The 72,089-nt window shown below is 39.6% G+C and overlaps 2 protein-coding genes across 2 annotated transcripts; both read right to left on the bottom strand.

Moving 5' to 3' along the window:
• Positions 1-42,081: 42,081 nt before the first annotated feature.
• On the bottom strand, positions 42,082-53,896 carry LOC134646671 (alanine aminotransferase 1-like). The gene is made up of 14 exons (XM_063500534.2): positions 53,798-53,896; positions 52,929-53,018; positions 52,737-52,845; positions 52,512-52,648; positions 51,019-51,262; positions 50,690-50,769; positions 49,901-50,037; positions 49,203-49,365; positions 48,465-48,620; positions 47,774-47,886; positions 46,777-46,861; positions 44,744-44,910; positions 42,697-42,885; positions 42,082-42,385 (listed from the first exon to the last, which is right to left on the bottom strand). Exons 1-14 carry the CDS (start codon positions 53,894-53,896, stop codon positions 42,082-42,084), a joined length of 2,073 nt encoding a protein of 690 aa, XP_063356604.2.
• Positions 53,897-56,740: 2,844 nt separating this feature from the next.
• LOC134646670 (alanine aminotransferase 2-like) lies at positions 56,741-71,657 on the bottom strand. The gene is made up of 11 exons (XM_063500533.1): positions 71,553-71,657; positions 68,584-68,673; positions 68,141-68,249; positions 66,185-66,315; positions 64,180-64,423; positions 63,722-63,801; positions 63,496-63,632; positions 57,555-57,729; positions 57,325-57,477; positions 56,932-57,041; positions 56,741-56,846 (listed from the first exon to the last, which is right to left on the bottom strand). The coding sequence occupies exons 1-11, from the start codon at positions 71,655-71,657 to the stop codon at positions 56,741-56,743; spliced, it is 1,440 nt and encodes a 479-aa protein (XP_063356603.1).
• Between the last annotated feature and the right edge of the window lie 432 nt (positions 71,658-72,089).

The following is a 72,089-nucleotide window of genomic DNA, read 5'->3' as shown; positions in this document are numbered from 1 at the left end:
GATGCATCTCTTTAATAGTTTTCATATGGGCCATGAGAAAGCAAAATATTTGATCATTCTTCCACGTACTTCCACTTAAACTCTTAAATAGAAATGGATACAAGTGTAGGAAACAGTTAATGTAACATTGGCTTGCTATATAAAAAAGAAAAATTATACCATTAATGATCCATCATTATCATTATCACTTTTTTTTTCAAATTCTTTAGTATATAAGTAGGCCAATTATCATTAACATCATTGCTCACATGCAATATTTTCTAAAGGCATGGTGCACATACTGCTATTTGTTTAGTGTGATATATGCTTAGTTTGACTTGTGATTACAAGAGCATGCATTGTTGATGCTAATCCTGAGAAAAGTTTTAACTGCATCCATGCAGTTCTCTCACTGTTCTGAACCACTGATGACTTGTGATTTTTTTAAGATGTCTTAAACTTTAAAGTCAATTTTATAGCCTCACAGCCACACTATTTGCAACATGCAGAAACGTGACCCAAAATAAACTTTCCTCAGCTTCAAGGAAAACAATTTCAGTTACAGTGGTCCCTCATTAATCAAGGGAGTTGTGTTCTGAAAATAACCCACGATAGATAAAAGCGAAGTAGCCAGCTTTATTTTTTACAATTATTATAGATGTTTTAAGGCTGCAAAACCCCTCACTACACACTTTAGACACTTTTCTCAGACAGGCATGAGCATTTTCACACTTTTCTCTCTTGTTTAAATACCCTCAAGCCTTGGTAGAATAAATAAGTCCAGTATTATAGAATGAAACCAAAAATCAAACCCTGTTATCAGGTCCAGAACATGGGAATAGAGCAGCTGCCAGAGAATTAAACATTAATGGATCAATGGTATGGAAGTAGAGGAAGCAAGAAGAATGAGTTGAGTAAAGTTTGACTTATCTGACTGTTTTGTTTCACTTAATGAGCCTTATAATCTGAAAAATACAGTAACTACCTTCCTTTAGTATGTCCAGAAGTCCAACTTTTTGTGCGATGGTTAGCATCTTCCTCTGCCTTTTGGTTGCCACTTCAGGTGTCTTTGACGGTGCGAAACGTTTTGTCGACATTGTTGTGTTTGTTGGGGAGAAAACTTACAAACATACAGTACAGCACTGCAGAGTCACACTGCTAGCGATCAAAGATTTATGTAAATTTGACAAAATGAACGCATTCTGTGCTGGACAGGAGACACGGCAAGGAGGAGATTGATTGACACTGGTCTACAGCCAATCAGGACACAGAACACAATACGCTGTAAAAAAACAAACAAAGAAACAAAAAGCATGCAAAATTGCACACAAAAAAATCCACGAAACAGCGAGGCCACGAAAGGTGAACCGTGTTATAGCGAAGGACCACTGTATTACCAATGAGAGTAGTAAATGTAGAGTTACCAAGACAACCAGAAACTTTCCACAAGACATTGGTCAGCTAGTTTGTCTGGACAAATGATATTTGGTTCCAAAGTTTAACCACTGCACAAGGTGATGTTGTTCATTAGTCATTTTTGGACAGTTTAAGAGTGATCAGCGGACATCTCCAAGATGGAGCAGGCTCCTAGTTTGGATATCGTATAGATGTCCAGATTTGGTGCTGGACCGACAGATAAATATAGACATGATCTGCACGTCTATCCAAGGTCCAGTGTTAAGTTGGGAGAAACCTTAAAAAAATAAATAAATAAATAATACATTTTATTTAAAAGTGCACAAGATAAAATGAACAATACGATCACAGTGAATATGCAGACTTAAACAAATGTTTTGAGTTGAGATTTAAACTGGGGGAGCCAGTGAAAGCCAGTGAAATTCCTGAAGGAGAGGTGATGTGCTGGTGGAGGGGTTACTGGTAATAATGCGGGCAGCAGAGTTTTGAACCAGTTGAAGCTTATGGAGGTCATTTTTGGAGGTCATTTTTGAGGGAGACCATGCAAGAGAGAAGCACAATAGTCAATGCAAGCAGTACCGAGCCTACGAACAAGAATTGATGCAGACTGGGTGGAAACAGAAGGACGCTGTTGCATAGATGGAAATAGGCAGAACGGGTGAGATCATTGATGTGAGATTTATAGAACAGTAAGCTGTCTAGGATGACACTAAGGCTAACAGACAGGTATTTTTAAAGGAAAAATGATACGCAGTATTGCTACAACATTGGACAGAAGTGAAAATTAAAATAAATTAATATATGAATTCCTACCACATTTTGGTGGGATAGTGAAGTTGAACTACCTCATAGCTTCCTGTAGAAGTGTGGTTAAGCAAATATAAATACATTAGCACATAAAAAATGGGGGTTGAATTGTTCAGAATAAAAACACATAGGGTCGATGATTAGCAGAGATAAATGCTATCATGTGTCAGGAAGAAGACACCAAAAATGGAAACCAAAACCTGAGCCAAGAGAAGGTTTGAGATGACAATTTTCAACAAAATTTTCAACTCAGTTCAAATCTATTTTGTTTATGTAGCACCAAATCACACACACAGTCGTCTCAAATCACTTTATATTTTAAGGTAAAGACCCTACAATAACACTGAGAAAATCCCAACAATCAGATAAGCTCCTATGAGCAAGCACTTGGCAACAGTGGGAAGGAAAAACTTTCTTTTAACTGGAAAACACATCCAGTAGAACCAGGTTCAGGGAGGGGCGGCCATCTACTGCAATGGATTGTGTGTGAGGGGAGGGAGACAGGACAAAAGACACACTGTGGAAGAGAGTCAGAGATTAATAATAGCTAATGATCATAGCTGGATTGGCCATCGGGCATACCGGGCATTTGCCCGGTGGGCCGATGGTGATTTTTCATTTTTATGTGCCGATGTTTTGGGTTTTTTTCTTTTTTTTTTCGTAACGGTATAAACACTGAAAGGTGGTGGATTGGCCAGATGCTGGGAGATGTGTAAAAATAACTCAATTGTTTGGTGGTGGCTATTGCGGAGCTTTCACAGATTGAGTAACATTAGCAAGTGGTGAAGGCCAGCAGGTGCAACACGCTGGCAGGTGGATGACGGAAAGGTGAGGCAGGAGGAGGAGAGACTCGAGGCGGGTGAGAACTTATGACCTGCAGTCTATCTGGGTCAGATATAAACCAAGTTTATGTGAAGTTTATTTTCGTTATGCTGACTTTTTACAGTCAGTTACAATAACTCGTACTGCGTACTAGCTAGCATGACAGAGTTTATATACAGCTGGGCGGGTGCTATGATGTTACTGATGTTGAAATTTATTTTATAAAGGTTTATTAAGGTTAATTAGTTTGCTGGAGCCACGGCTGTAAAGCTGCTGGTCATTATGTCGGTTTGGTTATCTGGTGAGAGGGAAACATGAAGATGAAACCAGGATATGTCCTTACTGAATCATCAGAGCTGAACGGGTGATGGAGAAACAGGTTTACCTTTTAGGTGACATGAATGAGTTGAAGGGAAGTTATGAACTGTTTCTGAGAGACAAATAACACCAAGATCCTTTTCTATGTAGCTGACAGCTGGTAACTGTGCAGGGGCGGGTCTAGCAAAGTTTTGCTGGGGGGGGGGGGGGGGGGGGGGGGCGGGCAGGTAGGGCATTAACAGGGAAAGGGGGGCACAAAGAAATACTTTTCTTTCTTATTCTCATTTAAAATGTCTGGCTTTTAACAAATAATTATCTGAATCTCACAACAAACTTTTTCATCTGATGTAAAATGTATAGAAATCATTATTGTACATAGTAATTTTTTTCAGGGTCCCATCATAATTTCTTCAGAAGTAGCTAAGTACTGTATATGATGCCAGTATTTTCCCACATTTTCTAGATTCTGTACCAGTACTGTGTAGAATGCCATCAAAAAGTCAATTAAGTTTTATTCTTTCTCACCTGTCTTTCTATCTCCTTTCACTTTTTAAAGGTTGCCATGTTGGAAAAAATATATTGCCCTGCCATGCTGTTTATTGATGTGGTAAATGAATAGTTTATGAAAATATATCTAAATCTGTCATTTATTATTTTTTAATATTCAGTAATGATCATGTCTCACCTCTAGTCTTCTCTATCTTAATTTCAGGTTTCCACCATGTGTTGTAGATAGTTCAGGAGGTTAACTCGACCAAGCAGTCTTTGGGTTTCGGCTAAGTACTGTTTAGAATACCAGAATAGGGAGGATGGTGTAGTTTATTAAATTGATACATATATACCAACAGGACAGTGTATATCACTGTGACAACAGCGTTTGTTTTCATTCAAAGGCTTTATGGTTTTTCCTATAATACCTGGTGGGCCAGTCTCTAGTCAAAATGCCCGGGCCGATTTTTTGTCCCAGTCCAGCCCTGCTAATGATTGAATGCAGAGTGAAAAGAGATGAGTAGAGAAAAGACAGTGCGTCATGGGAAGCTCCCAGCATCCAGTGCACATTGTATCAAGGGATGGTTTGGGGTCACCTGAAGTACAATGATTTCTTCAAAATACGATGGGGACTCATTATTCAAGACCATAAATATGATGAGAAGGATTTAAAATTCAATAACAAGAAGATGTAGAGGCTGAGACAGACAAGTGAATAGTTTTGGGAGGCTTGTGTCTATTCATGAAGCCTTAAATCTTATGATTTGATAGTCAAGTCCCTGTTAAAAATATAGCTTCTAATGATACCTTTTGTCCTTATGCATATAAGCTTGTGTATGGATGGCACAAGAACACTGACCCAGTGTGTTAATAAAAAGGCCCTTCGGTCTCATTAGCAGGCTCTTTCACAGTCAGGTCTTCAGTTACAAAACTGTGATTTGAAGTGTGAATTTGAGAAAGTCATGGCTCTGTTTTCTTTAAAGAATGTTCTCCGGGCTGTGCTTATAATCTCTCACCACTCTGTGGTCTTGTTTTCTTTTTTGAGCAAGTGAGTGAATCATCCTCTCCAGCTACAGTCTCGTCCAGATCAATGGAGATCTCCGCATGGGTCCTCACAAGCCTCCCCACTCTTCCTCCTCACTCCCCCATTGCCATGGAGACTCTAATGAGCAGTCTCTCTGCATGGTGGTACTTGTCAGAAACATGCAATGCTTCCCAGTGAACAAGCATACACGGTGATTCAAAATGAAAATTAACAAATCAAATACTTTCCCCCCATTATTATTTAGCCCTTTACCCATAATTCCTTGCCTGTATCTCTTGTGTTTTGGGCTCTTTGAAAAATGTCCTAAACTTTAGTTGGCTTTATTTTTCTTCAGTGTGTGGTGGGTATCTGGCTTTGGACAAGTTTGCACAGTGCAAAGGAGGGGAAAAAACAGGGTGACTGTGCCCAGCTAAACAGGAGGGGTACTGTACAATAATTATCAAACCTGACAAGACAAACCTTTTTTGTCCCCAAATGTAATAAAATAGAGCCAGCAACAGGTGAACCCAACAAATATCTTCAGATTGCTCCAATAGGCCAGTTTTAACATACAAGGTTCATCATTTTTGTAGTGGTTATACAAGACAAAAGATTATATGCAACACATTCACAAATTTAAACCAACTAGATTGAACTCCTGATTATACCAGTCACTCAGATTAAACTCAACAGCAATTTATTTATGGTAGATAGAAAGAAAATATCCTACAAATGGCATCTGTAGTAAGAAGACACTTCCCATTTTTCATCTTCATTGTTTCATCTTTAATTATACTTGTTGTAAATCTCAGAGTTTGAAAAGAGTTTAAAATCTTCTGAAGTTAAAATAAGATATTAACAGAATTTAAAGAAATAAGTATTGTTTCTAATACTTATTTGAATCTCTATGCACTGTGTTGAAGATATGTCAACTAAAGTTGAAGAAGGGCTGCACTATATTTTTGTGTAAAACCACTTTGTACCCCAAAGTCTCTCCCCCCCCCCCCCCCCCCCCCCCAAAAAAAAAAACACTCTGTTGGGGAGTTTATGGAACAAGTATTGGTTGAAAGGGACAAGCTGTATAATGTATGCTTAATTCTGTTTGAATCAACCCATTGACTTCAGATGGGCAGTCTGAGATAACCAAATAGTTAGATACGGTCTGGGTATTACAATGCCCAATGTATAGGATAAGCATAGCCACTGTAAAATGAGTCACAAGATTTGGACTCTATTTTTTGACATTTGTAGCAATTGACTCTGCAGAAAGTTAGCAACGCTGAGGTGTATTGTGCACAGAGGTTACTGAGGATGGAGTGAACTACAAATGCTACTTCAAAAACTTATCACTCACCATCAACTCAAGTTGCTAGTACATGACGACATATACCTTTACTACAACACTTTCGTGATATGTGACACAGTCAGCATTTCCATGAACACATGATCTCACGTTCACCTTCACTCAAGGATTAGAGTCTACTGGTCAAAGTCTGCCTCACTGGTATGGCCATAACTCTTAACTGCTTAGGGTGTAGATCTGGTGCATCTTCATGCTGTGACTTGAAGAAAGCCAAGACACCACTTTAATGGGAAACAAGCTAAAACACTGGGTTAAAAGAAAAGAGAAAACCTTTCACAGACATTGTCAGAGCAAAGCAGAGTGAAGAGTTAGACATTAACAGTCCAAACAAAGAGAAGAGCATTTGGCACTTAAATAAAACAATCAGCATTTCCATTAAGAGCTGATCTCCCAGCTTGACAGGCCAGAGTGAGAAATGAGAAACGTGCGGCACCAGAGTTAATTTGTCAGTGTGTGTGTGTGTGTGTGTGTGTTTGTGTTTTCAGCTATTTTATCCCAGTGTAATTTACTATTCTTATAAACTCTAACTTTAAAATATGTCCATATGCAATTTGCAATGCACAGACAAATGTGTCAACCATCACTCAGGATATATGAGACCAGAATATCATGATCTCTGTAAAAAATTTAAAAAAGGGGGGGGCGGGGGGTAAGCCAAGCAAATGAGAAGCTGGGAAATTTATTTCAGCACATGTAGCTGCAGTGGTAACAGTCCACCACAGATTCTTTAAAAAACAATTACTTTTACTTATATGAAAGGATGTTTCTTCTTGTTACAATTTACCCAATCTTACTGTGATAAACCACTGCAAAAAATGGTAGTAAATCGAAATCGACATTTTTGGTTGTTTCTTGTTGGTCCTGTCAAGTTTTTCATCAGAACCATCAGAGAGATGTGAAGAAAAATACAAAAAAATAGTTTAAATATGTTGTGTATGTATATGAAATAACTGATAAATAAAGCACTATACCAGTGCTCAGCAACTGCTGCAGCTCTAAAGGTAAAAAACCTCATAAATTCTTCAGCAGCTGTCATGTATTCTTGTACACAGCAAACATGGACACGGAGAAGCAGCTGTCACTGTGTTTTCCCATTTTTACTGAAAAGGGTAAAAGGCTTCAGAGTTTGGCTGAGATCCTTATATGAGAGGAGTGTGAAGCCTACAAAGAGAATTGTGTGATCTTTGACTGAATCCACACTCTGTGTCTCTGTACTGAGACGTACCTTTAGATCAAGGCATCTGATGATTTTGAAACATGCTCTCTGCTCCGACACACAAAGCAGCCCTTGCCCACTGCAATGAAATTACTGCCTTTATCAGAATGTAATCACTGTTATTGTGCATTTCCTTTGCACTGTCACACAGCAAGAGGAAATGTCGGTAAGTCAATTTTCAGGCTGCCTACAGATGGCAGCTTGCAGGTTAGAACCCTCTGTTTGAATAGTCTAAACTCATCCTCAGAAACTGACAAATGAAACTATTTCACCGGCAATGTTCCCTCTAAGCTGCGCACGTGCGCAATTGCGCACTGCTGGCACGGTCTCTGCGCACAGAAAATCTGCGTTGCGCACAAAAAAAATTAACCTGAATTGAAATAAAAATTAATACTTTAACAATTCTGTTTTGCAGTGTTAGTCAGTAAGTGACTGGCTGCTCCCGTATGGGATTAGAACGATGCCACCTTATCCCATAGTCCAGCCAATAATGCGATTCACATTAGTATACGCAGCCAATCAACGTCGTTGACAGGCTATGACAGCGTCTTTATGTGCCGACACCGGAGTTTTAGCTAGCAAAGCGGCGTGGCTGATGTGGAGTGAAGCCACGTTAATGACGACGTGTACAACCATTGGAGATGTGAGCAGGACAGACGAACAATTGACGGAAAAAGTGTGGACTTTATACCAGTTTTTAAATTGTATTGATAGGCCACGTAAAACCAGAGTTATGATAAAAATATATGCAGTGTTTGGTTTCCTTCCTGAATACTATCGTTGTTTATATTTACTGTGGGAAGAAACGGTAAAAACGGCGTTCTATAAGGAAAAAGGCTCGAAAGCACTCTCCGCCTGTGAGCAAAAACAAACCCCCGAATAGGAAAGAGAGAGGGGGTCCAAAAAAGTACCATGTCGACCAATCAAAAAATAATATGGCAACGTGGCATCTAGTTGTTAAGAAACAGGGGGAAATTTTAGGAGTGACGGCGGTGTTTTGAGATGTGAGAGATTTGAGACGTTTAGCGCAAATCTTGTGTAGTTAGTGTGTAGTGTAGTCAATAGTTTTGTTGTGTGTGTCAGAACAATGAGGCGACTACTGAATGTTACAGGTGTTACAGGAGTGATACATCTCCTGTTGTCAGGCCTGCAGGTATCAGGCTGTTGTTCTCCTTTATCTCATAGTGGACAGAAATTATTTTTTGGAGTGGCACAAATAATTTGTGTGGCATCAAATTTGATGCAGAACAGCTGATTGTTCTGTAAATAGTTTGAAATGTTTATTTAAAAATGCATTGGCTGCATTTAAAAAAAAAATAGCTGCAAAAAACTTTGTTGTTTGACAAACTGAGTTACTTTTTTGAGGAGTAACTATATAATTAATTGCCCAGCATTGGTCATTATATACTATATTTTGCAGACAGAGAGTTACAGGACTCTCTCCCAGACCACAGACTCATACTCATAATACAAGTCAGAGCTTTATAAAAAAAAAAAAGAAAAGAAAAAAAAAAGAAAGTTGTGTTTTCAAAATTGGAGTTCATGTTATAATACTTCCAATAGTGTTAACATACTACACAGGCCACAGGCTAGATTTTTTTTTACATTTTCATTGTAAATGAGCTAAAGCAGTTAATTAAAAGTAGTCTAACATAAATGTAAATGCTGTAATTTGATTATTTTAATAAACCATGTAACTTGGATGGATTCGATGCTGGCGTGACCACAGTGCACACGTCTGATGTCGCTCACAGTGGTCCACGGGATCGCTCAGGGAGTTTGTGTGTTCGCTCAGACACATGAAAAATTAGAGGGAACATTGTTCACCGGTTGATCATGTTGATCATTGGCTCTCTGAGGATTACATTCCCATGTTCTTAGTTAAGGATTTAGATCATTACATTGTAGAGGATAAAGCGTTGTCAGACCTGCATTCCTCATGCTAGCACTAGCGTCACATCTTTTCTTTTCTGTCCTGTATGTTACGAATCAAGCAATTTTAAAGAAAAACAAGGATTTTCTTAGTTTCTCAGCATTGTTTCTTCCAGCCTTTGTCCTGCCATTGGCAAAGATCACTGTCTTCACTTTGGAGGCCGAACGCTGAAGGATAAGTTCATTTTCAGAGGCAAAGGTTCTTCTGGGAGGGACGTGGGCTGCAGTTTTATTTGAAATGTAGATTCGGAACCGTGACTGTTGCACTTTCATCCTGTCCATGAAAAATGCATGCTGTGATCTCATTATCTCGCTCTCCTCTTGGAACGCTACATAAAATCAATCCAGAGCAGAGGAGGGGTGAGAACACTACAGATTCTTAACCTCTTTTCACAATGGGTGAGAAGAGGCCCTACAAGTGGGAGGAAAAGTGTAAAGTAGTGAGCGTGTGTATGCACTAAACTGATGGTTTACTTTAGTTAAATGCATTAAATACCAGTTTTTCTTTTGTTAAATTGTTTTTAGCTCCTATATCATGATAAATCCTTAACATTGAGAAATGTTCTGCTTTGATTTTTTCTTAAGTGCAAAAGCTATATTGACTGTGTAGGTTTGTAGTTTTGGTCTGTTGGCTAATGTTTTGATTTTCAAAGGAGCATATCAAACGTTCTATGTTTTTTTTCTCTTTCCTATAATGTCAGAAGCCTATGTTGTTTGTGGTAGAAGCACTAAAATATTAAGTAAACATAAAGAGGAATGTTTTAGTTTTTTAATGATTCCTGTATTATGTATGGTCTCCTTCAGTCGTGTTTTTAAATTGTTATTATCTTTAATGTTCTCCTGTGTCAGCATCGTATATGTAACATAATAGTAATTAAAGGGACGCTTAAAATACACATTGACAGTTATTCAAAAATTATAATTGTATATAATTACACAATTATACAATAGTCTATATTTATAATACACTGTTGTTAATTTGTTGATAACAAAAGAACAAAACAAAGGAACAGTGTTAACTAAAATCATCCACTCTTTGAGGGCTGTATTCAAAATGACACCAGAAACTCAAAGTTAAAAATGTTTAAGTTGTTCCTTTAACTTTTTACTCTAGTAGTCGTATTTTTGTGGTTATACTGGAGCACATGTTTCTAGTGCACACCCTGTCAAAGTTTATCATTCTAGGAGGTGGAACATAAACATATGCTTCTACCACTTACACTTTTATTTAAAATGCTGATTTTTTTTTTTTAATCCATCGGATGTTCTTGTTAAATTGGCAGCAGGTGGAGAGCAATACTTGTATGTGTAGCCACAATTTAACCAATTACAGTAATGATGGGTGATGCCTGTGTCTCATTCCCCACTGTAATGGGCTAAAGTGAGCACACCTCACCAAACCAAACACACTGCATACCAATGGCACACCTGGAATTCCACTCAGTGTCTACATGAGTCTAGGTCTAGGTTATGTGTTGAATTCCTGTTTATTTCAGTTACTGTTGTCATGCGAACCATCTGACAAAGGTTAAAGAATGCTATGACCTTGGTCCCCTGACATTTAATGGCCTAGTGTTTTTGATTGATGTCCCCTTAATGGTCACAACAATATAGGATAGGTACAGCTGTATTTACCATCTTCATTTAGATTAATGTGGCCTTACATCCTGAGTATCACCTCCAGGAATCTGACATATATGCATCAGGACCTGTATGACAGAAACTCTTCAATTAAGACATTTTTATCAGTAATATAATGTATATAAAAATGGACTTTGTCCATTGGTTATTTAAGTCTTACCTTTGAAGTCTTGAGCAGAGCAGTTTTGCCACCATCTTAGGTTCTGATTGAGAAACCAAGGAACAGGCAGTAATAGACTTATATAAAGCGGGACGTCTTTGTAACTATAGTAGTTATACCGCTGCTGGCTAATAAGACACAGGTTTAAGGTATTTCTGTGTTGCGTAATAGTGATGGGAAGTTCGGCTCTTTTCAGGGGCATGGCTTCCTCTTTTGGTTCCCAAATGGCTCTTAATTTATTATCATCTGTAGCCTCATATTTAAGCCTTACTTGGCAAATATAAATGCTCAGTAGCCAAACAGTATGTCCTCAGTGCAGGTTGACATTCAGCTTGGATGGGCTGATGCAGGTTCTCCTCTTAGCCAGATGCTGCTTCGTTTACAGGTGTCAGTCACATTTATGTGTTTTTGCGACACTCTCGAACTCTCCTCTTCACCACTGTCTACCATCTCACTCACTGACTGAGGGGTAGTGATGTGCAGAACGATCCTGAAATATCGATGCTTCCAATACAAAATTTCATGTTGCAGGATCAATTCCCATATGAAAATCAATCAATATTCAACTTGATTAATCTTTTGTATTTTTTTTATTTTTAATCATAAACATGACATACAGACAAAAGTAAACTCAGCAATTAGTGGGATAGTCAGCAATACCCAGTTAATAGGAACTACAATCGCCTTCCGCCTCTCATTCATGTGCGTGCTATGGCTTCATAAGAGTGTGAGCCAATGAGAAACCCGAGGCACAAAACATTAGACCACAAAACACACAATCTTGACTTTGTTCACAGGTCATAACTGCGTGTTCAGCATGTTTGCGATCTATGTGGGAAGACAGTTAAACACTATGGCAACATAACAAAGCTCGTTTAAAAAAAAAAAGTGGGGAGCCGGCTCTCACTCAATGGGAGTTGGCTCTTCTGATTAACTACAAAGCTTTTGCGCATGACACACCACTATTGTGTAGGCTTCATTTTTGAGATGTGGAACCTAGCTTGCCCCATATGCTGCATATGTGGCTACCTATCTAGATGTATTTACAGCAGTGGCATTCCATCAGGACAAACAAGGCAAGCAGTGCTGGGTGAGTCTCATGTGAGTGAGTCTACATATTAGTGGTTCACCACATGGTTTTCTGCCAAATACCAGTTCAAATGCAGAAAATCCCATGGAGGCACCTCCTGCACTGCTAACAACAAAGGGTCTAACCATTTGCCCAAAGAAGCTCATCCTCAGGTGATGCACCAGTTCTCTAAACTCTAGTCCAAACAGACTTAAGGCCAAGTAATCTTTGGAATGTCCGTATCAGTTAGTATCTCATTCAGGAAATAATGGTGCATGATGTCTAATATTCAAATATGTATGTAATTTAAAACAAACACAGCACATCACAGCACACTATAGATAATGCCACAGTCACACTAGGGAAAACACCAAAAATCATTGTAACTGTGTGCAATGAACATGCGTTCTTGTTGCATTCGAGATGCTCATTTTACAGATGGAGAGGTGTACAACCACGTGCAGTTAGTTGCCATCTTCAAAGCCACTTTGGCATCAAGACATTCATAAAACAGCAATAAGATGTTAGTCTGCTGTTAGACTACGCGAGTAGGCAATTACATGCAATATGTTTGTGATAATATTAAAATTAATTATGATTAACTGTGATTGTGAAAGTCACAAATCAGTTGCCGTCTGTCTGAAATCACATTAAACAGAAATTGACAGGATGATAACTAAATTGCAAAATGACATTGGTGCTCAGCAATTTTATTTTATATATATCCAGATTACAACTAGTTGAGTCCCCTGCTCCAAAAAGATACATCAAAAATGCTTCACACTCATCAGCACAGACAGTAGAAGACAGATTGCCTCCCATCATGTGATCTGTGCACTCCCGTTGCAATAGAATGTGGCAAAATAAAGTTAAAAAAAAACTGTTGCTCACCACATCTACTTGCAATAATTTGCAAATTGCAAAACAAAAATTTGTACACTCCCCAGACAATAACAGATTTTTCCTATTTATGCTTTAGTGTGGCTGATCCATTAATGCAAACTTAAACTTCCTGGTACATTTCCTTCAAATCACATGCAGCACATTATGAAACACATAATCTGTCAGTCTGCTTGGTTGCAGAGGCTGACTGCGCTGTCTTGTTTTGACTTTGTCTTTGTTCTGATCTCATTGGAATAATGGACTGTGAAGAATGCTTTCAGTCTTTCTGTCTTGTAAGTCAGTTAGGAGAGATTTGTGACCATTATCGTTATAAAATACTATCAATGAGATTAAATGTGCAAAAGCTGTAACAGGATAAACTAATACAGCAAGACACTGAGCCGTGTTTAAGTAGAAACTCTTTAATGACAGGGTAGAAATTGATCTCTAACACACAAAAGGTTTCTCAAGAGTCATGCTTGGTCAGAGAAAAAGGATGAGCTCTCTCGCTGTGAACACTATGGCTGTAAATCCACAGCCTTTCCTTGGTGTGTCATCTAAGGCCACTTTACATGAAAGATGACACTGCTGCAACCTCCTCTCCACATGCTCTGAACCGGCCACTGAAAATGTCAGGTAGTGCATGTTAACTCGCTGGCATTTCAATAAACAACAGGTTTGAGGAGGATTGTGGCTTGTGATGTTCCACGTCCTCAAAATAGTGTCTACAGCATGTGCCACACTTACAATATGTAAGAATTGAATCATAAAGTGCAAAGAAATGTCTCTTTGACATGACTAATAATTATATTTAATAGTACAATAATGAGTGTGAAGCATATGTTGAAACAAAGGGTGCAATTTCTAAAATATCTACCAAAGGCTTATGATTAACTGAATGATTCATAATTACAAAGAGTCTCATTTAGAGTTTTATAAGAAATGGTCATTTTGTCTGAGTTGAGTGAGTTGTACTCAGTTTATGTTTCAATACCATCTCCTCTCAGTCAGGTACCTCTGGGCTGGGGTCATTTTCTCGTGGATTGTTTGATTAATGAAATTGGCTATGCTGTCCGTCGGCAGGGACAGACCAAGCTCAAAGCCCCGTGGCTGAGAACATGAATTTCAGACATGACACTTAAATGTAAAGTGCCTTCAGTGAGCATAGACTAGAGCGGCGAAAGAAAGCTGAGAGGTCAGGGACGAGTGCAAATTAAATTAAGGAGATGCTGCAGTGACGAGTCATTCTGGTGAAACAGAATAAAGTGGGAGACAGATTGGTGACGTGAAAGGAATCTAACTATAAACAAAATCTCAAATGAACAGAGAGAGAAAATTTCAAACTAACCTAATTATAATATACATTATTAATATTTAAGAATCCCAGGTGGAGAGAGAGAAGTTTTAAAAAAGCCACAGACTAAACACATAGGTCAGGATAAAGAGTCTGATCATGTGACAGTAGCATCCAGATAATGTTTAATACACTTGTCAGGGAGGCTATCATGCAGAGTGTTTTTATTTTTGCATATTCTGCATACATATGTTCTGTTTTCTGTATGAAGAGTGACTAAAATAAAATGATCCAGTGAATCACTAAAGGGCACTCACTACTCGCTGAAATTCTTCTTGCTTAAACAGAAGAATCAACATAGCTTTGATTTCACACCCCAGTGACGATGCTGTTCCATATGATGATGTGCCTGTCAAGCCCTGGGCTCCAGTCTAGTTGATTGCTTTACGGCTACTGTACCTACTCTCTGTGGGGCTTGTTGAAGCTGCATGGTAGACTGAAACAGCATAGACACAGAGGCTCCACTGACACGCATTTCAATTAGAACAGAGAGAATGTTTGCTTTTCTCACTGCTACATGTTTAACATCTGCAATACTGTGTGGTCCATATATCCCACATACAAAACCCAGTAAAATATCTAACACTGGCTAGCTATGACCATCTTCTTGAATTAATATTAATAACTGATGGTGATCAGAATATATCACAGTTATAGTTAGTCCTGATGTGATTATTATTTTTCCTCTATAGGAAACATGACTCTGAGACTTTTTAAATTAAGTATAATTTACAAAATCTGCATGAGCACAAGAACATGGATAGATGGATGAGTCCTGATGTCCATACACTGGGTTTTCTATAAAAAACACATTTGTCAGAGTGTGGTTAATAGAGCCAAAGGACTTTTTTTTATGTCTGACGGCATTTTCCACATTTTATGACAAGAAATTTAGGTGATCAATTTTTTGGGTAATAGTCTGTTGGTAAAAATCAAGTTGTATCATCAATAAATGGCTCTTAGCTTCATTTTAGCAAGACTTCAGAAATTTTGAACCTTTCAAAACTCTTTTTAAAACCACTTTCAGGAAGCAGAGGACAGAGGAGGCAGGAAGTCTTTTACTCAGAACTGTGGGAAGTCCATCAATTTAGACCTGTCAAGGAGGTGAAGGGGGGCTAATTGTCTGGTGCTGGATTATGAAGTTCACTTCCACTGGTCAGCTTGGAATCATAGTCTCTTCCAAGAGAGTGCAGAACCATCTGGCTTGTTAGATATCTCACCTCAGTCAAAGTTCTGGGTATGCTGAAGTCAAATGGTCTCCAAAAACCTTGAAATATTTGCAGGAAATTTAGTGGGGGTGCACTAAATAATACTACTTGACTAATGTAAGTATACTTGCCACTGTAAATACATTGAGGCAAGAATTGTGTGCATGCTCCTGTCAGCAGTGCACTCTGGTTCCTAAACACAGAGGACAATAAGGCAGAACAGAGGGCCTCTGAAAAGTATAGAACAACCACAAGTGAATAATGATGTGGTGCACTCCATCTGAAAATGATGGAATAGGAAAATGTACAACACCTGCAGGTATGTTACAGTTTGCTTTAAGAACTGTTCTCATTTTTGTATTGCTCAACTCCAAATATGCATTTTGAAATTCATAAATGAGGCAAACACCCAGATACTTACCTCCTTAACGCTTTCCTTCTTAATCCATGCAAGTTTTTTTTAATCAAAAGTGCATGGAACTCCTTGATCAATTATGTGTTCTAATTTTAAACAGTTGTTTTGTATATATAAATACACCAGCGTAATTTCAAAATAATCATATATTTTAATCCTAACTGCATCAATAACAGCCTCAAAATGACCTTACATGAACTTAACCACAATTGTAGTCTCTCGCTGCACGTCATCACCATGTATTCTTTCCATGTTACAGATTGCCAGCAAAGAAAAACTGTATTATGAATTTCACTGCAATCAGTTCACAAACTGCCAACCTATTCAGCCAGGAATCATTGAAAATATTTGTACAATACACATAGAAAACCTTTCAAATGCTGTGCTTTTTCCATTTCTAAATTGCATCTCTCATTAAGAAAAACTGAGGATTAAATTTACTAAATTGTGAACTAGTCTGTGGTTATTTATGTCAAAAGAATTGAAATGAGCTTCTTTTTTATCCTATTTTTAAGCTATATTGTGTTATTTACTACCCAGGAGCAATAATAACATATTGGCACGTTTGCTTTAAATACCTCTTAAAGTGAAATGACTGTGATAATACCAGGTAAGAGCAGAGATAAATTAACAGCAAGCATTCAAGGTTTCATAAGCCTGGAAACCAAAAACAATTCAGACTAAGCTTTTGTTCCCATGACAGCAGCAGCAGCAGGAGGAGGACTCGGTCTGCAGTGAAAATCTACTGATGAGTTTGATATGTACTATGTGTGCCACACAGTGCATTACATAATCTTAAGGGAGCGTATGTATGCCGCAGTTGCAAAGACAGAATTAACTCTGTTTTTACGGCAAGCATATCTTGCGCAATACATTGTTGTGATTAGCAATCCATTGACTGATGTTATCGCATTGTTTTGATTTCAGGGGAGGAGTCAAGGGGAGAGAAAACAAGAAATCTAGGCAGCAACATCTCAGGAGTCTTGTTCGAAGACAGACACTGATGTTGAAATTCAGATCACACACACGCCTGCAAACCATGTTGCTCACTGGGGGGGCAGGAATGTGACAGGGTAGACTGAGTCTAAATGACAGAGGAAAAGCGATATACATTTAAATCACTTGCATGTAATTAGATGACTTTCAGCAAAGTCACAGGACTGAGGAGCTGTCATCGAAAGAAAAATCCATCACATACATCACATAAAGTCTATAGTATATAATCATATATTATCAGTGAATGAACTTAGATATTGCTTGTTTATAAATATGAGGAAAAAACAAACAAACAAAGCCTTATAGCCTCATTATTGCACAGCTATACCTAAAACCATACAATATTTACAAAAAAACCCGACAGTTGACCTGGGTCAACTTAAGTTCAGATCAACAGGATAGCAGATAATGTTGGCTCATCAATGTTATCTCGCCTGTGGTTCACCAGAACAGTTTTGTCTGGTCAGTCTGTCTGTGGTGTGGTAAAATCTACAACACAGATAAGCCAATGCTGATGTTGTTTCCTTACAGACAGTCTCTCACAAAGGAACAAATACTGTTCAAATCATTCCAGTAAAGTAAGCCAGTGAGACATTTGTTTTTGACACAACAGCTTTGATTTGATAAATAATTATGTTATGAAATTGTTTGTTTATTTGTATTAACATGTTAAAATGCATTGGACTTATATACAGTAAATCATGTACCTGTCTCATCATGTTTAGGGAACTTAGTTGTCCATTTTGTTGACGCTATCTTACACCTTATTTTTCAAGACATTTTTATCAGATAGCAGAGTCGAGAGGAAACAGGGTTTACTGCTCAACCATTTTAGCAACATATATCTTGACAACAGCCTATCCTGAATTCTTTAATTGATTAATGTGCTTAAGATTCAACACAAATTTGAATGCCAAAAAGTGGTCTTAATGTTATCAGATATAGGTCATTGCACAGTCAACACTCCTGGGCTTAATGAACATGTTAGACAGGAAGGATTTTCAGCTCAAACTATATTGATATTAAACTTTGACTGAAATTCTGAAATTTTTTTTTTGTTGTTGTTTTTTCCTTTGTGAGTTTATGTTCTTGTTGTTTTATATTGTTGACTTTTACATAAAGCAAAATCAGTATTATTGTTAACATTAGAGTCAGATTCAATTGAATCTGTTTTGCTACCATTTCATAATAACACATGTCAGGATTTCCTGTCATCAATATCTGACACGAACAATACCTGACACGGAGTAGTTAATTGCATTTTCTGTTTTATGTGCATTTCTGTGTATGTAGATGGAAACAGATCTTGATTAACTAAAGTCACTTTGAGGACGACATGTGACTGCAGTTGGTTGCAGACCTGGTCCCCATCTTCAAAGCAACCACTTCAAAAGGCATCAAGGTCACTGCAAACAGTTGCAATACTTTTGGTGTGCTATGCTCTCTAATAACTGTTTTTCCCAGTGTGACTATAGCGTTAATGGTGATCTTGTAGAGTGGCTCACAGAGTGATGATCAAACAATAGTAATCGTCCAATTCTATAACTTTGATTTAAAACTAATTTTCAGCCAAGATTACATGTTGACACTGGGCTTTCACCGAACAGTAGCACAGTACAAATCAGGTGTAAATGCTACATAATTCTGCCTAAGAAGATAGGAAATAAGCACCAGTGATGGGAATAACAGCGTTACAAGTAACGGCGTTACTAACGGCGTTACTTTTTTCAGTAACGAGTAATCTAACTAATTACTATTCCTATCGTTACAGTTACTAACAAGGAAACGCGGTCCGTTACTATTTTTCAACAAACAGACGGTTGAAGTTGTGTTCAGCTTACCGCATCTTATATCAGTTGCACGGAAGTAGCTGACTACGTAAGTAATCTTGGCGCTACAGCTTTAAGCAGCTGCGCGCTCCCGCGGAGGGCAATCACGATCACTGTCTAGCACAGTGGTTCTTAACCTTGTTGGAGACACCGAACCCCACCAGTTTCATATGCGCATTCACCGAACCCCTCTTTAGTGAAATTTTTTTTTTTTCAAATTCAAGACATAGATATGTTTTTTTACTGGTGCACAAAATGATCCGTGCATGAACATCACCTTGTTCAAAGAACAAAACCAACACAATGCATGAACTTACAAGAAATTACATACCTGCAAATCAGTGTGACTTCTGCTGTTGCCTTTGAGAGACCAGTTCAGATATGCGTGGCTTCACCTTGGCAAGTGCCAGTCTCATGTCATTTTCACAGAAAAGTCTGTTCCTTTTCTTCGTTTTTATGTCCAGCATCGTCGAAAAGGATTGCTCGCAAAGATATGTTGTAACAAATGGTATAAAAAAAATCCAGGGCTTTCTTAGCTGAAATGCGCTGAAAATGCGGTGCCTCAGAGCACTATTTCGCACATAGTTCACACATTCCACCACAGTTTTTAATACTTCTGCCATTGTTGGAGGAAAGTTTTTTGTTGCCAATGCATGCCTGTGCAAAATACAATGAGTCACAATGATGTGTGGTGCATCGGCTTTTACTAGCGCACCAAAGCCAGAGTTTCTTCCCAGCATGACTGGAGCTCTGTCCGTACAAACTGCAGAAACCATGTCCCATGAAAGATTGTTGTCTCTGAAGAAGTCATCCACAAGCTTCTTCACATCGGCTGCCTTAGTTGTTGTTGTAAGAGGCTTACAAAATAAAAAATCTTCTTTTATCATGTCATCTTTCACATAGTCCACAAAAACAGTAAGCTGGCTTAGATTAGCAACGTCTGTGCTCTCATCGAGCTGAAGGCTGAATTTTGCCGGGCTTGAAATCAGATCAGCGACTACTTGAGCCAAGATGTCTTTACTCATGTCTTCTATTCTGTCGCTGACGGTGTCATTTGAAAGAGGAATTTGGGATAATTTACCTTCGGCCGCTGTTCCACGAATCAGATTTGCCATCTTTAACGCAGCTGGTTTCACGAGTGTTTCACCAATGGTGTGTGGCTTGCCCTGCTTTGCGATCAGGTAAGCAACTTCGTACGATGCTGTGAGGATCGGTTTGTTAACGGGTACAAATCCAAGAGCAGGCAGAGTGGGCCTTTCACCGAATCTGGCTCTCTTCACCTTGAACTCAGCAAGTGTTGTGTTCTTGTATTCCCCGTCTCCATGCAGCTTCAAGAAGTGTTCCTTTAGTTTTGCCGGTGCGAGACTACAGTTGCTCAACTTGGCGTTGCAAATCATGCAGATAGGACGCTCACTCCCATCACGTTCCGTGATACATGTGAATCCATACTGTACATATTCGTCCGACCACTTTCTTCTTTTGCCCGACATAGTTAGTATGGATTAAAATGTTAAAATAAATCACACGAAGTACTACCACTACATTCACCTGTTGACTACTGCGCGCGCTACATTCCCCGCAGCCCTGATTGGCCAAGCAGTGTAGCATGACAGTCTGCAGCCAGTGATGGCCAGAAGGGGGCGTGTCATCACAAATTTACACGATAATTCGGGTGTGTCTGGACCTCTGTGACCTCTGCGGTGGAGGCTCTGCCGAACCCCTGAGACCGGCTCACCGAACCCCTAGGGTTCGATCGAACCCAGGTTAAGAACCACTGGTCTAGCACAACACCTGGAGCTAAGGGGGCAAAACAATCGCATGAGTGCTGCTGTTTGACTGAGGTAGAATAAAGTAGTCGTGGTAAGCTAATCACACGACCACTTAAAGACAAAGCAACAGGATAAACAATATATACGCGGCATTTTTTCCTCAATAGTTTCGTCACGTTTACTGTCTAAGGACAGCGCTAGCAAGCACTCTCTGCTTATGACCAAAACAAAAAAAAAAAAAAAAACAGCGGAAGTTTTAGGAGTGACGGCGAGAGAGAGAGAGAGAGCAGAAAAAGAGAGAGAGCGAGTTTTGAGATGTGAGAGATTTGTGACGTTCAGCGAGTTTGGAGTGTGTAGTTAATTTGTTGTCTTGTGTAGTTAGTGTGTAGTGTTGTGGATAGTTTTGTGTTGTGTGTCAGAACAATAAGGTGACTGCTGTCTCCAGGTAGAAACAGGAGTGATACACCTGCTGCTGTCAGACCTGCAGGTATCAGGCTGTGATGTTCTCCTTTATAGTGGACAGAATATTTTTTTGGAGTGGCACAAATAATTTGTGTGGCATCTTATTGAATGCAGAACAGCTGATTGTTCTGTAAATAGTTTGAAATGGTTATTTAAAAAAAAAAGGGTAAAAGTAAACTTGTGCATAGGATTTTAAAATTGACAATTTATAGTTGCATTTAAAGTTATGAAATATGATTCATTAAAGATGTTTGTGGTTGTTACAGTAAAAAAATATAACTTTTTCTACTCTGATTTTATGGTTTTTGTCTGATTTTAGATCAATTGTGTTAATACAGTATGTCAAAATGAAAACATGACTGTAAATTCAGACACGTGAGGTTGTGCTGAAAAGGATGATACCAAACACGGCAAAGTAAATAGTTTTTAAAGGTGAAATGTGGAGGGAAAATCAAAAGTAGTTAAAATGGCCAGTTATACCCTGGACCCCAGAGGGTTAAACTTTTTTTTTTAAAGTAACGCAATAGTTACTTTTCAAGTAATTAATTACTTTTAGAATATTGTAACTCAGTTACTAACTCAGTTACTTTTTTGAAGAAGTAACTAGTAACTATAATTGAATTACTTTTTCAAAGTAACTTGCCCAACACTGATAAGCACCCTGTACAACTTGCTTCTGAATTCCCCGTGTCTGGTGATTATATATAAAGTTTTTTAAAAGGTTCATTTTAAGGCTAATTCCAATAATGTGGCTGTAACAGTGACCAGGCAGCCAAGCACATATTATACACCCCAATAGACAAAAATAATCTCAAAAACACACAATCACAGAAATAAGCTATTTTAAGAAATAAGTAGGCCAATAAGTGCTTTTCTGGTGCCAGCAGCTTTGCCCTCAAGAAACTTCTACTGCTGGATCCTGGTTTGTCTCAGTTTTATTGGGACACTTGTCTGTCTTTGCAAAGATTCTCTTTACTTTGTAGTATCCCTGAAGCAGCACTACACCACCTCACTTATCTGTGTCACGTTTGTATAATGTGGTATGGTGACAAATGTGTACACAGAATGAAGGTGGGTGCATGCAGATAGAGCCAGGTGAGAGAAAGAGAGGCTGACAGTAAGCCAGATGAAGAGCCTCATGATTCTGTAACTGCTACTCTCACTTGTTTGCACACTAAAACAGATGGATCAGTGAATTACAAACACACATATGCACAGAGAGAGAGTTATTCATCACAACATAGCACAGCAGATTACAGACCTAGTGCCTGTGCTTTTCTGCCAGCTCAAATATTTAAGGGTGGAAATGTTCCCATATTGAACAGTATTGCAGTGCAGTTTTAGATTTATTCATTCAATAAATGATTACTAAACCACGACTTCCTCTGACTATCCAAAAAGCTTTGAGTTAAACTGTTCGTAATGGATATCCTCACAAAATTCAACGAGTTGCTTGTAAGATTTTTGTTTTGATTTTAGTTTTGAAACTGTTAAGGCATAGTAAAATGTATATATTTCTGTTGATATAATGTGCTTTTTATTGTGCAGACTTTTTATATTGTGCTATATTTCACCTTTTCCTTCCCTCCTCCCCATCTAGATGATTCCACACATTAAGTGAGATGAAAAAGTTACACATTATTACTAAACACACTGTGAAGAAAGGCTAAAGAGAAAGAAAATTTTGAAGGTGTGTGCTGTGGCAGGCAGAATGAAGGACCCAAATGCAGGACTAGTACACGGAATGAGAACTTAAAGTGGCAACCTTTATTGATGGGAAGACTTTCCATAGAAAATAAACTCACAAAACACAAACCAAAACCTAGAACATGAAAACTAGAGACTAAACTGGAAACTAGAAAATAAGAAACACAAACAAGGAAAATAAACCAGGGACTGAAAACAAGAATTTCATCAGGAACACGAAGGGGGGGAAACACAGCACGGAGAGGGTATGACAGGACACAGGGCAAAGGGAAACACAGGGCTTAAATGCACAAGCAAGACAACGAGACACTGGGAACAGGTGGGAACACAGCTGGAACAAATCAGACATAACAAAACAAAGGAAGCATAGCAGAATACATTGACAAAGGACACCGACTGTCAAAGTAAAAGAGGAAGCATAACTCAGAGACGCAGACTTGACACTGAGACATAAAAACATGACACAGTGTGGAACAGTTAGAACATAAAGCACAGAGACAAAAGTAACAAGACGTGGGACACAGGGAAGACATAAAGATAGAAAACTAAGACTAAGCATATAACACACAGAGAGCAGAAACAGAACAGAAAGCTAGAAACCAGGAACTGTAAATACAATACAAAACAAAAAAAAACATAATTCAAAGAGTATAACTGAACCCCCAAAACACAAGCACTGGGTCACCAGACCCAGTGGCGTGACAAAAATCCTGTTGCCTAGTTGGGATCATTGTTTTGCCCACTGTCCAACTTCTTTGTTTCAACCAGTCCTCCCTGCTGCTGTCAGAATGTTTGAGCGTGTTTATTCTGGGTCAGAGGAGGTCAATGAACAGGGGTCGTTTCTCTGAACCAAGCTCAATGCCCTCCATTGATCAGGAAATGAGGGAGTGAGGCACTGAAACACTTTTAGCTCCTTTTGTTGTTTGTTTGTTGTTTACTGTCCTGAAATATTTGACTTTGTGCGTGTGTTTGGGTCATGCATCGTTGCAGGGGCCCAGAAGAAAAACGATTTGCTATATAAACAGTTGATGGAGACAGATGGGGCAAGAGCACTAACAAGTTTAGGGGGGGAAGCAGAATAGAAGAAAGGGAAATCGTTTGTGCCATCAGTTTTGGTTGGAGAATATTTTTAATAAAAAGTGAGAGATTTGATGATTACAAGCTGAGAGGGTAATATTTGTCCTGCATGTCTGGCTCTCAGTTTTCCATCAGTACTTTGATATTAATTCTAGGGTGAATTGTTCCATGTATACTATCTAAAAAGAATCAAGTGCAGAGAGCTGCAGATACAGATCAGTGCTGAATATCAAATTCAGAGATGTTTTCACTGCATTGGAGGTAAATGGAGCCTTTGCCACTTACCAGATGGTACCGCATTCAAAATCTGATGTTATTTTACTACATTCATAATTTAATCAAAATCTCCAACGTCAGTTCAGTTTAATTCCCAATATAGTGTTCAGCTGCTGTAGATGGTTCTTGAGGCTTGGCAGTTCTATTTTGACCTCTACTTGTCCAGTTTCCTCAACTTTTTTAAGGACACACTCCACGCCATAACAAATTATACCACATCTGGAGTTAACAGCTGCTTTGATATCATGGTTGGGAAACTGTGCTGTTTACCCTGTTAGAATCATGCTTGCATATTGTGCAGTCAATATTTTATGATTTATGAATGTATACTTTGAAAAGGCTGTATAATTTTCCAAACACAGGAATCCATTGAATAACACCAGTACCAATTTAATCAACATTTAATGAACATTGTTCTACTGTCCTGTTCTATGCAAATAGCACAGGACATATATAATGTATGTAATCATATATAATTTTGCCATTTGTTTTTGATGGCAAAATTATATATGATTACATACAAAATATGAGTTTTCCAAAAGATTTTTCAGGAGATGTTTTTACAAGAAATGCCTTGTTAAAAACTCAGTTTAAAAAAATCAATAGTTTATGTCCACTGAAATGTTCATGGGCTTTTAATTTGAAATGGACACAGAATTCATTTGTAATAGTTATGACAGTTAATGCACTTAATATACAGTTATAGAGTCAGGTCCATCATGGCTGTTGGCTAACCCATTACATTCCTAAGGTCAGATTTTGTGTCAAGTGAAGTGTCACTCTGCTCCCATGCCTTTTTCTCGTATTTAAAAGATCATGGCTCAATCAGGAAGAAATGACTGAATGAGCCTAAAGTTATTCTCTAGGCTAGAATTCAGCTCTGGATCAAAACAAAAGCTGACGACATTGCTTTGTACAGTATATCAAGACTCATTGATTAAAACTGTGACTGTTGTGTACAATATCTTTATTCATTTATTTTTTAACTATCATTATACAGGATTGGGTACTGAGGGCCAGTATAAATTGTTACCATGTGGTAGATTAGTCATTACTAAAATGTAGATAGTAAGCACCTAGACAAACCTACTGCTATAGGTATTTACATGCATACATCCATTATACACCCGCTCATCCAGTTCAAGTTTGCAGGAGACTGGAGCCTATCCCAGCTGCCAGAGCAAGAGGTGGGGTAGGCCATGTACAGGTCACCAGTCTGTCACTTGGCTAACAGAGACAGACTGCCACTAACAGCTATTTAGCATCACCAATAAAGTTAACCCCACTAACTCTATTTGTTAGTGTTGTGGTAGGAAGCTAGAGTATTTGGAGAGAACCCATGTAGAAATGGGAGGAACATCCAAACTCCACAGAAAGGTGCCAGATTGTTACATAAGGCTGATATGGAAAAAAAAAAAAAAAGGTTCTCTGAATGGACAGCACAAACAGTACTGTTAAATCCGACAGATCATTTTTAACTTCTGCACTCAACACAGACAATATCTAGTATCTGGTCAATACCTGCAGAAAGCTATTGCCTCACCCATGAGCTGAACACAGTCTTAGCTCTCATGACAAGTGGAGAAAACACATTTTGACAACATGAATTTAAAAAAAAAATCCAGATGACAGCATTGCTATTGCTTAGCAGAGCTGTCATGAGGATTTTTTTTTTAGCTTAAAACTGAGGGCAAATGTTTTAATAAACAATCACTTAGATGCTCCATGTTCAACTTTATATACAAAACTAGATTAAAACTACAGATTAAAAATATAATGTTTGTTACTTTCTTGGACAGACACTCTGAACACAGTGTCCTCTGTAGCACCTACGGATAACTAATCACCATGGCAACCAAATAGAGCCTCATTTCCTTCTCAGCTTCACCTCATTTAAGAATAACAATCATGCTACAGCATCACTTTGTGCCCCCATGTAGTGCCATACATAGCAGTTGATCACATATTCTGGTATTTGTCTTGCTGTGATCTGCTCTGTCTGCTATCCAGCAAGGTGTAACTACTTACAGAGGTAATTAATGGCAACAAGCAGGACGCTTTATGACGTGCAAAGTTGCTTTTGATAGCATGCATAAATAAGCAGTAAACTGCTGCTCACCACTGAGCCTGTTCAAAACAATTAATGAATGAGCCAATGGAGGAGATTAAAAACGGCTGCCGTCTGCACTCGAACATCCGCCTAATCATTGTTCATTGATTCCTGTCCAAGACTAAAGGAGGACAATAAATGATGTGTAAAATTGTAACATTAAATGACTGTTAATGTTACAATTTTGCTGGTAGCTCTTTTGCTGCTCTGGTTCGGTCGCCACCTATTCAAGAGGAAAAATATTTGAGTCTGGGTCTGGTGATGGACAGTGACACTTAAAGGGACCCGTCAAATGAGGTAAATAAATTCACAGTTATTTTCAGCTGTGTTACATAAAATTCTGACTCTAAAACTGTTCTTACCACAAAGGCATCTCTTAACATAAGGTTTAAATATGGTAATAAATCCGGTCAATTTCTAGCAAACCAGCTAAAAATAAATAAAGAAAAAACAACTCTATGTGCTGTTCAAGACTCATCTGGGAATACAGTATATGACCCGAAACAAATAAACAACATCTTCAGGGATTTCTATAAAACGTTGTATTCACCACAAATAAACCCATCTAAAAAGGAAATTGATCAGTTTTTAGACAACTCTCCCAAAATTATTAGACTCTCAAGCAATGGCATTGGATTCGCCACTGACACCAGGTGAACTCCAGGAAGCCCTGATAAGTATGCCCAATAATAAGGCTCCAGGTCCAGACGGCTTTCCTGCAGAATTCTACAAAGAATTCTGGACGATTTTAGCCCCAATTTTTTACAGAACGCTGTTGGAAATCAAAGAAAATGGCAGACTCCCATCAAATATGAATTCTGCAAACATTAATCTCCTGCTAAAACCAGGCAAAGACCCTGTATATCCCTCAAGCTATCGTCCAATATCCCTTATAAATGTAGACCTTAAAATAATCTGCAAAGCTCTCTCGAAGAGACTAGAGAAAATAACCCCCCTCTTAATTCATCCTGACCAAACTGGTTTCATAAAAGGTAGGCACTCATCAACAAATACACGTAGATTACTTAATTTGATAGACTAATCATACAGTAAAAACCTTGAAACTACAATATTTTCTTTAGATGCAGAAAAAGCGTTTGACAGAGTTAACTGGAAATTTCTATTTGCAACTTTACACAAATTTGGTTTTGGATCTTCTTTCATCAGCTGGTTAAAAATATTATATAATTCCCCAACAGCTTGTGTCAGAACAAATGACCAGACATCCTCCAGCTTCTGTCTCCTGAGGGGCACCAGGCAGGGATGCCCACTCTCCCCTTCACTGTTTGCAATTTTTATTGAACCACTAGCAGCAGCAATTAGACAGAATTCAGTAATTAAGGGCATAAAATGCAAGAACGTGGAACATAAAATCAGCCTTTGTGCGGATACTCTTTCTCCAAAATTCACAAACCAATATCTCTGGGGTGATTGAATTGATAAACTCTTTTGCAAGAATATCAGATTACTCAATTAACTGGTCAAAATCTACAGTCCTTCCGATTAATTGCTCCTTCCATAATTCCTCTTCTACTCCACTGCAATCGGGAAATATAAAATATTTAGGTATTAATGTTTCTCCCAAGCTTGCAGATCTAACTAAATTAAACCATATCCCACTGTTAAAGAAAGTAGAAGGCGATCTGGCTAGGTGGAAATGTCTACCCATATCACTCATGGGAAGGGTTGCCGCTATAAAAATGATGGTCTTACCAAAAATAAATTATTTATTCTCAATGATCCCGACTAAACCGCCACAAGATTGGTTCAGATCTCTAGATTCATATATGTCCAAATTCCTTTGGAAAAATAAGCCCCCACGTATAAGCTTAAAAACACTACAAAAGACCAAGGATAAAGGAGGATTAGAACTACCTAACTTTCAGCACTACTTCTTAGCCAACAGGCTCCAATTTATCTCAGGATGGCTAAAACATACCCTCTTAGATGAACCTTGGCTAGATGTAGAACAAGCACTTTGCAATAATCTAGAGATTTCAGATCTACCATTTATCAGCTCAAACATTCAACGACATGAATGCTTCAAAAGCGTCAACATTAGCTCCTCTCTGACAGCATGGTGGGAGTTTCTGAAGTTGACAGAGTCTTCATTAATCCCATGCAAACGTACACCTATCTGGAACAACCCTGACATATTACAAAACAATAATATGATAAACTTTTCAGATTGGAGTGGTAAAGGAATCAAATATTTAGAACATATACTAGAAGGAACAGAATTTATTTCATTTGACAGACTAGTTACACAATATGGGATCAACAAGAAAAGATTTTTAGAATATCAACAAATTAAATCCATAGTAAAAAAGAAATTTAAACCGGGTCAAGTTGAACTACAAACACCACCAAGTGTGGTTCAATTTCTTACTCTTAAAACCCCCAAATTACTATCCAAAATATACAGAATGCTTTCTAAAATAGATGAATCAATATCACTTCCTATTGCAAAATGGGAAGCGGATTTATCAGTTAACTTAGACCAAAACTTTTGGTCTCAGATTTGCTTAAAAACCTTTCATCTAATTAGAAATCCCAGTCTTCAATTAATTCAATACAAAATACTACATAGAGTGCACTATACAGGTCATCGGATGTTCAAGATGGGCTTTACGTCTACCAACAACTGCTCACACTGCCAAACCAATTCACCGGACAATTATATCCACGCTCTTTGGTTCTGTCCACCAGTTCAGAAGTTTTAGCATGAGATATGTGAAGACTTATCGAAGTGTCTGAAATGTAACATTCCAACTTCCCCTTTAGTGTGTTTGTTGGGCAGCTTAGATAATGTCACTTCAGAAAAGAATATAGCCCACATGGTTTTCACTGCCCTATGCATAGCCAAGAAAACAGTCCTCATGAACTGGAAAAATAAAAATAATCTTAATTCTAACCAGTATAGAAATTATCTATTAGATTACATTAGTCTTGATACAGCCTCTGCCACCACATCAGATCAATTGCTCTGGGCTCCTTTGATCAGCTCCATCACCTAGTGGGGGTGGGGGGTCATAGTTTGGTCCCACCTTCACTGTTGTGATTGGTGTGGGGGTAGGGACAGGCTTAGGGCGTCGGGGGGTTCCCCAGGAGCATCTTCCTTGGGGGGCTCAACCCGGGGTAGCGGTCATGGCCAATTAAGGGCTCTGTTGGCTCTTAGGTGACGGTTTCCTCGTGGCTGCGTGCAGCGGGGCTAGGGGAGGGTCTGTGCTGACAGACGTGGGTTACTGACCTGGTAGCCTGGCTACCCCTGGGTGGGTCCGGGACAGCCGTGGGGTTCTGGGGGCGCTCCGTCTCTGGGCTGGGGCCCTGGCCGGGCCTCGGGGGCTCGGGTCCTGGTTGGTGTGTTGCTGGGGTTGTGGGCGGGTGGGTATATGGGGGCCCAGTCCTGGCGCAGGGCGCCGCCGGTGCATCGAGCCACCTGGGGGACTCTTCAACTGGTGGGGGAGGTTGTCACATCTTGCAGGAGCTTTCCTCTCCTCAGGAATTCTCTCTGCAGGAGGGGGAGATATAGGAGAGGTGGAGGAAGATCTCAGCCTGGGCGTCTATTGTCTTGTGTAGTCTGGAAGATGAGTGGATGATGGGGTGGGTGCAGTTTTCTCTGTAGTGGGGTCGGGTGGGCTGTCCCGGGCTCTGTGGGGCCGGGCGGTGCTGCTGCACTGGGCCCTGGTCCGGATGGGCCTGGGCCCCCTTTCCCTGGCGGGTTGCAGAGCATGGGGGTGCCTACTGGGGTCAGCGGGGGAGCTGGCCCCAGGGAGGGGTCACTTGCCCCTCCCTTTCTTCCCTCCCCATCTCCAGCTGCCTCCCTCTTCCCGCTCCACCACAATCACCCACACATGCAGGGCCTTGGGGTAGGGGTGTGTCACCAGGGTGCAGAGGAGGCATCCCCCCCCTCTGTCCCCTTCTGGCTGCCTCTGCCTCAATTTTATCTCACAACTTAGACATTCACATTACTCACACTCTCATAACACATACATATAGGATCTTGGGGGTGGGCTCACAACACGGACTCCAAATCACCATCAGGGTGTACACCGCACCCCTGGCGTCGTTGCCCACCTCTCAATTTTAAATACACGTAGACATTGAGGGCTATCAGGAGGGGCTATGCGCTTACCTGCTGCTCTCTGGCAGGTAGCTCCATGCCCTCCTGGGTTTTAATTGCACCTTAGAACACATATACATCAACACTACATATGAGCGGGTAGAGGGAGGTTTGGAGTCTTCTCACACCCCCGGTCTCTGCGGCCTGCTGGAGCGGGGGGGCTAGGAGGAGGAGTTGGCCATCCGACTGGGGTCTGGTGTGTGGGGCCTCCCTGCTGCTGCGGAGTCGGGGCAGTCTGCTTCTCCCCACTGCAGGGAAAAGGGTAACACCACCTGGGTCTGGGTGCAGTTTCCCCCTCCAGGGGCAAGGGTACCTAGACCCGGTTCTTAGAGTACGCTTGGGGAGTGTGATTGTGTGTACAGCGTCTCTTTATGTCTGTCTCCACGTTGGTTGAGTGTGGAGTAATTGCCCATGAGAGCATGAGGGTGGGAATGGATGTTTGTATTTGAGTGTGCCTGTATGTCTGTGTCTATATGTCAGGTTGGGTATCAGACGCCACCTCTCTGGGGACATCTCAGGCCCTCCAAGGTTTGGAGGCCTATCTCCCCCCACCACTTCCCCTGCCGGTGGCAGACGCCCTCAGACATCGGTGCGTTGGTGGTTCTTTGTGTCCGGGGGTGGGCGTCCGGGTACACACCGGCTCACTCCTTGGTGGCTGCTTATCCGGGCCTGGAACCTGGGGCTCGCTCGGGCCACTTCGGGGGTGGGGTGCCCTCGGCCTCTCGGCCTGGGGCTCGGTCACTCAGGCACAGCTGGCTGCCGGCGGAGCTCACGGGCACGTCACTGCAACCCCCCCTGGCTTCTGCTCCGCGGCTGCTGAGTGATCCCTCATCTGGGACTCTCCTCAGCTCTTTCTGGGACAGTGGCGCGGCTGCCCCTCTGTTGGTCTTCCTTGGTCTCTTGTGTTCTGGGGGCCTCTGGATGTCTGGAGTTTTGATCTCCTCCATACCTGCTTCATGCCCTGGAGGATGGGACTGTGGCCCCCCACACCCTCTAGCAGATCATTACATTAAGGAACCTTTTAAATACAAGTGCGCTCATGCTCACAGGTGTACACACAGATGATCACACACACAAACTACACCCTTTTTGGCTCCTACCTCAAAGCACACTGTGCGCTGTCGATCTTACGTGCTGCACAATAATGTTTAATATTAAGTATTTAGTGTTATATTCCCATATATCATTGTGATGTTGTTTATTCTATTACTCTCGTTTTCTTCTGCTTGTTTTCTTTTTTCTTTCTCAACAGGTGATCCAGGTGATCGATATATGTATTTTTTGTCTGCTTATTTTGTTGGTTTTTGTTTTTTGCCCTTTATCCCCGTCCCTCTTCTCCGCTGTTTTTTTTGTTTTGTTTTGTTTTGTTTTTTCCCCCCTCTTTCTTTCTCCCTTTTCTTTTCCCCTGTCCCGTATTTAGCAAGTAAAAAAAAATAAAATAAAATAAAATAAGCAATAAAAGGTAAATCAAATGGACCATTACGGCAAGGCTGGGATGGTCCATTTGGTAAAGTAAATCCGTTGGGCATCTTTCTTCGCCTTTAGACAACAATTCTGATGGCAAAAGAACCAAACGGGACAGGTTTAAAAAAAAAAAAAAAAAAAAAAAAAAAAACCATAAGGTTTAAAGTTCCAGCGTTTTCTCATCTCAGATAGTAATAGAAGACCATTTTGTCATGTTACGGACAAGGTGTTGTTTGCACAGGCACCCTGAGTGCAAAATTAACCACCAAGAGAGAACATTCCCATTTTAGTGAACTTCAAAACCCACATGAGAAAGCTAGAAGGGTGGCAGTGGCATATGACTCAGTAGACTGAGTGGAAAACCTTATTTTCCACTTTATTTGCTTACTGATTCTTCTTTACAATCACTTTCACTGCCTAAACTTAACCATACCTCACTGGTTAAAAAAAGTGCAGGATCAGGGAATCAGTGCCTGTCCTTTAGATAGCACAGCAGTCCAGTAGATAACATGTTTGCCTCACGGCAACAAGGCCTTTTCCACCGAGGCAGTGACATCAGCCTTCTCATACAGGGCCAGAGCGAAGGTGCCATAGACACCTTCAGCTGCTTCTCAGCATGAGTATCCTTGTTCTCAATGGCCTACAACAGAAATGTGATGTCTTCCAGGTAGCCATGTTCCTAACCTGCTCATATTGTGGGGAGAACGCCAATGTGCTGCAGCTCAGGTGGTAGAGAAGGTCATCTAGTATCCAATTGGAAGGTTGCTTTCTAGATCCCTGGCTGCTCCAGTCTCCATGCAGATGTATGTATTGATTCTTCTTTATGTTTATTTTCTCAAGGACATAGTACAGTGGCCCTGAGAGGCCAAACAGACTGCAACTTAAGAAAACACCAGCAATAAGAAAAATGCTGCAAAAGCACACAAAACACAACGGAAATAGGAAAAACAAAAACGGAAATAGGAAAAAACAGATTTCCCAAAGCACAAGGGAAGTGTTTCTGGGGAGACAATAACCTGACGGACCAGTTGCAGGAACCAAATCATGCTAGGTAACTGTGTTTTAATTTCATGATTCATATAATACTGATGACGGATTTTTAGGCTAATAGTTAGGCTAACACACTGACCTCTCATCTTTTCTTTCCTCACAAACCCGAGATGTCTCCCAGCACAATTTTTAGCATATTTTGGTTCCTGCAACTGGTCTGTCAGGTTATTGTCTCCCCAGAAACACTTCCTTTGTGCTTTTAGAAGTTTGTTTTTTCCTATTTCTGTTTTTGTTTTTTTCCTATTTCCTTTTTCGTTTTCCTATTTCCGTTGTGTTTTGTGTGCTTTTGCAGCGTTTTTCTTATTGCTGGTGTTTTCTTAAGTTGCAGTCTGTTTGGCCTCTCAGGGCCACCGTAAGATAGACTGAGTACTGATTTGATTTGCTAATTTACCTAAAACCAACCTTGATCACAAGTTGATTCAACAGCTTGACATTGCTTCCAGTAATACAGTAGCTGTCAGTAATGTTATTTGACATTATCCATGCCTGAAAAATAAAGATTTTTAGACTGTATTCTTTTATTCAGTATTAGATAACAAAAAGCAACAGTGCTGCAAACTGCTCAGCTTTATTGCCCTCAGTGTAAATAACTAATTTAATACAAGGAGGAATGATGGCTGTATGTCCTCCCAGTGGCTGGTCCCCTGTGAAGGATGACGACTTGATGATTCAGCCACTGTCCAGAGCATGGGAGGGAGATGGTGTGGGCGTACACAGTGTTTACTTCCGTTAATTTTGACTTTAGGCAGGTAGGCAGACAACCAGAATCACATCAGTCTGCTTAATCGGACTGAATGAAGTCCTGGTTTCTGTTTTACGCATTTGTAACAACCACTTTCTAAGCTGTGTATATTCTACAGATCATTTCCAGTATCACACAATGTCACTATGACGCACTAAACACAACAAAAACTGAGCCCTGAGGAGGATAATTTTTCAACCACAACAGCCACAGTCTCACCCAGCCACCCCCAGTCTTTTATTCACACACACACAGACACACACAGACACATGCATCACAGCAGCAGCAACAATAGCCTGTCTCCAGTCTCCAGGCTGGCAAAGTAAAGGAAACGAAATGTATCAAGCCTAAAACATCTCCAGGGAGACATTGTGTGAAAGAGACACTACTTCACTTAGAAGAAATGCCACACAAGCTGATGACAAACACAGAGTGGCTACTTATAGTTATAGAAAGCTGGGTGCTGCAGACCTCTGAGGCTCTTTGCTAATTATGCAAGTCAAAGCATTAGATCAATGACTTCAGGTAGCTTCAAATTATTATGTACCTTTATTAAAGGTGTTAACAGGGGAGAAAGTACACTGGTAGTAAATGTAAATGAAAGAAAGGAACTTTGCAGTCCACATCAAGGAAAAATGATCTAATAACATATATAACATAAGGAGGCTTCAAAGAAGATCATAATAAAATTAGAAATTTAACTGATCTGTTCTTGTTGCATTGTATTTACAGCATAGGTTTTAAAATTACAATTTTGAATTTTGATCTTAAAAGTCACTAAAAAAAAGAGAGAATTTTAGTGTCATTTAAGGTCAATGATGACTTTCATATTATAGGTCACTATCTTTTTATAATCTGAATTACCAACTGAACCACCAGCACAACTCCTGAAGAATTAAAACACCAAAGTTATGAAAGATTTTTAAAAACACTCCTCTTCAGTGTGTCTGCCTCTGCATTACTGTCCTCACCATCATCTGCAGATTCCCTAAATAAACCCATTCTCTTAGCATACATTGTAGCTATAGTCAAAAAATTGTATTAACTATCTAAGTAACAGGTCCTTTGTGTTCTGGTGTGGGGAGGCTGACCCACCAGAAAAATTCCAGCTCCTCAGAAAGAATTTTAGTTCTCAGCATTGCCCCATCTCCACATGTATTCCCTTTCTTTGTTCTGACAGGATTAAGTTTACCTGCAGGAAATGTGAACAACATGCAAACTGTCTAACCCCTGACCCCGTCCTGCTTATTCAGTGTCACTCATCCCCATATATCTTGTACCTGCCAAATCCCCCTGGAGTCTCACCAGCTGGTATCTCTTACTCTTCCAGTAAATACCTTACATCGCCTGCTGGTATTCAACAGCTACAGCTAAAACATTAAAAGAAGATAGAGCCAGGAAATGTACATTCTCTATTTTGCACATTGCATTTTTGATGACAGACAAATATACATACAAATAGACATTTGTAGAGTAATAAAACATGTGCCCTAAATAAAAGCATTATGTGTAATAAATAATGTATGCAAAAAAAAATGGACCAAAGCCCTCAAAGAAGGCGTCCATGGCAACACTGTGTCAAGCATCGCTTCTCAGAAGCTGTGAGCTGTGAACATCCATAATCTTAGCATGAGCTGAAACACTTCAAGCATCTTACTGTCTTGAATAGGTGTAATTAGCTCATCACATACAGAAACAGATTTAGTGAAGATTACAAATGCTCTTCTTATGTCCTCTGATAGTGGACTCTTATCTGTGCTTCTCCGACTAGACCTCAGTGCAGCGTTGAGTATTGCTGACCATATTTTAATTACAGAGAATGGAGCATGTGGTAGGTAAGTAAGGTAAAGCGCTGCAGTGGTTTGAATCATATCTATGTAAAAGACTCCAATTTGTCCACATAAATTGAGAGTCCTCTTCACACACAGGAGTTAAAAAAGGAGATTTTCCTTTTGCTGAAAGGGTGTTGTTTGATTGTTTGGGTTTCCTCTCTATTTTTTATGGTCTTTACAATATGAAATGCCTCATAATATAAAGTGCCTTGAGACAACTGTTGTTGTGATTTGGCGCTATATAAAAAACTGAACTGAAATATCACTGTGTTATCTTAAATGATGTTTAAGGGGGAAACTACATTTCATGACCCAGTGAAGCACCCACAGAAACCACAACAGAAACATATGATAATTTAAATTCATTACTAAATAAAAAGTCATCAACAGATTTTTTTTTTCCCTAACATTAGTGCAGCCTGATACTCCTGTTGATGTTTCCCGGTAATTATCTTCTTGATATTAAACCTGGTGGTATTGTACAGTGTTACACAATGGCGAGCTATACAGAGTTAATCAGTGCAGCAGCTACTGCAGAATGGTCATGAAATGATTTCGCATGGATTGTACTATCTTTCCAACAATCTTACTGCAAGAGCTGAGTTATAGGGTCATAGAAATAAATTACATCCAAAAAGGCCAATAAAAAGTGAGTCACAAAGCATCAGTACTGCTATGAAAATCTATTCCAACACAGGCTGTGAAAATAAAAATAAACACATTATCTTAACCAGTAAAGACATATATTTTATTGATAAGTATATACAGAATATGCAGTGTTCACTATCAATGTTAAGTGGACATTTTTGTGAGAAGATGTTAAAATAATAATGTCAGCATTTTTTTAAAGTATGTGATTGGTTTTAAAAAAGAATATTTATCTTATATCTTATGATTGTTGCCAATCAACATGCCTGTGCCTGTGTTCACACACACACATGATAAGACCACCATGCAAACCAAACACATGCATTACATTATGTTTGGTGTTTCACATCCTCGGCCCACTCACTACATGTTCACACGTTCAGGAAAATAAACAAAGGAGGGCTTTCAAGAGGTCACTTTTGTGTGTTCTCAATGCATGTGTGTGAAATGTGTCTGCTCTGTCTATTAAAGCTGGCGCCAGCGTTCACATCCGCCTCTCTAATGATGGATGATACAGGCACTAGTGATCATGAGTCTCTGAAGACTGTAGACTTGTTATCATTATCCACATTGGACTTTTCTCTCCAATAAGCCATGTGTAACTTATTCTGCAAAATATGAAAATAAATTGAGTGTGTTGAGAAAGTGCAAGGAGTACTTTAAAGAGCTGAGGAATGAAGAAAATGAAAGAGCAAGGAGGACAGACGGAGGACAGTTATTAATTCAGTAAGTGCAGAGGATCTGTAAGGAACTGAGGGCAGATATGAAGAGGATGAAGAGAGGAAAGGCTGTTGGTCCAGATGACATACCTGTGTACAGTAGGTATGGAGCTGTCAAGGACAGGGGGCAGTGGACTTTTTAACCAGATTGTTTAACACAGTCTTGGAGAGTGAGAGGGTGCCTGTGAAATGAAGAAGAACTTTACTGGTATCAATATTCAAGCACGTGGGTGATGTGCAGAGCTGAAGTAACTACAAAGGGATAAAGCTGATGAGCCATAACATAAAGCTATGGGAAGGAGTTGTTGAAGCTTTCTTAAGAAGAGAGGTGATGGTCAGCGAGCAGCAGAACAGCTCCATGCAGAGAAAGAGCACTACAGATGTGATGTTTGTTTTAAGAGTATTTGCTAAATACTGATTGTTTCTTATATAGCACTTTCTGCTCTACCTGAGCAGTCAAAGTCTTTTATACAACTGGCCTTATTCACACAACCACCTTTTACTATGACAAATGAGAACAACTTGGGGTTAGTATCTTGCCCAAGGATATTTTGCATGCAGACTGAAGGAGCCAGGGTTTACAAACCTTCCGATTAGTAGATGACCTGCTCTACCTCCAATATAGTTTTGTACCATAGCTGGTGAGTGTTCATATAATCAATACCTGCAAGACTCAACAAATGCTCATGTTCATCATAAAGCTCCAGATGTTATATCACCTGTCTCATTTTTACCAGTAAAGACATTTGTTTTTTATGTTTGCTACGTGTTAATGTTAGGAAATGATTCTTGGTTAAAAGTTACTACTCTTTATTCGTAATAAATTAATAATAGTCCCTTTGGTAAATGTTGAGATCTATTTTAGCAATCCATCCATCCTGACCAAAGAATTAATCGATGCCACAAAAGGGCTATTAAAGGGCTTCTTACATTAGAAGGCAGTCTTCATTTTAAGGACAAACCCTTCTTTAGAGCATCATACATGTACTTACCATTTTACTGTATATATTGAAGATTTAAAATATTGGGGGTATATCTATCTATCTTCATCATTATGTTTTTAATTAGCTATCATTAGTTATTATCATAATAATAGTAATCTGTAATGTCAAACAGAGTTCAAAGAAAAGAAAAACAAATACATGTGAGGCTGGAGAAATGAGGAGAATGAAAGCAAGCAGTTCATCTCATCAGATCTGTTTTGCAATCATCACAACAGCTTGTGAGCTCCTGCTGTAACTCCTTGCGGAATGAACACACCTCCACTTCGAGCAGATTTAGTTTGGGCCTGCATGCTTACTCATGTCACCTTCTGTTATTATATTGCGTTTACAGTCAGGTGCATCAGATGTGCTGCACTGTATGTGTGTTACTGGTATCATGTCTGCAGTGGAAATGCAGGCAGGCAGGCTGAACAGGCGGCAGATGGCCAAACAAACAGACAATTGGTGGTGGAGATTGGATTAATACAAGGATCTAATTGCATTTGAGAAACCAGAGAAAACACGTAAGGAAAAATTAAAAGTGGCATCCAAATGATGCCTGGGTTTCATAGCAACCTTGGCACAAACACAAGAAGTCTGAAGTTTACAACAAAAGCTCTTTGGTGGTTGTCACAGTAATTAGGGCTTAAACAAAAAAGACTATTTTTAGTAATCGTCTGTCAATAAAACCTCTGGAATATCTCATAAACCAAAGGGTCTGAAGTGGCCCTCCAGGTCAACAATATTGATCTCTTTATAAAAAATTCAGTTAAATGCAGACATGTATTAATTAAAAAGCATTCATTAGGTAATAAATTCAGTTATTGATTCTGTGGTGCTACAGATATATCTTCTTTCCTGTTGTGAAAGTGTCGAAAAAAAAATATACATCTCAATAAAAAAATAGATTCTCTCAAGATTTCCTCTTTGGTCTTCACAACACACTAATGTTCTGGGCTTAATTATTACAGTTTCCATATATACAGTTTATTGTTTATCTTCAGTTGACTTTTGGTTTTTTGCATCTAAAAAGAACAGTTGTTCTAAACACTTGTATGTAATTACATGTTGAGTGTAAGCCAGGATCTTAGTATGCGGCGAGTTACTCCCTGTTATATTTTCAGCCATATTGGAGGAACAGTTCGCAAACTGTAATATTTATGTTTCAGTTTGCATGCATAAGGCAAGAGGTGTATTTCTGTGTGAACTGTACATATGAGTTGTATTGGTCTTGATATTCTTCAACTCTGATCAAGAAAGACAATTAGCTTAGTTCCCTAGCTCTTTTTACATGTCCACAGTTCCCACTAGTCTACAAAGCACCACACTAAGGTGAGAAACTATTTGATTAATCATTCAATTTTGGGTAAAAATGGATGGCAGTGTATTCAGTGTAATACCATTATAAAATAGAAAACAAATGTACACTAATATCCTTCTTTTGGTTTTTAATTGTGAGAATGTGTGAATAGAACTAAACATGATGAATGTTTAATTTCTCGCCTTGTTTTTTCTTTCCAGTAAAGCTGAAGACTCTGAATTTCTGTGAAGCCATTCTGTGGTTTCCCCGGGTGATGGAGGCTAGATGGAGGGAGCAGGATTTGAGGAGGGTTGTGGGGCTTTACTTTTGAGGAATAAGCCCTCTCTCTTCTCTCCCCTGAGCAACTGCAGTGGAATAATTACATAGCATGTGCAAAACTGAACCGGGACAATAAATGCTCCTTGTGAAAGAATAGACTGGGTGGTAAGGAGAGACATGAAGCAGAGAAAAAAGAAAGATGGCTGCCAGATCATTTGGGTAACTGTGGAGACCTGCACAGCAGTCATCACATTATTTACAACTGAGAATTTAATGCATCATTCAGTAATGAGCAGCCAGCCAATGGCCTGTGATCTGAAGCTCAGTTATTCACTCACTGGGCTGAACTCCAGGCAGAAAAAAGCTGGAGGAGTCCCTCCGGATGGAAACAAAGCCAGCTCCCATTGCTATTTTTCACTTTATTCTTTTGCAGTCAAGTGTAATTCATTACGTGTGTTTGTAAAATGCATGTGACATCAGTATTTCTCATATACTGCCCTAAATGTATGTGTGTGTGTGTGTGTGTGTGTGTGTGTGTGTGTGTGTGTGTGTGTGTGTGTGTGTGTGTGTGTGTGTGTGTGTGTGTGTGTGTGTGTGTGTGTGTCACAGGTGACATGGTGTCAGTAGTTAAGTCATCATGTTTAGGCTCATTCACTCCAAAATTATTTCAGCCAAATCTTTCAAACAGTGTCACTGCTTACACATTTCCAATTAATTTCAATCGCATAAATGCAGAAAGAATTATTTGCAGTATTTTATCTGATTTTTTATAAGAAAGTCATGCCTGATCATTTGTCTTTCATATATATATATACAGTGGCTTGCAAAAGTATTCGGCCCCCTTGAACTTTTCCACATTTTGTCACATTACAGCCACAAACATGAATCAATTTTATTGGAATTCCACGTGAAAGACCAATACAAAGTGGTGTACACGTGAGAAGTGGAACGAAAATCATACATGATTCCAAACATTTTTTACAAATAAATAACTGAAAAGTGGGGTGTGCGTAATTATTCAGCCCCCTGAGTCAATACTTTGTAGAACCACCTTTTGCTGCAATTACAGCAAAAGGTTTTAGGGTATGTCTCTACCAGCTTTGCACATCTAGAGACTGAAATCCTTGCCCATTCTTCTTTGCAAAACAACTCCAGCTCAGTCAGATTAGATGGACAATATTTGTGAACAGCAGTTTTCAGATCTTGCCACAGATTCTCGATTGGATTTAGACACCAGACAGGTCAGGGATAAAGTTATTGAGAAATTTAAAGCAGGCTTAGGCTACAAAAAGATTTCCCAAGCCTTGAACATCCCACGGAGCACTGTTCAAGCGATCATTCAGAAATGGAAGGAGTATGGCACAACTGTAAACCTACCAAGACAAGGCCGTCCACCTAAACTCACAGGCCGAACAAGGAGAGCGCTGATCAGAAATGCAGCCAAGAGGCCCATGGTGACTCTGGACGAGCTGCAGAGATCTACAGCTCAGGTGGGGGAATCTGTCCATAGGACAACTATTAGTCGTGCACTGCACAAAGTTGGCCTTTATGGAAGAGTGGCAAGAAGAAAGCCATTGTTAACAGAAAACCATAAGAAGACCCGTTTGCAGTTTGCCACAAGCCATGTGGGGGACACAGCAAACATGTGGAAGAAGGTGCTCTGGTCAGATGAGACCAAAATGCAAAACGCTATGTGTGGCAGAAAACTAACACTGCACATCACTCTGAACACACCATCCCCACTGTCAAATATGGTGGTAGCAGCATCATGCTCTGGGGGTGCTTCTCTTCAGCAGGGACAGGGAAGCTGGTCAGAGTTGATGGGAAGATGGATGGAGCCAAATACAGGGCAATCTTGGAAGAAAACCTCTTGGAGTCTGCAAAAGACTTGAGACTGGTGTGGAGGTTCACCTTCCAGCAGGACAACGACCCTAAACATAAAGCCAGGGCAACAATGGAATGGTTTAAAACAAAACATACCCATGTGTTAGAATGGCCCAGTCAAAGTCCAGATCTAAATCCAATCCAGAATCTGTGGCAAGATCTGAAAACTGCTGTTCACAAACGCTGTCCATCTAATCTGACTGAGCTGGAGCTGTTTTGCAAAGAAGAATGGGCAAGAATTTCAGTCTGTAGATGTGCAAAGCTGGTAGAGACATACCCTAAAAGACTGGCAGCTGGAATTGCAGCAAAAGGTGGTTCTACAAAGTATTGACTCAGGGGGCTGAATAATTACGCACACCCCACTTTTCAGTTATTTATTTGTAAAAAATGTTTGGAATCATGTATGATTTTCGTTCCACTTCTCACGTGTACACCACTTTGTATTGGTCTTTCACGTGGAATTCCAATAAAATTGATTCATGTTTGTGGCTGTAATGTGACAAAATGTGGAAAAGTTCAAGGGGGCCGAATACTTTTGCAAGCCACTGTATATATGTATATATATATACATATATATATAGATAGATAGATATAGATACATACATACATACATACATATAGATATATAAAACAAAATAAAGTAAAATACACAGTTGGATATTGTGCAAAAGAAATGGCATTTATGTACAGTATGGAGTGCATGATATCAAAGTTCCGGTAAGTGAAGGTGAGGTGTCTATGAAGTGTTCAGCAATCTGATGGCCTGATGGAAAAAGCTGTCTCTCAGTCTGCTGGTTCGGCACCGGATACTGCAGAACCTCCTGCCTGATAGAAGTAGTTTTAACAGTTTATGGCTGGGGTGACTGGAGTCTTTGATGATCCTCCCCGCTTTCCTCAGGCACCGCTTCCTGTAGATGTCCTGGAGGGAGGGAAGCTCACTTCCAATTATCCTTTCGGCACACCGGACCACTCTCTGGAGAGCTTTGCGGTTGTAAGCGGTGCTGTTGTCGTACCAGGTGGTGATGCATCCAGTGAGGATGCTCTCAATGGCATAGCGGTAGAAGGTCCTGAGGATGCGGGGGCTCATGCTGAATCTTTTCAGTCTCCTGAGAAAGAAGAGGCATTGCTGCACCTTCTTCACTGTATTGTTTTTGTGTACTGACCATGTGAGATCCTCCGCCAGATGTACACCTAGAAAGCAGAAGCTGCTCACTCTCTCCACAGCACTGCTGTTGATGGTGATGGGGGTGTGTGCTTCTCTGCACCCTCAGAAGTCCACTATCAACTCTATTGTCTTTGTGACGTTGAGGGTGAGATGGTTGTCTCGGCACCAGTATGTCGGGGTGCTGACCTCCTCCTTGTAAGACCCACCACTATAGTGTCGTCAGCAAACTTCACAATGATGTTGGAGTTGCTTGTGTCCGTGCAGTCGTAGGTGTAGAGTGAGTACAGGAGAGGGCTCAGTACACACCCCTGTGGGGCACCAGTGTTCATTATGACGGGGTATGAGGTGATGCTGCCCAGACTGACCACTTGGAATCTGTCAGACAGGAAGTTAAGGATCCAGCTGCAGAGAGAGCTCCTCAGAGCTGCCTAGATCTTGTAGTTTCCTGTCCAGCTTCGAGGGAACGATGGTATTGAATGCTGAGCTGTAATCGACAAACAGCATTCTCACATACATGTCTCTCTTCTCCAGGTGCGAGAGGGCAGTATGTAGTGGCAGGGCTATGGTGTCATCAGTGGACCTGTTGTGGCAGTAAGCAAATTCTATAGGGTCCAGTGAGTCGGGTAGTGCAGAGCAGATGAAGTGAATGTGAATGGCCAAAATGCAATGGTAGGTGTGTGTGGCTAGAGTTCTTTCTCTCTACCATCACCAAGAGATTGTTAATATGATAAAAGAGATCAGAAATTGTTCAGTAAACTACATTTTTCTGTCATGGCTTTAAGAATATTTGTAGACTGAAACCCTGAAAACAATCACTGAAAATTATATTCAGTCCTTAAGTGGAAAGCTTGGTACACTGTTGGATTTTGGCCTGCCTAACAACCAAAGTTGTATCCAAAGGAATAAATTAGAATCCCTGCAAATTTCAAACACTGACTTTGTAGATCAATGAGATCATTGCATTACTGCATCTAGGGAGCTGGAGCAAGATGGATGTACTGTATGAACAATCTGACAAAACAGGATGAAAACACACTGAAGAATTATAGTATCTTTGGTCACAGCTCCAAAACGGTGGTTCAGTGTTATGTAGTGAGAGAAGTTAAAAGTTAGTAATCTCACAAATTAAGAATGATCACAAAATGTGATTCCAGTTTTAACATACGCCTACAAACAAACAAGCAACAGAAATGCACAGGCTGTTCAGAAGCTTGCTTGCACGATGTGTCCTCCAGCTGTTATGATAATGGAGCCAAAGACCATGTAGGATGAAAACAGATAGCTTAGGAATTGTAGCAGTGTGTTCCAGCCTGTGATACAGTGCGTGTTATCATTGTCTTTGTGTCTTACCCAAGTTTAGTCCGTTTGCAACTTGGAAATAAATTTTAAGATTTCTGATATTTCCCTTTCTGTTTCCGCCTTAAAGTGGATCCATGAGTTCAACTGACACTTTTCACATGTGGAGGAAAATACATTTATAACTGATATGAAGAGAGGACACTGACAATACACAGACAGATAAAACAGAGCTGAAAGCACAGACCAACCACCCTCCTCCAAGTAACTGTTTATTTCCAGCAACCAACCACCTACAGGCAAAGTAGCATATTTAAAGCAAAAGCTGACAATGACTCCTGGTGGTGACCAGGAGTCATGTTTTCAGTTTTTCTTCTAATGATGTTCTTTGGATTGAATTTAGCAAATATATTTGGGTTTTATAGTTATCTTGAACAAAACAGAAATCATCACATTGTTTGGAGCAATCTTCCCAAAAAGATTTTTATGAAAACACACATGGAGGGAAAAAAAAAACATTAAAAAGTATAAATTAACAAATAAACACTTGGGTCAGTGAATGAAAAGTAATGATAAAGTTTAAGATGTTATCATTTCAAAATAAAATCTCCATCACAATCAAACTTTACAGTGAAGTGAATATGTTTGAAGAATTCATGAAGTAGCTGTAACCTGTGACACAAAGGTGTACATTTGATAGTATGCAAGAAATCAAAACCTTTGCCTGTTATACAAGTACAAAATGTAATTGTGAATAAAGAAAAAATGTTCCTAGATCATTTTCACTTCACTAAAATGTTTCAGCTTAAATGAACTTCTGCATTTGCTGTGTATATGATTGAGTTACAGACCACTGGGCACAAATGTTTGATGGGCCCTAGCACCTTACATGACTACTGCTTTCTCACACTGTCAATCCAAATACTGACGTCATTACTCTGGTCCAATCATCTTCTCGCTTGCCTTCTTTGAGCCAATTAGCCTCTGCTTTGCATGGTTTAAATTGGTGCTCTCCATCATTCTTCCTTTCAGACTCCTCCCCATTGCTATCTCAGACACAGAGGAGTCCTGTCCTACCTCGATGAAAATACAAACTTCCTCGATCTAAATGACACAAAGTAAAGTTTGGGAGTTTGAGGCTCCCAGTGAGCAGAGGGTAATCCAATATAAATCCATCTACTTACCAAGTTTACACTGGGACATGTCTTTTTTTATTCTGTTTTTTGTAACAGTGGTGATTTGAGTTTAAAAAAATATGAATTAATGAAGTTTAGTTTAAGGTGGGACACAAAGATCGTGTAGTGACGTAGCCATTTATGGAGATACAACAATGTACAGTGTTGTGAAAAAGTACTTGTCCCCTTCTTTTCTTCATTTTTTGTGATTTTGTCACAAAAATGACACGAGTAAGTACAAAATGTAGTTTTTTATGTTGATGGTTGATGATGATTTAATTTATTAAGGGAAAAAAGCTATCCAAACCTAACTGGCCATGTGTGAAAAAGTAATTGCCAGTGCCATCCTTGGCACAAAGAACTACAATTAAGTGTGATAACCAGTAATGAGTCTTTCACATGGCTGTGGAGGAATTTTGGCCCACTCATTGAAGAATTGTTTTAATTTAACCATAATGGAGCGTTTTTGAGCATGAATGGCCTGTTTAAGGTCATGCCAAATCCTCTCAATCAGATTCAAGTCCAGATTGTGACTAGACCACTCCAAGACCTTTGTTTTGTTGTTTTAGCTATTCAGTGGGAAGTTTTCTGTTGTGTTTCAGATCATTGACCTGCTTCCTAAGCTGTGTGCTTGAGCTTCAGAGCACGAATTGTTGGCCACACAGTCCTTCAGGATTTTCTGGTATAGAGCAAAATTCATGGTGTGGCACTGTTTTTTTTACTTCAAGTCACGTTTCTCTATTGCTATTGTATTGCGCTATTATGAATTTTAAACTAAACTACAGTGTAGTTTAGTTTAGTTTAGTTAAGGTTAAACTAAACTAAACTTTAGCCCATCCTGGAAGACAGCACCAACCAGTTTACTGCCAACACTTACTTATCACTCATGCTTTCGCTTATGTCCAGATCATGGCATCTCCACACCAGACTAGCAGCTATTTATAAACACAATATTCTATTTCAAAACATTTTGGGAATTTTTACTTTTACACAAAGTGATGACTAAAATTCTCATTTTGCTGTAAACTAATCATTTCATTAAAGCTGAAGAACAGCCAATAAAGTGTCATTTTCATATTGACAAGTAAATTTTTTTTTTTTAAAAAGTGAACCCTGAAACCAGAAAATTGAATATGAAAAGTTAAATTATTGGCATGTGCAGTATTAGTTGGAATACATTTAGCTTTCAATAGTCCCTCTGTGCATTACAATAATGAATATATTATTTCATAATATTAAGTGATTTAAAAATGTCAAGACATTGCTCACTGATTAGTATCTTCTTGGTTTTCATGATGTTCATGAAATTAATTCATGTGGCTTGTTCAAACTATTAGAAACTTAGTGTTTTAATTACCAACAGTTTAACTTCAGTGTAATCAACCAAAATCAGTTACTGCAGAGTGGTGGGGCTGCTTTTGAGGGGTCCCTTAATCACACGGATTTGCCACATATTTGATTTGGATTTTTTTTTTTTAACATTTATTTTTATCCCAAATGCCCCACTGACACAACCCTCAAGAGATCTGTGGTTCCTCCCGGGACTGCGTCAGGGGGCTTTTGCTTGTTAGGGAAAGGTGTGAGAGGGAGAGTGGCTAAACTGCTGGTGCAGAGTATCAGTGCATAGTCTGGTTAAAATGACAGATTAAGGCTTAAAGAGATCTATATCTATACAGTAGTATTCACAGTTGATTTTATGTAACTACATTATTGGTTACATTGTGCTGCAAAAGAAGCAACAGCATTATTATTAAAAGGTGTTTCCCTCATTCTGTTGTTGACATTTTTATCAGACAAGTTTTTCCAGCAGGCGATGGTGGAAAGAACGAAGGCGTGCCAAGATCTCCTCCAGAGTGGAAGGAGGAGTCAAAATACACAGCCTGAGAGAGAAGGAAAAAAGAAACACACCGAACATACCGAACACAACATTAACATATACTACCTTGAAAAAGAACAGTCACATGAAAACTACTTACATTTTTAATGTGTTTAGATCACCAAGCATTTGACCTTTGGAATAGTGCCTACATTTGCTCGATTTTACCAATTTTAAATATATACAACAAAACTAAATAGAGCCCTACATTTCATAAAGTTACAAATAAAGGATCCAGATTGTGTGCTAATTATTAGAACCTAATTATTAGTATCAGATTAACTAGTACTTAAATAGCATTTCTTGCACTTGCTCTAACTGAGCACTCGAAGCACTTTATTGCAAGACATGTTTCCCTGTTCACACACATTCATATATCGCTTTAATCTGTACTAAAGTGTTAGCCAGTAAGCATGGCTTCACAGAAAGATTGGTGAAACTGGTTTATTTTATTATCTGTTAGTAGATATTTATGTCTTTGTGTTGTTTCCGTGCTGCTAACCAACCGGACTAGCAATAGCTGAAAACTCTGTAATATGGCCACTTCTGCCTTTAAAAAAACAACAACACAGTTAGGGACTTGAATGTTAACATTGAGGCTTCAGAAACCTAAGAGTGACAGTTCGTGGGTTAGCTTAATCTTTTACATACCGTTTGCCATTTAAGTCTTTGAAAAAGCTCTTTAAATAATGTGGTAGGAATGAGAATGCAATTCCAATTAAATTAAGCAATTAGTGATCAAAAAAGACCCAAGTAAAAATGTTAATGAGATAATGGTCAGAGCAACAGCATCAGCAAACTGTTTATTTTGTCTACAAATCATTCTCTACATTTTTTCACAATTTCACAAAATCACACATTTAGGGGACTAAGGACTAATTAAAGATCTGACTAAAAACATAAAATAAAATTTTACCTGATGTGATAGTTTTTATCTTCCTGTCCATTCTCACAACCTGCCCCCACACAAATACCCTCCTCTTCCAGCAACCTCTGACAGTAAAGCATATCCGCCTTCACTCCCAACCTCTGAAATTAAAGACAGTAAAACATTGTATCAATTTATGATTTTCACTGTTACATACAAATGAAAGCAATTAAATGCTGGATTTTTAATGTTAACTATTCAGTTGTTTTTACTCATATATACTGCTCAAAAACTGAAGGGAACACTTGAAAAATCCTAACTTTTCCTGACTGAAATCCTTACTTCTGGTAGATTATAAATCTCGCTCATCCAAGTTGTGGGAGACTAAAAAATGCTTCTCCCACTAAATTGATTCTTTCATTCACCCAAGTGACAGAAGAAGTGACTTGGGTGAGATCCAAGTGAAGAAAGATCTTTTTTTCTTCAGCGTGCATTTATGTTCCCAAACTGGGAAGTCTAATTTGATGTGATGTGGGGCAGTTTATAAGTTAATATAAACTAGAGTGGGTTTTTATTTTTACATTATTTTAATCTTAAAAGCAAAGCTGTAAAAACATACTGGATGAAATTTTACCTCTGAAATTTAAAAAAGTAGGAATGTAAAGTTCCCTGAAATCGAATTTAAAAAAACAGGCACACAATCAGAATAACATCCATATTTTTATCTTTGAAATCTCACCTTGGCCTCCTCTACCATGTGAGGTGGCAAGTGTACCCGGGGATAAAGAAAGAGTCCTGCCATTGATGGCTGACAGCTCATCCCTTCTACTCTATTCAGAAACTCACATGCCCGTTTAGCATTCTGGGAAAGAGTATCCTCAATATGATGAATCTCCTTTAAGAATAAAATAAAAATTACTGTGAGCTGGGGAGTACCTTGAAAAACACTCAATTACTCAACTGCAGTTTTATTCAACATATTGTATCTCATATCCTCTTGGATGCTATGGCTCACTGGGTCATGCTAACACTGCACCAATGCTGTAAATATTCACAAGACTTTGGATTCACCTAACAGAGTATATCAGGGAAAGGAACAATCACCCTGCAGGTTTAACAGTTCAAGTGTTATTGGCATGATTACATGCCTACATGCATTGAGTTGCTGCTATGTGATTGGCTGATTAGATATTTGCATTAATGAACAGCTGAGTTGGTGTACCTTATAAAGCATCTGCTAAATGTACCGTGACAGCATGTAATGTGAATGCTGTGGCTTATGATGATAAACCAGCAGCGAATCTAATTTCTCTGCAGTTTCCTTTAGTTTTGTGAATGTGTTTATCCTTTTTAAGCTCCTTATTTCATTTTTCCCACTGCATAACTGTTTTGTCTCCATGATTACACTTTAAAACAATGCATTTGCCAGAGATCCTTTTGATTAAATAGAGACGTTACCATAGGACAGTCCCCTTACCTGTGTGTATGAGTTATAGGAAGAATCTTCAGGTCTAGGTGGATTAACACTAATTTCCATTGCCAGCTGTGGTAACACTGGAGCGCTGGAAGTGACAGTTAAGTACTTTTTCACTGCTGGGTCAATGTTGATTACCTCCATATACCCTCCTCTCAGACCACACCTAAACAAAGCAAATGCAGAGTTTAATGAATAGCGTTGATTAACACTGATGAATGCTCAATCATTCAGTAAAGGAAATTCCAAAAGGTTAATTGTATTGAGCTGGATGTTGCATTTTCAGAGGGAGAGAAAACGCTTCTCGAACTCATTCCAGTGACTCCTTCAGTCACTCAAACCAGTGATTGACTAGGATGAGTGACAGAATCAACATTGTAGGGTGTGCTTATATTTCCATCAGCTGTCGATCTGTATACTAAAAATGGACCCTACCGAGATGCCACCCACTTTTATGCTCTGAAGCTTTAAGAAAAAGTCAGTGTTAGAGTTATTATATTTGAAGGCAAAAGTGATCATATTTAGACATGAGTGTTCATTTGTCAGCTAACAGTAGCAAGCTTGGTTAGAAAGTTGCATCCATAAACTGTACAAGTACATAGATATCTGCAAAATAGAGCTAACTAATAAGGACATTGGGATAATATTGACAGTGACTAACACATGTTGAGGTTAAACATTGATCATAGCATGACACTCACTCTCCTATGTGGGCTGTAGATATTGAATGGAAAGACACCAGCTCCATTGTCTCAGCATAAGTTTTGCCCATCTCAGACAGCACTTTCTTGTAGGAAATAAATTCTTTGTCCTGGCCATACACACTATCCTGGTGCACCTAGACAGTACAAGTGATCATCAAAAGACAAAGTGAACTTGTGCAGGTTTTCAGTCTCAAACAACTCCTCCAAAGGGCAAGGGCTAAACTAAAACAATGAGGTTTTATGTTTATGTTTTATATTTTTATTACAACGTGCTGGCCTCTAGCTGCTTTTATAACAGCCCACTGCTTTCTGACCTTGGAACTATGATCTTGAAGGATTACATATTAAAATTGTGTATTTTATTATCTTTACCCACATGGTTGGAGAAGAATTTGCTTATGTGTGATTTTCTGAAACATTATAGCATCATTGTGAAAATAAAAACTGTTGTATAGCTCTCTCCATGCCCTCTTATATATGACATATTACTTAACATGGTTTCTTGAAGTCAACCTTGGATGCTAACAATGAAAGAAGACAATCTATAAAAAATTGTGGGTAATATAAGGGGTTTTTTTACTGATTTTTATATTTGGTTTTCACTTGATTTTCACAAACATTGAGTCAGCTCGATCTGTTACTGGTAGCTACCATCACACAAACTTTGTACATGATATTTTGAAAACTGTGGAGGTTAGACTGCTAACAAACAGGCAGACAAAAACAGCCAGACTGATATGTACTCTTTCTCTTTGAGGGGAGAGTAAACATTTTGCTTGTGGTCACCTCTTCAGCCAGTATGATGAGGCAGTTGGTAGCAGCAAAGCGAATCACCTTCTCAATAGTTTCTCTGTCTTGCACGTAACCTAGCGGGGGGAAAGTCACATTATTGAATGAGCTTCTATGAAGTAGCTGTTAACCACAAATCCACAGGTGCAGTGCAAACAGCTAGAAAGAGACTCACATTTTAATTTTCATTTAACTCTTAGGCTTTAAGACAGTTGACTTCTTAGCATAATATAGTTTTAAAAAGAGGACGAGGATCCTCTTAATGTATACATGAATATAGAATAAATCAAAAGCTGTGCAGGATGTACCAACAATGGGCTGCTCACCTGTAGGATTTCCTGGGTTGCTGATGTATATGGCTTTGGGCTCACAGTGGACTCTTCCAGCCTCTAAAGCTCTATGCAGCTCATCCAGGTTTACAGCCCAGCCTTGTTCTTCAAAAAGATGGTATGGAACCAGTGCCAGCCCAGTCATGTCCAGCAGCATGGGCAGAGTATGTGGACAGGGCATGGGGGTCAGCACACCTGTCTCAGTTTTGCCCTCTCCACTGGTAAGCAGGTTTAAAAACACCTATAGTGCACAGAATGTGTTGTTTTTGTTATAATAATAATAATAATAATAATAATAATAATAATAATAATAATAATAATAGATGAAAAATAGTGGGTAGTTTTGTACATGATAAAAAGATGTGGTTGCAGCAAAGTGGTGAATTCACAGTAAGGAACGGTGTGGGACTGATACACAGTGGCGGTGGTGCTCATGGTCAGTGTTTGGTTACATCAAGCATAGCAGAGACTAATTTTAATTTAAGCTCAAGAGAGTTGATTACAGCTTAGACTCATTCACTCAAGTCCTCCTTTATACCAATTATATACTATGATAAAGACACGGTTAGTGTAGGAAATAGAAATCAGTCTAAATAGCTGTTTTTTAAATTTTCATTCACTGCCTGTATCCTAGATAACAGATCCAAGCTAAGTACATTTGTATTCTCATGTGCTGATATTAATAATCTTTTTATATTAAGATACCAGCAGGTTCAGTTACCTTTGTATAAAAATAGATGGTAGAATTGTCCTTCAAGGAGCTACCTTTTACTTTCTTACTCTGAGTACATTTCAGAGTCTGTACTTGTTCGCTTCTGCAACTTCTTAAGTGAAGAAGTTGCAGAAGTACATTAACTTTTACTGCATTTTCCTTTTCCTTGTTCTTGGCTTTGCCAAGTGGTTACATTTCTATCACGAAGTCATTACTAGTTAAAGTTAAAGGAATGGTTGGCCTGCATCTCACAATCAGGATTTAAAGTGTCTGTCAGGGTCCAGAGAATAAGAATGATTTACTTTTTTTTTTACTTTTTTTTTTTTCCTGTCCCGTTTGGCTCTTTTGCCATCAGAATTATTGTCTAAAGGTGGAGAAAGATGCCCAACAGATTTACTTTACCAAATGGACCATCCCAGCCTTGCCGTAATAGTCTATTAGATTCACCTTTTATTGTTTATTTTATTTTATTTTCACTTGCTAAATAAGGGACAGACTTGACTGGGGAAAAGAAAGGGGAGAAGGAAAGAGGGAAAGAATAACAGCGGGGAAGAGGGACGGGGATAAAGGGCAAAAAACAAAAACCAGAATGATTTACTAAGAAACACACCACATCACTCACAGATTACATCTGTTGGAACACCTTTCCAAGAATTAGCCAATTTTTAAGCATTTCTTAAGTAACTAATAAATTATACAAAGCAGAAAGATATAGCTTTATTTTAAAAAGCAAACAAAAAGAAACCTTCATTAAAATGTTCAATATAAAGTGTCACACCGACAAACCCTTCTGTGAGCCAACAGTTAAGATGATGTCTTCTGGATGAGAAGGCACGCCACCATCTCGCCTTGTGATAAATTCAGAAATGCATTTCTGGACTTGTGGTAAACCACTGGAGGTTGTGGAGTATGAACCTGTCACAGGCAAAGTGATTAGACTGGCCAGCAGAAGCATTTATACTCACTTTGTGCATTGCTTGCAGATTTAATTGGTTTTTCTCACCCACACTCCCTCCAGAACACATGTCCAGAAGCTTCTGTGCCCTCTGCCTGACATCCAGAGGAAGGCTTTTTTTTTTGAGGAGCTCAGGGTACAGACACACTGCCATAACCTAAGAAAGCAATCAGAAAGTGATGTGCTCAGGTTGACAGAGAAGTGCAGGTAAAATTCACAGATGATACATAAAACACCAACCTGGCGAATAAATGAGATAGGCGGCATTCCTGCCTTGTGTGGATCACCTGAGCTGACATCAATCACACTCTTGAAGTTTTTTTTTACACTCTGGAAAAATACATCAGTGTTCATCAATATTGACAGTTTTTTAAATTGACAGCTAAATTCTATCTATGCCAATCATGTACTTATCTCTTTAACCCTTTGACGTTTGGTTTTCCCTTGGCTAACTTAAACTATATAGAGATAGAGAATGAATTCAATATTAACCATATATGGCATAACCATAGCTTATACTTGTGGTTAAAAATGTACACTCATCCTTGACGTGGAGGTCAAGGAAATGCTGGCCTTTCAGTTTTTTGAATAAGTAGAAGAATAAGAGAGCACAAGGGAAAAAATAGTCTGATCTGTGGCCTTAATATTTATTTGGTTTTCAGACATTTCATTTGTAGTAACTATCAAGCCATATATATATATATATATATATGTATATATATATGTATATATTTATGTGTATATATACATATATATATATATATATATATATATATATATATATATATATATATATATATATATATATATATATATATATATATATATATATACATATATATATATATATATATATATATATATATATATATATGGAGAGAGAGAGAGAGAGAGAGAGAGAGAGAGAGAGAGAGAGAGATAGTTTTACCACAGGTGGATATAATCCTTTGACAAAAGGATTACCAGAGCATAAGCTGCAGATTCAAACTGAAAATATGGCATGTAGAGATGTGTGGTTGACCAAATTGAATGACTGCTATTTATTTTTAAACTGCTACACAATGACTCATAATTTATAGTGTCTCTCAACTTCTTTACAGCTGACTCACCTGTGCAATCTGCTCTGAGATGCATGCTGCTAGACCCTGCAGGTTCACTGGGGCTCGGATCCCACGCACCCTGGGATTCACGTCCTGCACAGTGCTCATCTCTCCTGCTTCGACTGTCTAACTGATCAAGGTCCAGTGAGAGGCCTGGAAATACACTCAGGAGGCGGGTACTTTGTAATTAGAATACCCGCCTCCTGATGAGTCTGGTCTTTAAGATAAGACGGTGCCGGATTATTCAGCACCTTTTAAATTCAGTTCTAGATTTAGAAAGGAGCAAATGAGGAGAAACTAATACGGAAGAAATATACTCTTTCCTTCAAAGTTGCTGCTGACTGGTACACTCCAGACTAATCACAGTTTGCCAGTGGTAACGCTATAGTGTTTTCTGATTATATCTGACGTTTTTGTGCCTTAATTGTTAAACTGCCTTTAATATCTGAAACTGTCCATATGACTTTTTCAACTGTGGAAAGTGACACTTTTTGTATAAATAAATCTTAAGAATGAATTTTACATACTTGGATATCAGCATATGTTTGAATCAGAATCCTTTGTAGTTTTTCTGCAGTCTGTTTATTTTTTTCGCTTTTAAATGTTTACCAGAGAAGTCTACTATTCTTTGAACTTGAACTTGTTCGTTTAAGACTTTTCCTATTTTACGAACAAAAGAAATGTTTTAACCTTGTGACAAGCAGCACAGTCTGGGGTTTAAATATAAAACTGACTGCTTGTTACTGACTGACATAATGGGCATTAAGTTCAAAAGTATAATCATATACAGCAACATAAAATCTTTTATTCTTCCTTGGTGTAATAACTTTTTAAAGAGTTAGTACAAGCAGATATTGTCATGACTTTTTTTAAAAACTGAATATATTTTAATCTGGGAGTATTTCCTGTAATTGTGTCTATTGTCGCTCTATGAATTATGTTAACTTTGCAGTTTCAATCTGTCTTCCAATTGCAATGAGCAGCAGAAGAATAGCATGTACTATACAGAAATTTTAAATTCTAAAATTAAAACTCAACCGCATCAGTTTTTGTAGGGTACAGAGGATTGGTTAGCTGGCATGTAATTGTCATGGTTCTGGGTCAGTGATCGGGTGTTATTAATCTTTGATTTGATCATGGTTTATCATTGCTAGTCTTTTGGTTTATGGCTCTGTTTTTCTAGCTCTAGTTGTTCTATGTTTTGTGATTTCTTGTTCTTGGCTTTTGTTCTTGTGTCCCTCATGTTTACTGTAGGTTTAGTTCTGTCTTCATGTTTATTTTCTTGTTCCCCAGTCAGTCATGTGTGATGTCACAGTTTGTTACTCCTGTGCCCTGTGTTCCCTCTGTTCAGTGTCAAGTTTGTGCCTCTGTGCCTGTTGTGTGTTTCCTGTTTTTTTTTTTTTTTGATAGTCCCTGTCCTGTGCTCAGTGTGTCTGGTTTTGCTTCCCCTTGTCTCATTAGGTCTGATTCATCCCAGCTATCTTACCACCTGTTTCCATCCTCTCGTTGTCCTGCGTGTGTATTTAAGTCCTGTGTTCCTTCCTGTTAGCTGTTGTGTTGTACCTTCACTATACTGTGTTTCTTCCTTCCGCGTTCCCAGTTAATTCCTAGTTGTCAGTTCCTGGTTTATTTTGTAGTGTTTTAGTTTGCGTTTTTTAGTTTCAAGTTTTCTTTCTGTATTTGTAATAAGTTATTTACAGCGAAATAAAATCTGCCTCCTTTAGTTCATCCCTCTGTGTCCTGCGAGTCTTGCATTTGAATCTAATCTCCTGCTTGCGACACACAAAACATGACATTAATGGTGTGCTAATTGTTGCCTACCTACCGAGCTATGGTTAAGATAAGGTAAACACATTAGAAGAGCAAAGATGGAGGATGAGTGTTAGAAGGATGAGAAAATAAACTTTTTTCAGTAAAAGTTATTGTGAGGATCCCTGATAGGCAGAGACAAATGCAATCATATAGTAAAACAGACGCTGAGAATGGACCAGACTTCAGTCAAGACAACATCTTAGATTCATCCACAACACAAGGTTAATTAAGCTCCATTCTGTCCATGTAATCTTTCAGATATACCACTTGTTCATGTGTGTTTAAACATTCAATGATTACATTGCTTTTCAAGGTAAATAAAGCACATAGTGACAACATGTTTCCGTGCACCTCAATTTATTTCAGATTTCCACAACACATATGAATCAACTATAAGACCTAGACATTTATAATTCATCTAAAAGCGTCACTCTTAGCTTTGTTCACGTTAACTTAAAAATCAAAAAATCAGTTTTATTTGTTGTTGGATATGATCCACCTATGCTTTATTCAGATTTTTTATACAAGGTCTAAGACATATTTTTTCAGTCTAAAAACATTGCATTAAAAACATTAACTTTAGGGGATTTCTTTAAATAGAGGCATGCATAACTCAGCCACAGGAGGCCACAAGCCAATTTACTCCTGGTGCCAAGCCCAAGCCCAGATAAATGGTGTGGGTTGTATCATGAAGGTCAAACATGCAGATCATAAAGAATGAAATTTCTGTACCACTTTGTTCGTGGCCCAGGTTAACAATGACTGACTCTAGTGTTAGCTGACAGAGTGCCGGCTAACACTCTAACTTCTAAATGAAGTGCTCTGATTTGTAAAGGGAAAGAGTGAGCTGAAATGATGGAGAATCATGTCATGAGCATCATGTCAAAACTTCAATATAGCCTATGTTGCTTTTGGCTAAATTCTTTACTGTTGGAACTGTTGCAAAGCAGATGTTACTTTTGCAGAATGACACTGAAATCTTTCTAAAAAAAAAAAAAATCTTATTTTAGTTATATAGACAGTTATTTGAATTATCCTCTTGAGATACTTCACATGAATCTGACCAATCTCAAGTTTACACTTAGTTTAGGCCACCCTCCTCTACAGGGCACTATAAGATGACTTCTTGCTTCTCTTTTTTTACACTTCTGTTGGGGTCACAGTGCCACCCATGAGACGGCAGTGAAAGGAGGTGAGGCGAGCTAGGACCTCTACCAGGGTGTCATGAGGAACAAGGATGCATAATCTGTGGGAGAGCACCACAGACAAGAGTCAACTTTTTTGAAGCAATGCAACATGCTCAAAAGGTTTTATGATTTCATATACTTTACCTCAAATAGAAGCTGTCAGTCATTCCCCCATGTTCACCTGCACCAGCTAATACACCCTCCTCTTCCAGTAATTTCTGACAGTACAGAACATCAGCTTTCAGCCCCAGTAACTGAAAACAGAAGTGCACATAGGACAGTATGGCTTTCAACTTTTGTACCATCAGAATGATGCTTTTTTTTTTAATGTTCATATTTTTTTCACAATCCCTCAATGGTCTGTCTTCAGGGTTAAGCCTTGTAAAGAATAAAGGTGGAATCAGGTTCAAGTAAGGATGATGGTTTGGCATTCATTTGTAATGGCTAAACTTAGTGGTAAGAGACTTGGTATTCCATTAACATTGATAATAGACTGATGGAGGAAGATAGATGGAAGATTTTTGGAACATTTCCCACCTTGGCCTGCTCCTTAATACCACATGGTAAGTGCAGGCGAGGAAAAACATAGATTCCTCCAAGCGCTGGCTGACACCTTACCCCTGGTAGTTTATTTAGGAGCTCCTGAGCCCATTGAGCATTATGGGACAGAGTAGCCAGGATGAAGGTCTCCTTTGTGAACAGAACAACAGGTAATTAAAAGTAAGAGTGTAACAAAGGACAACTGCTGGCTTTTGCTGTTTCCTCACCTGCATGTATGTGTGATACGATGGGTCTCCAGGTTGTGGCGGATTGACCATAAGATCCAAACCAAGCTGTCCTGTGACTGGAGTAGTGATATCACCACACAATGTGTTATCAAAATAATAAATCACCTCTGGATCCATATTAACTACCTCCATGTATCCAGCCCTCAGACCACACCTAAGAAGCAGACATAGATTATTTTAATTAATTTATCAATATAATGTATCTAAAATTTGAGAAATGTCTAAACTATTCATTTAAATGCATGCATGCATGGTATAAGAAGGCATGGAAAGTGAAGCTTGAAAGTATATTTCAAAGTGTATTTAGCCTACATTAATTCTAATGATCAGTATGTGGTTGCATAAACAAGCTATGCTATAGAAGCCTAAAGCCCTTTTCACAAAGGATGCGGCGCATACAGCGCTGCGCACAGAAACACATTCATTTCTATTGCTTGTGGTGCAGAATAATGGTTTACTGCTGCATCAAGCAAAGTGCAGCGCAAGCATATCAGCAAAAGGTACTCACACATGTCGTGGTCAAAGTTCAAACCAGTTTAACTTTGACTGCTGCGCGTTGTTATGTACCTTCGTGCAACCAATAAAAACGAAGCCTACAGCTGCACTAAGTTCAACCATAGGATGAAGAAAAACATTTTGCGCATATTCGAGTTGGGTGAACTTTTTGACAGAAGTTAAGGTGCATAGTTTTTATACTTCTGCTTTGAGAGATACTTTTTTTTTTTTTACATTTGAACATAATACAACACAAACTCTCAAAGAGGACACAAAGTCACAGAGATACATGTTTTGAAATGACACGGAGCAGGGGCATCTAGTACATGTAGAGCGGCCATAAACAAAACTGACATACAAGCGGAGCCTGTCCCGTTTGGTTCTTTTGCCATCAGAATTATTGTCTAAAGGCGAAGAAAGATGCCCAACGGATTTACTTTACCAAATGGACCATCCCAACCTTGCCGTAATGGTCCATTTGATTTACCTTTTATTGTTTATTTTATTTTATTTTATTTTTTTTACTTGCTAGATACGGGACAGGGGAAAAGAAAAGGGAGAAAGAAAGAGGGGGGAAAAAACAAAACAAAAAAAAACAGCGGAGAAGAGGGACGGGGATAAAGGGCAAAAAACAAAAACCAACAAAATAAGCAGACAAAAAATACATATATCGATCACCTGGATCACCTGTTGAGAAAGAAAAAAGAAAACAAGCAGAAGAAAACGAGAGTAATAGAATAAACAACATCACAATGATATATGGGAATATAACACTAAATACTTAATATTAAACATTATTGTGCAGCACGTAAGATCGACAGCGCACAGTGTGCTTTGAGGTAGGAGCCAAAAAGGGTGTAGTTTGTGTGTGTGATCACCTGTGTGTACACCTGTGAGCATGAGCGCGCTTGTATTTAAAAGGTTCCTTAATGTAATGATCTGCTAGAGGGTGTGGGGGGCCACAGTCCCATCCTCCAGGGCATGAAGCAGGTATGGAGGAGATCAAAACTCCAGACATCCAGAGGCCCCCAGAACACAAGAGACCAAGGAAGACCAACAGAGGGGCAGCCGCGCCACTGTCCCAGAAAGAGCTGAGGAGAGTCCCAGATGAGGGATCACTCAGCAGCCGCAGAGCAGAAGCCAGGGGGGGTTGCAGTGACGTGCCCGTGAGCTCCGCCGGCAGCCAGCTGTGCCAGGGTGACCGAGCCCCAGGCCGAGAGGCCGAGGGCACCCCACCCCCGAAGTGGCCCGAGCGAGCCCCAGGTTCCAGGCCCGGATAAGCAGCCACCAAGGAGTGAGCCGGTGTGTACCCGGACGCCCACCCCCGGACACAAAGAACCACCAACGCATCGATGTCTGAGGGCGTCTGCCACCGGCAGGTGAAGTGGTGGGGGGAGATAGGCCTCCAAACCTTGGAGGGCCTGAGATGTCCCCAGAGAGGTGGCGTCTGATACCCAACCTGACATATAGACACAGACATACAGGCACACACAGATACAAACATCCATTCCCACCCTCATGCTCTCATAGGCAATTACTCCACACTCAACCAACGTGGAGACAGACATAAAGAGACGCTGTACACACAATCACACTCCCCAAGCGTACTCTAAGAACCGGGTCTAGGTACCCTTGCCCCTGGAGGGGGAAACTGCACCCAGACCCAGGTGGTGTTACCCTTTTCCCTGCAGTGGGGAGAAGCAGACTGCCCCGACTCCGCAGCAGCAGGGAGGCCCCACACACCAGACCCCAGTCGGACGGCCAACTCCTCCTCCTAGCCCCCCCGCTCCAGCAGGCCGCAGAGACCGGGGGTGTGAGAAGACTCCAAACCTCCCTCTACCCGCTCATATGTAGTGTTGATGTATATGTGTTCTAAGGTGCAATTAAAACCCAGGAGGGCATGGAGCTACCTGCCAGAGAGCAGCAGGTAAGCGCATAGCCCCTCCTGATAGCCCTCAATGTCTACGTGTATTTAAAATTGAGAGGTGGGCAACGACGCCAGGGGTGCGGTGTACACCCTGATGGTAATTTGGAGTCCGTGTTGTGAGCCCACCCCCAAGATCCTATATGTATGTGTTATGAGAGTGTGAGTAATGTGAATGTCTAAGTTGTGAGATAAAATTGAGGCAGAGGCAGCCAGAAGGGGACAGAGGGGGGGGATGCCTCCTCTGCACCCTGGTGACACACCCCTACCCCAAGGCCCTGCATGTGTGGGTGATTGTGGTGGAGCGGGAAGAGGGAGGCAGCTGGAGATGGGGAGGGAAGAAAGGGAGGGGCAAGTGACCCCTCCCTGGGGCCAGCTCCCCCACTGACCCCAGTAGGCACCCCCATGCTCTGCAACCCGCCAGGGAAAGGGGGCCCAGGCCCATCCGGACCAGGGCCCAGTGCAGCAGCGCCGCCCGGCCCCACAGAGCCCGGGACAGCCCACCCGACCCCACTACAGAGAAAACTGCACCCACCCCATCATCCACTCATCTTCCAGACTACACAAGACAATAGACGCCCAGGCTGAGATCTTCCTCCACCTCTCCTATATCTCCCCCTCCTGCAGAGAGAATTCCTGAGGAGAGGAAAGCTCCTGCAAGATGTGACAACCTCCCCCACCAGTTGAAGAGTCCCCCAGGTGGCTCGATGCACCGGCGGCACCCTGCGCCAGGACTGGGTCCCCATATACCCACCCGCCCACAACCCCAGCAACACACCAACCAGGACCCGAGCCCCCGAGGCCCGGCCAGGGCCCCAGCCCAGAGACGGAGCGCCCCCAGAACCTCACGCCTGTCCCGGACCCACCCAGGGGCAGCCAGGCTACCAGGTCAGTAACCCACGTCTGTCAGCACAGACCCTCCCCTAGCCCCGCTGCACGCAGCCACGAGGAAACCGTCACCTAAGAGCCAACAGAGCCCTTAATTGGCCATGACCGCTACCCCGGGTTGAGCCCCCCAAGGAAGATGCTCCTGGGGAACCCCCCGACGCCCTAAGCCTGTCCCTACCCCCACACCAATCACAACAGTGAAGGTGGGACCAAACTATGACCCCCCACCCCCACTAGGTGATGGAGCTGATCAAAGGAGCCCAGAGCAATTGATCTGATGTGGTGGCAGAGGCTGTATCAAGACTAATGTAATCTAATAGATAATTTCTATACTGGTTAGAATTAAGATTATTTTTATTTTTCCAGTTCATGAGGACTGTTTTCTTGGCTATGCATAGGGCAGTGAAAACCATGTGGGCTATATTCTTTTCTGAAGTGACATTATCTAAGCTGCCCAACAAACACACTAAAGGGGAAGTTGGAATGTTACATTTCAGACACTTCGATAAGTCTTCACATATCTCGCGCCAAAACTTCTGAACTGGTGGACAGAACCAAAGAGCGTGGATATAATTGTCCGGTGAATTGGTTTGGCAGTGTGAGCAGTTGTTGGTAGACGTAAAGCCCATCTTGAACATCCGATGACCTGTATAGTGCACTCTATGTAGTATTTTGTATTGAATTAATTGAAGACTGGGATTTCTAATTAGATGAAAGGTTTTTAAGCAAATCTGAGACCAAAAGTTTTGGTCTAAGTTAACTGATAAATCCGCTTCCCATTTTGCAATAGGAAGTGATATTGATTCATCTATTTTAGAAAGCATTCTGTATATTTTGGATAGTAATTTGGGGGTTTTAAGAGTAAGAAATTGAACCACACTTGGTGGTGTTTGTAGTTCAACTTGACCCGGTTTAAATCTCTTTTTTACTATGGATTTAATTTGTTGATATTCTAAAAATCTTTTCTTGTTGATCCCATATTGTGTAACTAGTCTGTCAAATGAAATAAATTCTGTTCCTTCTAGTATATGTTCTAAATATTTGATTCCTTTACCACTCCAATCTGAAAAGTTTATCATATTATTGTTTTGTAATATGTCAGGGTTGTTCCAGATAGGTGTATGTTTGTATAAACAAGCTATGCTATAGAAGCCTAAAGCCCTTTTCACAAAGGACGCGGCGCATACAGCGCTGCGCACAGAAACACATTCATTTCTATTGCTTGTGGTGCAGAATAATGGTTTACTGCTGCATCAAGCAAAGTGCAGCGCAAGCATATCAGCAAAAGGTACTCACACATGTCGTGGTCAAAGTTCAAACCAGTTTAACTTTGACTGCTGCGCGTTGTTATGTACCTTCGTGCAACCAATAAAAACGAAGCCTACAGCTGCACTAAGTTCAACCATAGGATGAAGAAAAACATTTTGCGCATATTCGAGTTGGGTGAACTTTTTGACAGAAGTTAAGGTGCATAGTTTTTATACTTCTGCTTTGAGAGATACTTTTTTTTTTTTTACATTTGAACATAATACAACACAAACTCTCAAAGAGGACACAAAGTCACAGAGATACATGTTTTGAAATGACACGGAGCAGGGGCATCTAGTACATGTAGAGCGGCCATAAACAAAACTGACATACAAGCGGAGCGGAGCGGCATTTTTAATAGATAAAAGGCAAATGGCTTGAACATGAATTGAGGCTGCAGAGTGGGGAGAGCCTCAGAGGGGACTGGCGGCGGCTCTCAGGCCGGGCAGATCTCCGTGTACTAATGAAAAGCTTGTATAGCCGAGTGTGTCGTATATAGAAAGAGCCAAAGCAGACCCAGCAGACTTGCTGTGGTGCAAGTAGTGGTAGAATGGCCTGTTCTGGCTGGAACCAGGCTGGAACCAACTCCGGTGTTTCCTAGCATTTGCTACAATTGATTCATTTGCAACTTCAGCCAAATAGCCCAAACACTCACTAACCTAACATCTCCCAAAGTTCCTTTTCAGTGGATGCCTCCACTCAAGAAGCCTTTGACACACTCTTCGCTTCCACCTTCATCCCCATTAAGCCACATCCATCTCAGGTAAAATGCACCCATATGCCTTTTTCTCTAGCTGTCTCTTTCCCAAAAAACAATAGACAATGATGTTGGAGACTGCAAATGCCAGCTTTCAAGCTAGACTTGGGGAATGGAGACATTGGCTAGAAGGAGTTGAGCACCCTTTCTTTGCATGGACAGACCTCAAGATATGCTTGCATATCTTCAAGCACAGTGCCTTTTGCTCATCAAGCCATACGGATGCAATTTTTTCTGCACAAGTCTGGGGGCCTCCGCCCGAGCCGGAGGTTTCTGCACCTGCTGGTCCCATCACCTCCGCCGGTCCACAGTGGAACATCGCTGGACTGGCAATATCTCAATTATAAAGATATATAAAATTGACTGAGGCCTAAAATGATATTATTACAAATATCTTTTAAAAAAAAACCAAAAAAAAAAAACATTTTTGCGCCTCCGGCTTCCAGTTGAGCTCCATTGCCACCACTGTCCATGCGGCCATCCGCCAGAACTTTTGTCTGGGATCCTGTTGGAAATTGTTGTTGACATACATAAGAGACAGAACTCACTCTCCAATGCAGGTACTGGATAAAGAGTGGAAGGAGATCAGCTGCACTGTTTCTGCAAGCTCTCTATCCATTTCAAACAGGACTTTCTTATAGGAAATAAACTCTCTGTCCTTCCCATACACGCTGTCCTGGTACACCTGGAGTGCAGAGGAAAGAAACTGGTAGATAAAGAAAACCTGACAAAAGCATAATAAAAAGCCAATCTGAAAAGACAGCTCATGGTCACCTCGTCAGCTAACAGTAGGACTCTCTCAGCTGCTGCGAACTGAATCACTTCCTCTATTGACTTCCTGTCCTGCACATGCCCTAGAAAGACAAAGGTAATATAAACAGTGATGAAAGAAGACTGTATCTCCATCTAATGCACAGTACAGTGCAATAGTTACACCCTTTGGCACATCCTCTACAGTGAAAATAACAAATAGCAAAGTTTTACAGATTACAGTCTAAAGTTAAATGTCAGTCATATATATTTAATCTCTTTAATATTCTGGATATTTATAATTGAGCTATTTGTATATATTAGAGCTATTTCTAATATTTTGTAACTTTTTAATATATTGTATTATTTAATTTAGTTCAGTCAGTTGCTGTCCAGCAAATGTAACCACATAATTTCCTTAGGGATTAATAAGGTATGCTGATTCGGATTCTCATTTCACTTAGCTACTGTGTTTTACTTACCTGTGGGATTTCCCGGGTTGCTGATGTAAATGGCTCTGGGCTCACAGTACCCCCGAGCAGCTTTTAAAGCTTGATGCAAGTTGTCCAGGTCTACAGCCCACCCTCTCTCCTCTGTCAGCTGGTACGGTACCAAGACCACCCCAGCCTCCTCCAGCACATTGTACAGCATGTGTGGGCAGGGCCCAGGTATCAGCACGCCTGTCCGAGTATTCCCCTCACCACTGGCCAGCAGTTTCACAGCAATCTTATAACAATAATCGAAAAAGCTATATTTTTTTCCTTTAGGGAGAGCAATCTTTTCTGTCACTTTTTGCTACAGGTTATTAAAAAATCAGGAATAAATGAAAAAAAAAAAGAATGTTTGAAGCAGAAAACAAAGTAAAACTGTTTCCCCTTGCAACTCCTTTTGCCTTTTTCAACAATGAGAGATCACTCACACATTTAAGCTTTTCTTTACAACTAACTCAATAAACTATGTTTAAAGACTAAAGTAATGCAATACACCTGGTTGTTTCAAAGATTCTAAAAATACGTTACATGTAGAAGTAAACATGTTTAAGCTGTTGTCTGGGAATATCTTGGTTATTTTGGCTGAGGTTTTTACAATGTGTAAAGACTGGACATTATTATTAATACAAATCATATTATTTTTCAATTAAGTGCAAAGATAAAATGTGCAAGCTAAACAACTACTACAGTGTGCTATAGCAGAAGATACATAAAAAAGTCATGGAAAGGATTTCCACGTCATTAAATTGCTTTATTACAGCATTATGCAGTTCTGTTATTCCAACTTAATGTACTTGAGTTGGCTAATTAATTAATGATGAATCAACTTATTTACTGCAGTTGAGTCCAGCTTAATTTAATTGAGTTGATCCAAGCCATGCAAATTACGTTAGTCCAGCAAAAGCACTTAATGCTAATAAAAAGTCATTTATGAACAATAAATAGCAATAGCATACACGTGGTGTGTGTATAATTTTCTGCCTCTTGTGACCCTAGTGATTCTCCTGTGGTTTGTAATGATTTTGTGATATTGCAAGTCGACGCAACTAACCACTCTTGCTAGCTTGCATTATGTCATCTCAACAAGAATAAATTTAGCAAGTGTTATGCTGTTGAATTTCATGCAGATTGTATATGTTTCAACTATGTTCACTATAGAAACATCAAAATATTTAGTTCAAATTACAACTTAGACTCTTTAAATGAAATAACTATCCAATTTTAGTTTTTTGAATGATGGTAAACCCTAAAGATTTGTGGGTGTGTGGTCTGAGTGATACAGTGGCTTGCAAAAGTATTCGGCCCCCTTGAACTTTTCCACATTTTGTCACATTACAGCCACAAACATGAATCAATTTTATTGGAATCCCACGTGAAAGACCAATACAAAGTGGTGTACACGTGAGAAGTGGAACGAAAATCATACATGATTCCAAACATTTTTTGCAAATAAATAACTGAAAAGTGGGGTGTGCGTAATTATTCAGCCCCCTGAGTCAATACTTTGCAGAACCACCTTTTGCTGCAATTACAGCTGCCAGTCTTTTAGGGTATGTCTCTACCAGCTTTGCACATCTACAGACTGAAATCCTTGCCCATTCTTCTTTGCAAAACTGCTCCAGCTCAGTCAGATTAGATGGACAGCGTTTGTGAACAGCAGTTTTCAGATCTTGAATAAAATTGATTCATGTTTGTGGCTGTAATGTGACAAAATGTGGAAAAGTTTTTGCAAGCCACTGTAACTGCACTTTCCAGCTGTCTGATAGGAGTCTCCTTCACTAATTCAAATTACTGAACTGAACCCTTTTTTTTTTGTTTTTATGCTATTGTGTCCTTTCAAAGAATTTTAAAAAAGATAAAGTGGCTGATAAAGTTGGACGTTGCATCTTGCATCTTAAAATGTGTTTTATTGTGTGGCCTCCCTTGATGTTTAACATGTTTGATTATGTAGCATTTGTGTAACTAGAAATAGTACGAATAGTGTTCATAGTCATACCATTATAGCCCTTTGAGAGCCAGCAGAAATAAAGACGTTTTGGGCATATGAAGGAACTCCATCTCTTTTTGTGATGAACTCAGCGATGCTTTGCCTCACATGACGAAGACCAGAGGATGCAGTGTATGAACCTATCAAATTATAATTATTTAAGTATATTTCAATATACATGTGAGCAGGGCTGGACTGGGACAAAAAATCGGCCCGGGCATTTTGACTAGAGACCGGCCCACCAGGTATTATAGGAAAAACCATAAAGCCTTTGAATGAAAACAAACGTCGTTGTGACAGTGATGTACACTGTCTTGTTGGTACATATGTATCAATCTAATAAACTTCAACCTACACCATCCTCCCTATTCTGGTATTCTAAACAATACTTAGCCAAAACCCAAAGACTGCTTGGTTGAGTTAACCTCCTGAACTATCTACAACATATGGTGGAAACTTGAAATTAAGACAGAGAAGACTAGAGGTGAGACATGACCATTACTGAATATTAAAAATAATAAATGACAGATTTAGAGATATTTTCATAAACTATTCATTTACCACATCAATAAATAGCATGGCAGGGCAAAAATATTTTTTCTAACATGGCAACCTTTAAAAAGTGGAAGGAGACAGAAAGACAGGTGAGAAAGAATAAAACTTAATTGACTTTTTGATGGCATTTTACAAATAGTACTGGTACAGTATCTAGAAAATGTGGGAAAATACTGGCATCATATACAGTACTTACTTCTGAAGAAATTATGATGGGACCCTGAAAAAAATTACTATGTACAATAATGGATTTCTATACATCTGACATCAGATGAAAACTTTGGTTGTGAGATTCGGATAATTATTTGTTAAAAGCAATTAAAGAAAATTTAAATGAGAATAAGAAAGTATTTTTGTATTTTCATCTTCATGTTTCCCTCTCGCCACATATCCAAACCGATATCATGACCAGCAGCTTTACGGCTGTGGCTCCAACAAACATCAGCTGATACTAGAAAGTAATATTAAATAAATTCTAACAACAGCTGATCAAGTTTAAAGGTGCTTCTGCTGTTTAACGCGACCTCCGCTAGTTTCCAACTTTCTGGCGCAAAGTGGGAGATAAACAAGCAAGAGAGACGGGACTTGCGGCAGAAACGCCGATCAGCTGATCATTGATCAGTTTCGTGATTGAAGTAGCAGCAGGAGAGGGAGGGGGGAGAATGAGATAAGAAGAGGCAGCTGACAGCGTACTTCATTCTAGCTGAAGTACGGGACAAATCGCGTTTATTTTCAGCTCAATACGAAATGCGTAATTTTAACTCTGAATACCAGACGATTCCCTTTTTACGGACGGTTGGCAACTCTACTAACTAACCTTATGAATAAAATAAAGTTCACCAGTCACATCATAGCACCCGCCCAGCAGTATAGAAACTCCGTCGTGCTATAGCTAGCACGCAGTACGAGTTATTGTAACTGACTGTAAAAAGTTAGCACAACGAAAATGAACTACACCTAAACTAGGTTTATATCTGACCCAGATAGACTGCAGGTCATAACTTCTCACCTGAAGCTCAGTTAACCTGACAGTCGGACCGGCGGCCGCCTCGGGTCTCTCCTCTTCTGCCTCCCCTTTCCCTCATCCACCTGCTGGCCTCCACCACTTGCTAATTTTACTGAATCTGTGAAAGCTCCACCATAGCCACTACCAAACAATTGAGTTATTTTTACACATCTGCCAGCATCTGTCCAATCCGCCACCTTTCACTGTTTACACCGTTACGGAAAAAACAACAACAACAAAAAAAAAACATCGGCCCATAAAAACGAAAAATTACCATCGGCCCACTGGGCAAATGCCCAGTATGCCCGATGGCCAGTCCAGCTATGCATGTGAGTTAAAATCCCAGACTCTCAAGTTTAAAATTCAGTTTGTACATAAAAATCTTTCCATTTTTTAACCCTCACCCACACTTGCTCCATCACAGGCCTCCAGGAGTTTCTGAGCTCTTATCTTGACATCCAGAGGAAAACATTTGTCTTCCAGCAGCTGAGGGTATACACACACTGCCAAGACCTGAGGAAGTAGGCCAGATTCAGAGAGGACTTTGTAAACAAGTCTTTTTGAACAAAGAAACTGGTTTTAACACATCAAGAAGACAACATGGTTACAAATATATGACATGTATGGTGCAAGAGTGCAAGAGTAATACAAAACGCGGGAATTAACAATAATCACTATACATTACATCCACTGCAGAAAGTAATGGACATAAATGAAGCGCATGAAAATAAAATGGATAAATAATATTACACTTAAAAAAATCATAACTTATGTGACAGAAACACAAGTTTGACAGGAACGCTTACGCAACATAAAAAGTTACACAACACAGTTAATGAGCACTAACCTGTCGAAGAAATGAAACATGTTGTAAATCAACTCTGTGGGGATCACCGGAGCTAACATCAATCACCTTCTTGAAGGGTTTCTGCGCCCCCTGCAGGACAAAACATGTTTAGGACTCAATTCTCTGGACTCGAAACAGATTTTCTCAGTTCTCGCAACATTTCTGAGGTTCTCAGCGCCCAAGTTAGCTAACAGTTTTAGAGAAACAACTCAGTTAAAACAATTAACTCATAAATCAAGAAGCAGTTTGAATGTTCATTACAGCTGAAAATTTCTTTGATTTAATGAAAACCAGCCTGGTTAAAATATTTAGAGTTTTAATCAAAATGGCAGTGGACCACAGAAGTGTGTTCCTCATCTTCAAATTCCCTTAACTCTTTAACCCTTAAGTAACCCTTGAAGTTCCTTTCTGAAGTGAACCATTTCTGTCATATTTAAAGCTTTTGCTTTAACTCTTTCACTGAGACTTCAACTTTGCTAGCTCTTCATTCCTCAAAGATTTTATCAAAGCAGCTCCGCTATGTTTGAAATGGCTGCAAACCTGTTGTGTGTGTGCTCTGCGAATATGCTTACACACATCAGGGGCAACTATGGGTTTAATATCTTGCCCGAAGACACTCAGTTAATCAGACTTGAAGAATCAGGGACTGATCCACTGCCCTGCGGCTTAGTTGAAGACCCACTACCCTCTGAGCCACAGCCATCCATTTGGAGGTACTACTTAACCTGCTAAGTTAAGTGACTTCACATTCAATAACTTACAGACAAAGTGGGTATAACGCAAGAGTTTGATAAGTTAAGTTTACCATGCATCAAATAAAAATGAATTTAGATGAACAGAAAACAGCAGAAAATAATTTCAAGTTACAGTCTGTAAATGTCTGATCAAGGAACTGACCTCACAGCCCATTGTTCATTCAGTGGGCTGGTTTATTGTGCAAATGTACTGTATATAAGGTTGGAGAAACCTGCAGTCAGCGGAGGCTGAAGAAGTCACTTGGATGGACGAGGAAATGTTTCTCTCATTGAAAACGTTACGTCCAGATGAACAGAATCAACCTTTTGGGATACTGTCTGTAACATTTAATCACTAGATGTCACTAGATTGTTTATTGCAGTTAACTGAGTTCTGTTTTTTTACCCCTCCCAATTCAAGAGTATAATCCTCACCACAATGGCAGCTGTAGGACAAACATGCCTTACTCAGCCAACAGAGATCAGAAATATTAAATTCAGACCTCAATAATGGCTGCCACTGGCTTGTGTGATTCTGTTACTGTGTGGATTGAATCCAGCTTCAGTGCAGAGTTTTTCCACCTCTCAGTGTCAGTCCTCTGTTTACCTCAGCTGTCAACACCAGGTGAGAAGCTGTAAAACTTTGTAAGAGTCCAGTGCAAGTCAGTGATGGATCTTCTGACCAATCACAGGTGAGCTGTTGACGATATGCTGAACGTTTCTGTCGGTAACACTGCTGTTGTTGCTGCTGTTAGCGAAACTGTCTTTGAAGGGGATGTAAAGCTGTGGGACCCTGACAGTTAACAATGTCATACCATGTAAGAATGTAACCAAACTGTTTAGCATTGAGAAAGTGTGAGTCGAACATTAACATAGTATTAGTTTTTAACCAGCTGTTGTTATTATTTAGCCAGTTTTTGTCTGTTGCCCTGAGACGAGAAGGTCACGTGTCTAATCTGCTGACAATATTTAATTCCAATCAATCAATCAGCAAGTCTTAAGGAGCTCAAAAAGAAAGCGACTGGACTTTTCTTTCTCGAAGACATTTCACCTCTCATCTGAGAGGGCTTTTCAGTTCTAATGCATGTTTCTGTGTGTTAGAGCCCTGACTTGAGTTCAGGAGATGATGCTTGATGATGGTGAGGATGAGGATGACATTTTAATAGGATGCCAGTTTTCATTTCTTTGGTTGAGGACTCTTTCTCCTGCAACAGAACATACATGTGATGCTTCATATCTTGAATATGGAGGAGCAGACATGAATTAAAATGTATCTCCACAGTACGCAAATGCCTACGGGGACTCTCTTCTCTTCTACATTTGGTATTTTACATTTGGCCCACATAAAACGTGATTAGTCTGATGAAAGAAGTCCTTCCCGGCCACTGCATTCAAATATAGTGGGACAACATGGCTGCTTCCACAAACTGCAAACCCACTGATATGTATTTTTAATAGATTAATTATATGTTTGTTGGAAGACGTAATTACACACCAACCTACTATATATTTCAGAGTACACTATGGTTTTTTGGCTATTAAATAACGTAAAATAAATTACTGACTTCACCTTTAAAGGTGGTGTAACACTACTACTGCGTATGTGGAGAAGATGTAGACATTTGTTCACAACCCTGTGACAACCATTACAAAAAATAAACAATTAAACAAAAAAATCAAAGAAAAATGTATTTCATTCCTTCTCCACAGGAATCTGTAACTCTCAATTTGTAAGACCTTCTGATTAGTAGATGACCTGCTTCAAAACCTAAGGCACAGCCGCATAGTGTAGTTGCATGTTGCCACCTTACTGAGATGCTTTATGTTACTTTTACTCCTTTAATTTAGCACTCCTCAGTAGATCTAAGAGTGTGTAGATAACTCTGTAAATCCTGTAAGCAAGTCGAGCTGTCTTCTCACAAGTGATTTTTGTGATTGTTTGCTGTGACAGATCTGTAAATACCTTTTATGTGTAAATCAATGAGTTTGGCAAGTGTCAATTTATCTATATTTAGAGCTTCAGCAGGGAAATGTATGCATTCTCATTTACACATTTGGCTACACGTTCTAAAAATAAATAAATAAAAAAAATCACACATTGCGTTACCACTTGAGGAGAGGCTAGTCTTTCCTGATGTTTGCTACAGAGGTTTCATTTACTTTATTCCACAGACACTTTTACTTAAAAGAAAGATATTTTGGATATATAAGTTTGAGCTGATTGCCAGGACTTACCAGTGAAATCTCTTTTCTGATGCGTTCAGCCAGATTCTGAAGCATAGTTTGTGGAGAGTCTCTAATTCCTCTTACTGTGGGGTTCACATGTTGAAGAGAAGTCATCATTTCCATGAAACAGTTGAATTCAAATGTTGGAGTTGTCCACTTAAAACTACTGTAGTCTGAGGAACTTTGCCAGACAGACACTGCTTCTTCCAAACTACTTTCTACCAGACAAAACTAGAGAATAACTAACTGGTGGACCACTTCAAAGGAATGAAATGGGACTGCAGATTTAATATGTAATCCTTTGACCAGAAAGAGACCTATGTACTGGTCTAAAAGAAAATAATGTCATGTAAAACCCAAGCAAGAATATTTATATATTAACTTGTATTTTTAAATAGATCACAACATTTTAGAAATTTGTTCAGTTCAGTTCATTTTATTTCAGTTCAGTTCATTTTTATTTCAAACATGTGCCTTCACAATCATTTCCAAATATCATTTCATTATTTGTTTGAAAAGGAGTAGGCAGAAGTAATTACTTATTTG

The sequence above is a fragment of the Pelmatolapia mariae genome, linkage group LG17 (assembly GCF_036321145.2).
Source record: "Pelmatolapia mariae isolate MD_Pm_ZW linkage group LG17, Pm_UMD_F_2, whole genome shotgun sequence".
NCBI classification, from domain to species: domain Eukaryota; kingdom Metazoa; phylum Chordata; class Actinopteri; order Cichliformes; family Cichlidae; genus Pelmatolapia; species Pelmatolapia mariae.
Note: the sequence above shows the minus strand (reverse complement) of the source record. Positions and strands in the feature narration are given on the sequence as shown.

Excerpts from the sequence above, each read along its gene's own strand:
- LOC134646671 (XM_063500534.2), bottom strand. The coding sequence starts at position 53,896 with ATGAGCACTGTGCAGGACGTGAATCCCAGGGTGCGTGGGATCCGAGCC. Across the intron at positions 52,649-52,736 it reads GTGTTCTGGAGGGAGTGTGG|GTTCATACTCCACAACCTCC; the intron begins GTGAGAAAAACC and ends TGCCTGTGACAG. Across the intron at positions 50,038-50,689 it reads TCATCATACTGGCTGAAGAG|GTGCACCAGGATAGTGTGTA; the intron begins GTGACCACAAGC and ends TGTACTGTCTAG.
- LOC134646670 (XM_063500533.1), bottom strand. The coding sequence starts at position 71,657 with ATGACTTCTCTTCAACATGTGAACCCCACAGTAAGAGGAATTAGAGAC. Across the intron at positions 64,424-66,184 it reads GCTCTCAAAGGGCTATAATG|ATTGCTGTGAAACTGCTGGC; the intron begins GTATGACTATGA and ends TATTGTTATAAG. Across the intron at positions 63,802-64,179 it reads CAACCCGGGAAATCCCACAG|GGCATGTGCAGGACAGGAAG; the intron begins GTAAGTAAAACA and ends TTGTCTTTCTAG.